Source organism: Castanea sativa, chromosome 11 (genome assembly GCF_040712315.1).
Source record: "Castanea sativa cultivar Marrone di Chiusa Pesio chromosome 11, ASM4071231v1".
Lineage (NCBI taxonomy): Eukaryota > Viridiplantae > Streptophyta > Magnoliopsida > Fagales > Fagaceae > Castanea > Castanea sativa.
Genome location: NC_134023.1, coordinates 6,466,456 through 6,538,544, shown reverse-complemented (window position 1 = coordinate 6,538,544; position 72,089 = coordinate 6,466,456). Strand labels below are relative to the sequence as shown.

At 32.8% G+C, this 72,089-nt stretch overlaps 3 protein-coding genes and 2 long non-coding RNA genes across 5 annotated transcripts; 3 read left to right on the top strand and 2 right to left on the bottom strand.

The window, feature by feature from the left end:
- Window positions 1-15,086: 15,086 nt before the first annotated feature.
- LOC142615246 (uncharacterized) lies at window positions 15,087-18,111 on the bottom strand. The gene is made up of 2 exons (XR_012840701.1): window positions 17,464-18,111; window positions 15,087-15,465 (listed from the first exon to the last, which is right to left on the bottom strand). It is a non-coding gene; the product is annotated as an uncharacterized LOC142615246 (long non-coding RNA).
- Window positions 18,112-33,557: 15,446 nt separating this feature from the next.
- Window positions 33,558-38,500, top strand: LOC142615962 (uncharacterized). Its single transcript, XM_075788860.1, has 8 exons — window positions 33,558-33,669; window positions 33,767-33,916; window positions 34,013-35,395; window positions 35,495-35,936; window positions 36,070-36,319; window positions 37,286-37,444; window positions 37,643-37,916; window positions 38,415-38,500. Exons 1-8 carry the CDS (start codon window positions 33,558-33,560, stop codon window positions 38,498-38,500), a joined length of 2,856 nt encoding a protein of 951 aa, XP_075644975.1.
- Window positions 38,501-38,738: 238 nt separating this feature from the next.
- On the top strand, window positions 38,739-39,369 carry LOC142615206 (uncharacterized). The gene is made up of 3 exons (XR_012840691.1): window positions 38,739-38,868; window positions 38,972-39,129; window positions 39,217-39,369. It is a non-coding gene; the product is annotated as an uncharacterized LOC142615206 (long non-coding RNA).
- Window positions 39,370-53,057: 13,688 nt separating this feature from the next.
- Window positions 53,058-59,721, bottom strand: LOC142618095 (uncharacterized). The gene is made up of 15 exons (XM_075791097.1): window positions 59,295-59,721; window positions 58,402-58,578; window positions 58,171-58,295; window positions 57,948-58,086; window positions 57,601-57,750; window positions 57,447-57,500; window positions 56,522-56,617; window positions 56,389-56,448; window positions 56,156-56,230; window positions 56,018-56,071; window positions 55,695-55,796; window positions 54,925-55,587; window positions 54,656-54,760; window positions 54,125-54,232; window positions 53,058-53,441 (listed from the first exon to the last, which is right to left on the bottom strand). The coding sequence occupies exons 1-15, from the start codon at window positions 59,691-59,693 to the stop codon at window positions 53,292-53,294; spliced, it is 2,457 nt and encodes an 818-aa protein (XP_075647212.1). The 5' UTR covers window positions 59,694-59,721; the 3' UTR covers window positions 53,058-53,291.
- A 10,781-nt stretch (window positions 59,722-70,502) lies between these two features.
- LOC142617872 (uncharacterized) lies at window positions 70,503-71,376 on the top strand. The gene has a single exon (XM_075790857.1). The coding sequence runs from the start codon at window positions 70,566-70,568 to the stop codon at window positions 71,097-71,099; it is 534 nt and encodes a 177-aa protein (XP_075646972.1). The 5' UTR covers window positions 70,503-70,565; the 3' UTR covers window positions 71,100-71,376.
- Window positions 71,377-72,089: the final 713 nt, after the last annotated feature.

The window sequence follows — 72,089 nt, the reverse complement described above, 5'->3', positions numbered from 1 at the left end:
AGCTTGCTGTTGAAAACAGAAGTGTTTCCGTTTCTCTTAAGCCTAAAACTGAGAAAGTTTATATCCCTCCTTTTAAGAGGAATAATAAAGAAAAGGCTTATTTTGTTAGGTTAGATAAAGGTAAAAATTCTGATGCAGACGTTGAAGTTTCTAAACCTATATCTAAACCTACTGCTTGTGTGCATATGAAATCTGTTTTTGTGCCTACCTGTCACCTTTGTGGTGTTATTGGTCATATTAGACCAAACTGTTCTTTGTTGAGGCAAAAACCAAAATCTGAGAATAGATTTGTTGTTAGGAATACTGATGTTCCTAAATTTGTTCCTATTTGTCACTTTTGTGGTGTCTCCGATCACATTCGTCCTAATTGTCATCAATTGAAATTTAATCATTCTATGTTTCAATCTAGGATATGTGATGATATTTCTCTAGCCATGAGTCCATATAAATTGTTTCATATGCTTTTGAAAAATTTAAGCTTGTTGGCTTGTGAAAGGAAATTGCAGGATTTTAGTCTTTCTCAGAAGATTGATATAATCCCTCAAATACACTTTGCTTTACATGGATTTTCACCTACAAAGCCGAAGACTCGTGCTATATGGGTAAGAAAAGATTCTTTAAGGTGAGTGTTGTTTACTTGTCCTTGATTTAATTCTTTCAATTAATTATGGACATGTTTTCTTTTAGTTTTTGGTTGTTTTATTTTCTTAGGTTGTTTTGATTTTTCAAAAATCCAAAGACATTGAAAATTTTCAAAAAGACAAAAATATTTTATTTTGTGTCTTGTTTTATTTGTTTTGAGGATTACATGAGTTATGATATCTCTTTCTTGATTTAGAACATGCTTGACATTGTGGAGAAACTTGAATAGTATGTGCTAAGCTATTTATGATTTTGTATGAGTATGTACTAGTTTGTACATGTACTCAAGGGTTAATTAAGAAATTGATATTTCTTGTTTGTGTACCCTCTATAGCTTAGTTAAGCATTGTCGTGCATTTGCATTTTTAATCTTTTAGCATAATGTGTGCATTTAGTTTTGGTCATAAAAATTTTTTTTAAACCAAAAAGATTTTTATTTCTTTTGTATTTCTTTTGTATTACACATCATGGATATGTAATTGAGGTTGGCCATAGTATTTTTACATAACTTGTTTATGTACTTTGTTTAGCTTGGATGAGCTTATTTTTATTGCAGTTTACTAGTTTGAGCTTTGTAGTGCATGTTGTGTGGGAAGATGTTTATAGTTTTTTATCACTTTTTCTTGATCTTGAAATCACATGCCTTTGATTGCCGGACTTGAACTTATTGAGAAAGGCATAAATAACCATCTCACCACTGTTTACTAGCCAATCATGAACATCTTAGTGCATATCGTAAGATTTTGTGCTCGAGAAAGTGTAGCTTGTGCACAAAAAGAACATAAGGTGTAGCCTCGGTTTAAATGATAAAATTGGTATATACAATATTGGACTATAATAATTTCAATCAATTAAAATTAGTGTGTACATTATCCCGGCTAATTCTTAATAAGTTTCTGATCAAATAAAATTTGTGTGTACATTATGAGGCAAAATCAAGAAACTTATATGATTGCAAGCTTTTATTCTAGGAGATGTGAGAGTTATATGATGTAACTCTTTCAGAGATAGTCTCTTTTAAATGTATGTGATGAATTTTGTAGAAATTGTGCTTAATTACTATTCACATATCACCTCACATGTCTCTCAAGCTTTTGCTAGTTGCACACACTACACAAGTTACTCTTTGTTAAACTTGGTACATGATATTGTGTGTGAATTTGGTTTGGCCATCTAAGATTATGTTTTCTATGGTGTTTGATACAAAATATAGTTAAGAGTTTGAAAAATTTTTAATCTCATACTCATGCATTTCATTCATAAAATACAATGCTTTGAGGAGGTTCTGCATAAAATTGCTCTGCTTTTCAAAAATTTAAATTTTCCAGATTTTCGATCGATCAAAGCTGTTTCTCGACCGATCGAAATTGCGATTAAAATTTTGGTTTGAATCTACCTGGCTCGATTGATATTCGATCGATTCTTGACCGATCGAAACTGAAACATTTTCAGTTTTTAAGTATTTGACCAATTTTTTTTTTTCATGCATCATTTGTGTTTAGGATTCACATGCATTGCACTGATTTTTGTATCCATCTTGCAGTTTTGCAGTCATATCTCTCATTGTTTTTCACACATAACATGCATATACTTTGCTAAATTAGGTACTCAACTTGATTTAAAAATTGATTGATTATTTTCTAAGTCCTTTGTACATTCTAATATATGCTATTTTTTATATGTGAACTGCAAAAAATAATTTTCTTAAGAGATATGATGGATAATCAATGGGCAAATATTTTCTTTACTCATGCAACTGTTTATGGGTCACATAGTGTCAAGTTTGCATTTATTGAAAGAGAGAATATTTTTCTTCAAGTGAATCCTCTTTTTTTTTTTTTAGTTTGGTTTGTGTATTTTTATTTTTCCCCATCTCCTATATTTTTCCCAAACATTGTTTTGTTTTTCCTATTTTTATAGGGGGAGAAAAGTTTTTTTAACCTTTGTTGTTCATAGGGGGAGTTGTCTTTATTTTCTATAGAGTTATCTTGTTTTGTGTTCCCTTAATTCTCTATTTCCTCTTGTTCTTTGTTGAGTTGTTACTCTTTATTTGAGTTATCTTTGTCAATACATGACAAAAAGGGGGAGATTTAAATGAAATGTGGGAATATGTGTGGAAAATACAAATATGTTCTGTTTAGGGGGGGTTGAAATTGTTTTTGATGTATCTAACTTAGGGGGAGAGTTAGTTTGCATATTTGTTGTTTTATTGTTTTTCAGTCACACATGCATTTATGCGTTTGTTGAGTGTTTCAGGAATATACAAGTTAATTTAGTCATGGCTGCTGTCTACACTTACAACTGATAGATAGTGGTTAGGTTGAATTGAGTTTAGTGCTTTTTAAATCTGATTAGGCTTTTTGTAACTTTAAGCATTTCATGTTTGTGATGTGTTTTGTCACGGATTGCCAAAGGAGGAGATTGTTAGATTCTAAGACCTTAAGGACTAATGTATTAGAACTTCAATGTGTATTGTGTTGGCAAATCATGATCAAAACATTTAGTCTAGATTTAGATTTGCTCAAAGTTTGGTTTAATGTAAGTTTGGAATCAAGTAGTTGCAGGAAATTACTGTTCTATTTCTGTATGGCTCGATCGATCGAAGAATAGACTTGATCGATCGAGAATTGTGCATCAAGAATTTTCTACAGAATTTTAAGTCGGCCTAAACACAGTTCAAGCCCATTAAGGATTAGGGTTTCAGATCTACTTCTCCCACTATATAAAGGAAACCCTAAGCACGTTTTTAAAGACTTCTAAGAGAGAGAAAAGTGTGTCTCTTTTTGTTTTTAGGGTTTGTACCCAAAAACTCTCTAGAGTCTTTGTTGCTCATATTGCTGTTTGTGTGAAGCTCTTGTGAGATTAGAGATATGCTTGCCTTCACACAAGCTTGGGATTATCAAGAAGGAGATTTCTTCGAGAGCTTGATGATCGTTCAGTTGCTGCCATAAGAGCTTAAAGATACACAAGCGGGGGTGCTTGTACTTGTTGGAGAATCCAAGAAAGAAGGAGTCCGTGGTCTTGGAGCTTGCATGTGGTCGTGTTAGTAAGTTCTACTGGTGGGTAGCAATAGGATGTCAGTGGTCTAAATCGCTATTGTACACTTCGATTCTTTCATAGTGGATTCAAGTTTACCTTGAGGATAGCTAGGTTAAATCCTCCCCAGGTTTTTTACCGGTTTGGTTTTCCTAGGTCATCATATCATTGTATTATTTATTTTTCTGCTGCTTTGCATGATATGATTATATGATTGTTTCAACCTAGAACTGAATAATAAACCTAAGTTAATCACTTGGTTAATTAATTAGGTTAAACAATCTAGTTTTACAGGGGTCTAAATTCTAACACTTTTATTATTATTTTTTGTCACTACAAAAAAAATGCCTATTAGCTACCAAGAATTTTTGACGGACTCAAAAAGCCCTCTCAAAAAATCTTATTTGCAATGGCAAAATAAAGTCCTCGCAAATACTTGGTAAAATGGAAAATATTTGTGACCAACAAGAAAAGCTGTCGCAATTATATGTTATAGCCGTCACAAATACTAATATTTTGGAGGGAAATTTTCCCTCCATATTATTTGTTAGGGACAATTAAAAATCTCTCGCAAAAAGTGTATTATTTGTGACGGTAAAAAAAAAACTGTCACTAATACTAAATTAATTGCGAGGGCTAGAATTGACCTTCACAAATAATCATTAAAATGTCAAAAATTTTGGAGGGAAATGTTCCCACCAAATTATTTCCGAGGGATAATAAAAATCCCTTGAAAAAAGTTTATTTTTTGTGTGGGTTAAAAATATGCCCTTACTAACACTAAATTATTTGCGAGGGCCATGATTGACCTTCGCAAAAAATCATTAAAATATGAATTTTTTTTTAGATAAAAGTTATTCTAAAATTCAAAGAAAAATAAAAAGAAATGTATAAACATATAACACTTGTATTCTTTAGATGAACCTTTTGTTTATAGTCTAAAAAAAACCTTTTATACACATCCTATATAAGAAAGGTTTGTTCTTATTTTCTAAACAATTGTACCCACAAAAAAATGATAGCACTTTCAACTTCAAAATGATAGCCTAAAATTCAAGAATTTCAATCTTTTGTGCTCTCTCTTTCTCTCTCTCTCTCTCTCAAAAGTGAATAAAAAATTATTCTAATTAAAATAATGCATAAAAGATGAGTTTATAGATCAAATGGTAAATTACATCTGATTGGCATGGAAATTGGCATGCATATTAAGAATATATATATAACATGTAATTCAATTGTTGGATTTTCAAAATATGAATTTAATAATAAGTTATTGGGTAATGTAACATTTTTTAGAGTTACATCATGTCTAACTTGAACCCAACTCTATATTTCTTAATTCGATGTGAATTTTGACAAATCTACCATTAGATTACATTATCTTCATATATTTTTCATACTTATAAAATTTCAAGGTGATCAAATATTAATTGTCATGTCATCAATCAATTGTTTAAATTCAAGTTTTTGTAGTTTAAAATAATGCATAAAAGATGAGTTTATAGATCAAATGGTAAATTGCATCCGATTAGCATGAAAATTAGCATGCATGTTAAGATCATATAGAAAATGTAATCCAACGGTTGAATTTTCAAAATATGAATTCAATAATAAATTATTGGGTGGTGTAACATTTTTTAGAGTTATGTCAGGTGTAACTCGAACCCCAACCCTATATTTCTTAATTCGATGTGAATTTTGACAAATTTACCGTTAGATTACTTGATATTCATATATTTTTCATTTTTACAAAATTTCAAATTGATCAAAGATTAATAGCCATGTCATCAATCAATTGTCCAGATTCAAGTTTTAGTAGTTTAAAATAATGCATAAAATATGAGTTTATAGATCAAATGGTAAATTGCATCCGATTGGCATGAAAATTGGCATGCATGTTAAGACCATATAGAAAATGTAATCCAACGGTTCAATTTCAAAATATGAATTGAATAATAAGTTATTGGGTGGTGTAACATTTTTTAGAATTACGTCAAGTGTAACTTGAACCCAACTCTATATTTCTTAATTCGATGTGAATTTTGACAGATCTACCGTGAGATTACATTATCTTCATATATTTTTCATGCTTAAAAAATTTCAAGTTAATCAAGGATTAATAGTCATGTCATCAATCAATTGTTTAAATTCAAGTTTTTATAGTTTAAAGCATAAAATATGAGTTTATAGATCAAATGGTAAATTACATCTGATTGGCATGCAAGTTAAGACGATATAGAATATGTAATCCAACGATTGGATCCTCAAAATATGAATTCAATAATAAGTTATTGGGTGATATAATATTTATTTAAAGTTACATCAGTTGTAACTCGAACCCAATCCTTATTCCTTAATTTGATGTGAATTTTGACAAATCTACCATTAGATTACATTATCTTCATATATTTTTCATGCTTATAAAATTTCAAGGTAATCAAAAATTAATAGCCATGTCATCAATCAATTGTTTAAATTCAAGTTTTTGTAATTTAAAGCATAAAATATGAGTTTATAGATCAAATGGTAAATTACATCTGATTGGCATGAAGATTGGCACGCAAGTTAGGACCATATAGAACATGTAATCCAACGGTTGAATTCTCAAAATATGAATTCAATAATAAGTTATTGGGTGGTATAATATTTATTTAAAGTTACGTCAGTTGTAACTCGAACCCAACCCTTATTTCTTAATTCAATGTGAATTTCGACAAATCTACCATTAGATTACATTATCTTCATATATTTTTCATGCTTACAAAATTTCAAAGTGATAAAAAATTAATAGCCATGTCATTAATCAATTGTCTAGATTCAAGTTTTAGTAGTTTAAAATAATGCACATAAAATATGAGTTTATAGATCAAATGGTAAATTACATCCGATTGGCATGAAAATTGACATGTATGTTAAGACCATATAGAACATGTAATCCGACGGTTGAATTTTCAAAATATGAATTCAATAATAAGTTATTGAGTAGTGTAACATTTTTTAGAGTTACGTCAGGTGTAACTTGAACCCAACCATATATTTCTTAATTCGATGTGAATTTTGAAAAATCTACCGTTAGATTACATTATCTTCATACATTTTTCATAGTTACAAAATTTGAAGGTAATCAAAGATTAATAAGCATGTCATCAATAAATTGTGTAAATTCATATTTTTGTAGTTTAAAATAATGCATAAAAGATGAGTATATAAAAACAAATGGTAAATTACATATGATTGGCATGAAAATTGGCATGCATGTTAAGAACATATAAAAAATATAATCTAACAATTGTATTTCCAAAATATGAGTTCAATAATAAGTTACCGGGTGGTTAGATTTCAAATCTAATAGTTAGATTTCAAATTTAATGGTTAAATTTCAAATTTAAGTATGGCACGTGATAGACATGTGTTGTGTACCTATATGACTATATATATTCTTTCAATCTTACCATCCAATTGGTCTCAAATTTCACCAACATCAATATGTCACCATACTCTTCAATCCTAATGATCAAGATTTGAATATGAATTTCACCAAGTCCAGTGGTATCGGGACCATCTATTAAGTTTGATCGGGTTTGACCAATTTTGACTAAACTTTGACCGCGCATTTCTCTAAATCCAATCATTTGATTGTGATAATAATTTACTAGAATTAACCTTTTATTATACTCTTCAAATCTAACGATTAGATTTCAAATCTAAGTATAGCGCATGATGGACATGTGCCGTGTATTTGTATGGTTATGTTTACTCAATTTGACTATCCAATTGTTCTCAAATTTCACCAACACCAGTATGTCACAATACTCTTCATTCCTATTTATCAAGATTTGAATATAAATTTCACCAAGTCCAATGGTATCGGGACCATCTATTAAGTTTGACCGGGTTTGCCAACTTTGACTAAACTTTGACCGCGCTTTTCTCTAAATCCAATCGTTTGATTGTGACCATAATTTACCAAAATTAACCTTTCATTACACTCTTCAAAGCCAACGGTTAGATTTCAAATCTAAGTATGGTGCATGATGGACATGTGTTGTGTACTTGTATGGTTATGTTCTCTCATTCTAACCATTCAATTAGTCATATTTTTTTAAAAAAAGTAAACGTAGTTACTCACATATTAAAATTCTTACATAAATTTAATAATAGCTATAATCATTTTTAAAATTTTTTTTTAATAAGATAGAACGTGTGATAATTTTTGTTATGTGGTATTTTTTGCTTACAAGTTACAACAAATTAGGAACAAGAGATTTATACTCAAGTCCTCCACATCCAAAGAATTAGATAATACTACATGTATATTTACAATACTACTTTTGATAAGATGTATATGAAATCTTATAGCATTTTTGTTTATTATATATTGTCCATGTATCATTTAATCTCTACTCCATGGATAACACTTTTGCAATGTATAAAAAATGAAACTTATATATATATATATATATATATATATATATATATATATATATATATATATATAATTCTTTTATTAAAAAAAAAGCATTACCATGTTTAATCACCCATCCATAGCATACAATTCCAATATCATTGGATTTTCCAAATCTTATCATTTTTTTTAAAAATTATTAATATCCAAATAGTCACACCCCATGTTAATTTATAAGATAAATTAAAATAACCATTTGTGAAAGCAAGCAATTAAACTAATATACTAAGAGATTCCCTGATTAATGTGGGACCTAATTGCATTAGTAGATGTGGCCCTCTTTCATTGAAATTTGGAGGAAACAAAGGTCATGTATACGTGTTATTTGCATACAAAAGAGAAAAGGAGCCTTCACTGAAGCACTTTTAACAGTCCTTGCCCGGCAAAACACATCTTTCATTTCCCGCACAAAAGTTTCATTTCTCACACAAACTTTTTACTCACATTTCAGCTAAAATTTTTTACTTTTTACTTGCCTAAAAATTTTCATTTCCCACCACACAAATTTCATTTCCCACTCCACAACACTCTCATTTTCTCTCCATCTCTCACACGGCCTCTCACACACACACACACACACACACACAACCCTGCTGGTGTATACTAGCAGAGCCCAGCCTAGCGCCGACGTGCCAAGCCGAGCCGAGCACAACGACGACGCTGATGAGGCCGATCCCAACCATCGACTCCTCTCCTGCCATACCCATCGGCTCTCTCTACCGTCGACCCATACCCATCAGCTCTCTCTCCCTCACCACAAGATCCTTTCTCACTCTCTCCCCTTACCACCCCCATACCCATTCATTTTTCCTCACCATACCCATACCCATACCCATTCTGATTTTGCTTGGTAAGTTATTTATTTGATTTTTTGTTTTGATTATTGTGAAATTTTGGGTTTGGATTTGGATACTTAACATTGAGGTTATTTATTTAATTTTCAGTTTTGATTTTTGTGAAATTTGGGTTTGGATTTTGTGGTGTAATATGTAGATAATTTATTTATTTTTTTAATGATTTTTTATTATTATTATATACAATTGAGAACCTCAGAGTGATGTAGAAATTGTTGATGTTAAGCCTCTTGTGCTTTCAAGAGGAACATTGCAGACTGCTAATTCAAATGAACCATTTGCAAGGTTACATCTCTTGTGATTTTGTCATCTATAAAACGTAGATACTTCTGGTGATAACATGTACTCTAAGTAGTTTTCATTCTTAACTTATGTGATCTAGATTTCATACAGTAGTTAATCCATTTAGAAACTTATTATGTTGCTATAATTTTGAAGAATCTATTAAATTCTAGTATTACTTTTGTTTTAAGAAATTATGGGAAAGAGCTTATCAGATAATTAAAAATTATGCAATCCGTATGTTTATGGCATGAGGTCTTACTAATGTGTAGCCAAGTGGTGGTGGAATATTGTATTTGAATAATACTTCCAGTTAGTGGGAATGAATAATCGGAGAGTACATCTGTTCCATGAAAGAATAATCACAATAGCCTGCAAAATCTCTTAGTTGGGATTTTGTTGTTGTTCTAGTATGGTATTAAAATATGAATAAACTTTAATGATTAAGGAAAACTCTAACTTTTCCTCTACTCCTACATTTTAGTTTACACAAAAATTTTGGTCATTCATTATATTATTGAATTGCAATGTAAATTTAATTTTAAAGCTGAAAGAAGTCACTGGAATGCCATTGTTAATTCCTTTCTAAATTCTAAAGTATCATCTTTTATAAATATTTATTTAGGTTTCTAATGGTTGTACCACAGGGAAAAAGCAGCTCATTTTTTCTAATAGACTTTTTCTTTTTCTTTTTTCATTTCACTTCATTCAGTGAGAGTCTTTTATAAACTATGTGCTAAAATTGCTTGACTCACCCCATCTAATTTTTACATATTGTACCATGCTTGGAAAACTTACTCAAAGTGAAGACATGCCTCTTGGTTGATAAATCTCTTTAGGCTATTTTTGTGGCTTCAATATTTGGCAAATGGCACATCAGTCATGATCAAATTTACAATATATAACATCTAAAATATGGTGGTTTTATAACTTACAAACCTAATGTCCACATTTTGGGGGGGGGGGGGGGGGAGATCCTCCAAAGATGAGGTGGGGTCTCTAGGTGTCATAGGCCATAAAAAACTTGTAATGGGAGCCAAGTTATCCTATTTTTCTTAACACTATTATTTATTTCGTCTATTGGAACCTGCTTTGCATGGTTGCAGGTTGGATAAGCTTATATTAGAGGCTATTACCAATCTGAATGAGCCAATGGGTTCTGACAGGGCTGCAATTGCTTTGTAGATAGAGGTAATCGCACTTGTGTAACTTTAAGCTATGACTTCATAAGCCTATCATGCTTGCAGAAACTAATACTAAGTAGTCAAACTTCAAAACATCTAGTGCTTGTAATGCTTTTAATTTGTAAAGACCTTCTATTCCAATTCTTTCTTGAGCAAATTTCCTTTTCTACCTTTTCTTAGTTTCTAATAAATTGGTGTTCATACTGATGGCCATTCTGATTTTGCTTGGTAAGTTATTTATTTGATTTTTTGTTTTGATTATTGTGAAATTTTGGGTTTGGATTTGGATACTTAACATTCAGGTTATTTATTTAATTTTCAGTTTTTACTTTTTTGTGAAATTTGGGTTTGGATTTTGTGGTGTAATATCTCAGGTAAAATTTTCTAAAGTTTTATCTTTTCATACGAAGAATCACTGTCTGGTTGCTTAGAAAGCTAAGGAATGAGAGAGGAAAAGAAAAAAAAAAAACTCATCTTTGATTCCCAATAAATAAATAAATAAATAAATAAATATATATATATATATATTTATATTGAATTCTAAGTTATGGGTTACTCTTAGAGACGCTAAATGATTATTGGGTTTTGTGCTGTTATTCTTATGAGTTTGGAGATTGGTTTATATTGGGTTTTCTCTATAAAAGTGTATAAACTTATATTTAGATGAGAACATGCAAATGCAAATACTTGGATTTTGTGTAGGCATAGGTGGATTGCAGCTCTATGCACATCAGCTTTGGTCCACAAAATGCAATTCATTTAGGAAATCGCCCAAACTAATAATTCAAAGGAAATCAAACCGAGTTGGAACTAATTGCAAGCTGTGTGTTCGTGCTGAATACAAGTATGTCATTCTGGACTCCAATCTATGTCAATTTTGATTTAGATATGTATATTCCTTATAAACATGTACTAGGTATTGTATTTTATTTTTATTTTATCATTTATATTTATGCTGTGGTGGTTATAAAGAGAAATGTTGATTGACCTAGATATCTTTTAATTTTTGTGATGCATATTTAATTTTTGTGTTTGGGCGGCATTTTGTTATGGTCAATTCGTACTTTTTCTTTTTGTTCATGTCTATATCATTGCACTATGGCACTTGGCTAGCGTGGTTTCTATGTTGGAACCCATTTATGGGTTTTCTGCTATGAAAAAGAGCTATAAGTTGTTGAAGGGAAAGACCCTTTATGCCTTTGGGCTTGTTTTTGTGTACTTGACGATCTGTGGGGTTATATGTTGCTCTTGAGTACCCTCCACTTCTTGGTTGGCTTCTTGTTGGAGGAGACCCTTGTGGGGATAAGTGGCAAGGTGTTGAATGTGTTCTTTACCTTTACGTTATGTTCTAATGCAATCTATCTCTTCCTTTGTATTTTCTTAGTTTGAGTCTTTCGTTGTGTTATTATAAAATTATGAGTTCTATGTGTTCAAGTTGTTCATTTACAATATTCTATATTTCGTGACTAGGCTAGACTAGCAAAGGTCTTCACAATGTGCTTTTTGGAACTCCTTATGGCTTCCAAGTATGTCAACATTTTGCCTGCTAGTGGAAGGAAACTTTTAAATGGGGTAATACTGATGGACCTCAAAATTTTGAAACTAAAGCTTCTTGTTGCTGTTGTTGTTGTTGTTGTTGAATATGTCATGCTGATACTCACTTATTACTAACTTACTCTGCAACTTAGATTTACCTATCAACAAATTTGAGCACCATAACTCATTGTTCCCACTATTTGTGTAATGAAGTTGGTCTTTCCACTTTTACTTCCATGTTTGATATTCTCTCAACTTGGTTTTACTTCTATGTTTGATACGCTCAACTTGGTCAAGCTATCACCATTGAGAAAATGCTTGAATGGTAACAATTATACTTTTCAATCTATGATTTCAAAGCACTACAATGATTTTTTTTTCTTTCTTTCTTTTTAATTGCAATTTCATTCGTTTACAGGTGGTTTATTTGGACTATGTGGTTTTGCCAAAGGGTATAATTTTGACTTGCTTTATGGTTGAAGGTTTCAGATGCTCGTTGATGATATTGGAGACGTGACAATTACTAATGATAGTGCTACAATACTGAAGATGCTATAATTTTTTGATAGCTTCTTGTGTACAAAAAACCACATTTAAACTACTGCATTTTTTGGAAGTGTTGAAGGATTTGTTTAAATACTTTGGAACTTTGATAATGGTTATAGACAATGTTATATATTTGATATTCTATTTTTATGTTAATATAATGTTAGTTTGGAGACATTTGTGGTGTTATCTAGTTACATTTGTGGTATTGTCTTAGTGGAGCTAAAATTATTACAGGTTATTTGTAATAGATATGTGGGTTTAGAACCCAGGAGGGAAAAAAAAAAAAAACACCTATAGCAGTGGGCAAAAACTGCCGCTAAAGGTCTAACATTTTAATATAATTGAAAACCTATAGTGGCATTTTTGGTCCGCCGCAATTGTATAGTTTTTTTGTTGTCCAAATAACTAATTGCGAGGGTATAAAAGTCCTCATAAATAGTTGTTAACGATGACTGCTTCCTCTCGCTAAAAATAAGTCGTCGACTTTTCTCATCGTTTGATAATATATTTGTGAGGGTGGATTTCTTTAGTAACGATGATGGATTGCCCTCGTAAATTATCTATCTGCGAAGGTATGGTCGCAAAATCTCTTTTAGCAACAAGAGCAAATACGACGGCCTTCGAGGGTCATATACCCTCGCTAATAACCTTTTGCGACGATATTTGAATTTTTGCAAGGGCATTTTATCCTCGCTAGTAGACTCTTTTTTTGTAGTGTGTGTTACCTAATTTTTGTTTTTTTTTTTTATAAATGTTACCTAATTATATATATATATATATATATATATATATATTTTTTTTTTTTTTCATTTATCATTATTTTTGTGTTACCGAATTATATATATATCATTTATATATACTATAAAACTGAAGTTATTGAATTCCTTAAAGCTTGTCACATGGGATTTGCTGCTCCCACAATTTTTCTTCTCAACAATATTTAAAAAATAAATAATAATTATTAAAAAATATCTCTTTCCCAAGTACAAACTCAATAAAATTACTCTCTTTCTCCCCCAAATCTGAAATTGTCGAACTAAACAAAATAAAACTCGAGTCCTATCTCCTTCTTTTTCTTCTTCAACGCCTCTCCATGGTTGTCCCCCCAAGGAAAACGCATACACAGGATCCAACAACTATGACCAATATGTGGCAGACTGACGCAAGAGACAACTCTCCACTTCCACCCATTTGCATAAATGGCTTTGCTTGAAGAGTTTCAAACTCCAACTAGCACTATGAGATTCAATATCTTTCTAGCCTAATTGAACTACCCAAACTCCTTTACACCGGCAACTGTAGCAGCTCCTCCATTCCCGAACACGACTTTGGAATTGTAGATGGGATATGACAAAAAAAAGGTCCAAACTTGGTCTAGCCCAGCCATTGGCTCAAAAGAGAAAACAAGGTGTTGAGGTACAATTTTTTCACTCATGCCAAGTGCCTCTATCCCATTTAATCACATTTATTTATTTACCAAAACATACCAAAATATAACCCATAAATTATTTTGGGCCTCCATTAATATTTCTCATTCCATTGGCCCACAAATATTTCATATCTCATTATCTAAATTGGGTTGTGATATAAACTATCACAAAGAGCCCAAAAATCTCATATCTTATCCAATTTTATTATTATTATTTAGCTAAGCCCAAGTCAGCCCTACGAGTCCAATGCACACATCCTATTCTTTTTAAAGCCCAAGAGTACATATCCTTCGCAACATTTCAAAAGTCCATGATTCAAGTCCATGGCAATACTATTTTATCAATGGAATTCAAACCCATAATCAAAGCCAATGGTTTAAATACATGGAAATTTATTTATCAAAAACCCAATTCTCATTTGCAATATCAAAGCGCAATTCTTGTTGGCAATAATAAAAGCCCAATTCTCATTGGCAATATCAAAAGCTCAATTTATGTTGGCATTATTAAAAGTCCAAGCTAATTACATGGCACTATTTAGTAAAAAGCCCAAGGTTATCAATACTTGGCAAAATACTATGTCATAAGTATTTCACTTAAAGTCTAATGATGAACAATGCTTTAAGTTCTTAAATCTATTACTATAATATTACAAACTCATGGAATCTATGACACTTATCAATTTTCAAAACCCACGGCAATTATCTTATAAAAGCCCATGGAAAGTTACGATTTATCTTAAACCCATAATATTTATTTATTTCATACCATATTATAAACCTATGGTAACTATTTATGTTATGTAACACTATTCATTTTTGCGAAACCCATGGCGAACATATATCAAACCCATGGAGAATTATGAATTTGTGTTACTAATATAAAAGCCCATAGAAAGTTATGATTATTTATCTTAGACCTATGATATTTATTTATTTCATACCATATTACAAACCCATGAAATTTATATAATAAGAACTCATGATTAAAGAAGGAAGATATTCTTTTGTTGGGTCTACTGTTTTTGAAGACTTATTCAATGAGAGAGTCACTTTTTGAATATAGCTAAGGATATGGCCAAGCACAACAAACTACCCTGTTAAAAGCATTTTTCAGGCAACACATGCCATTGACAAGCTTTTTCCTATTTGTTTGATTTATTATCAAAACAAGCATAATTTACAATGAAATCCAAGCACCAAAACAAAATTAATCCCTGAAATGCGAATCATTTGCAAATACTAACATCCAAACTTCCACAAAAACCACTAACCTTATTTATAGGCCAAAATATTACAATTCCAAATTAATACAACTATTCCAACCACACAAGTACATCACATCAAAACCAATGTTTAAAGCTCACAGCAAACCCACGCCGAATATAACATTTGCATTATTCAAGTTAAAACTTTGACATCAGTCTTTGCTATTAGATGATGGCTGATTCCACAATATTTGCACATGCACATCAATTACCGAGGCCACTGTTAATGTAAAAAAATAAAAAAAAGTCAATGGTTAAATAGTTATTTGGGGAAAAAAAAACAATACACAAAAGAATAAAATCTTGATGAAAAAGAAAAAAATTTCTCTACAACTTTGTTGAGAATTCGTTATGCCTTCATTTTCATCATTCTTTTAAAATACGTCTATGGACCGCATAAGCACCTGTACTCATCAGCCATATTCTTTGCCATAAAATTCTGAGACAGATTAGTGATGGTTGTGGAGTGGAAGAAGGAAACTAATCTAGAGTTTTGAGAGAAAAAGACCTCTATGGAGAGACTTAAGGTCACTTAAACTAAATACAAACTGATAAGATTGAGCTTTTGGATTTCAAATTTATTTCAAGTTTTTAAATCTTTCTTGTATATAAATTAAATTTATTTGTGTTTTTCCAATTAATTCTTTTTTTTTTAACTAGAGTTAAATTTATGTGGTTTTGTTTCATTTTTTCATTTAGGAAGTTGAATCAAAGTTGTTTTAAATGTGTGGCCCTTTATTATTGTTTGGGACTACTCGAGACCTAGGTCCTAATAATTTCTATTTAGAAGGACCTAACAGCATATACAAATTGAATAGAAATTCTCAAGAAAGAACTTACTTAACTACACAAAAGATCATCCAACTTCTACACACCTTCTTAAACCCATATAATAGTTTTGAAATCCAGACCGTTCAAAGAACTAGAGAACAAAGGGGTTTAAATTTTTTGAGGTTGGATCGAGGTTGAACCGTGATGATGTCATAATTAATTTAAAAATTATTTGAAATATAAATAAATATAATAAATTATAAAAAATAGAAAAAATGACAAAATAGTTCAAAAAATAAATAAATAAACCATTTTTCAAATGTATTTTTTATATCAATGGAATATTATTAATTGTTAAAAAAAATTTTAATTTACATTATACTATCAAGGTAAGATAGAATTATACTATAGACAAAACAAATGTTTACAGCATCTTATATTTTTATGCAAATGTGTATAATATTTGCACTTGTTTAATCTATAATATAGATTTTAGTTTACAATAACACATGAATTTAACATATGAATATGTGGGTTTGTAGTACCAATAAATAATGCAATTAGATATTTAAATGTCTTATAAAAAATGCAATTAAATGAAAATGGTTTAAAAATCTAAAAGCAAATGAATGGTGGAAACATGGCTACATGTCCAACCTTTTCATTGGGAAGAGGTAGTGTTTGCCATATTGGTAGACAACTTTATTCGAAAAAGACAAAAAAAAAAAAAATCTTAGACTTTTGATTTCATTTGGTTTTGCCTTTTTGGGTACCAGTGATTGAGGAAGCAAGGAAACCCCAGAGAAGCAAGAAAAATAATCGAAGGAAGAAAACACAAAAGATTGGAGAAAGAAGGAAAACTGGAAAACAGAGAAGAAGCAGGGTAAAGATAAGGTTTGTGCTTTTCATTTTTATTTTATTTTGTGGACTTGGTGTGTTTTGGGATTGCATTTTCGGATTTCTGGCAAGGATGAGAGATAAAAAGCCAGAGTTCAATGGAGAAAATGGCATAACATCAACGCTCCCATCTTTTCTTTTCTTTTTCCCTAGCTTTAGCCTAACCTATGAGACTAGCTACAGCTCTTAAATCTAGGCAGTTCAATTGCGGTTCGCACGGTTCACTATATCTTTTGTACAAAGCGGGTTTTGGGTTTAAAAAAATCGTTTCAAGAGGCGGTTCTTTGTTAACCGGGTCGAACCATATGGTCTGGTTTGGATTTTGATACCATTAATAGAACTAAGATAAAAAAAATAAAAAAAATAAAAATTTCTAACACCCAAATACAAGCACTTTAAAACTAAATTCCCAAAAAGAAAAAGAAAAAGAAAAGCCCATTACAGAAACTCTAACACCCAAATACTCAGACCAAACCAAATGGTAAAAATTGTGGGGAAAAAAATATAAAAATCCAAACAAATAGGGAAAAAAAATTACTGTTATTTTTACCTAGCAGCTAAAATGGCACTGGCAGCCCTAGCAACACTGGCAAGCTGGCGGCCCTGGATCCCCTTTGTCCCCTTTTGGCCCTTTCTCCCCTTTGTCCCCTTTCAGCCCTGGCTTCTTGGGATCCTCATCCTTTCGTTCCTCATATAGTTGGAAAATGTAAATCGCCATTGCGATTAAGCTAAGTAATATTATTAGAGCCAAGATAAACCCCAGCACGAACTGCACGGATACGGAATGTGGTTGACTTGGTGCAGGCCATATGTTGTCATCTGGTAGTGATGGAGTGAAAGGGGAAAAATGTTGGATTGGAGTAAACTCAAATGCTGGTGCTGTCGGTGGTGAAGGCGGATTTAGGGAGGGTTGTGGTGGTGGTGGTAGTGAAGAGAGGGTTGGAATTAGTGGTGCGATGGCGGTGGTAAACAACATGAACAACAAGGCAAACATGGTTGAAATATTTGGATTTTGGAGTTGAAGGTGCAGGTCTGTCTGCTTTGAAATAACCATAAAGCCATGCTTTTTATAGTTGCTTGGATCACCATCTCTTAGGCAGTCTCAAGCTTCACCATCGTTTGGTAGATAGTTTCAGTCTCAGTCTTAGTCTTAGGCAGTTTTAGACTTCACCATTATTTGGTTGATAGTCTCAGTGTCAGTCTCAGACTTCACCATCGTTTCCTATTAAAATACTCTGGAAAAAAAACAGAGAGAGAGAGAGAGAGAGCTTGCTTTAAGTCCACATGGGCCATGGCCCATGCGACATGGACCATTCTATTTTTATTAGAGAAATGATATGTCCACAACATTTTTACAACATTTTTACAACAAATCCTAAGTGGCAAGTTGTTACTGGTTGTTATTGTTGGGACAAAAAAGTAATCTTAGTGTTAGATTCAAATTTGAACCTATAACAACTAACCACCTATGATTTGTTGTAAAATTGTTGTAAAAATGTTGTGGACGTAACACCTCTCTTTTTATTAATAGGAAAGTGGGTGCATGTACAATAATACATGCACCCACTTTCCTGTTGAAATTTCTAGACCGTACGTAATGGTTGTTAACTTCTCAGTTGTGGCTTGTGTGGCAGTCCTGATAGTGTGGTGTTTCAGGTAGTTGATTTCCAGTTGGGTTGTATTTCTTGTGCATGTGTTATGTAAACTCTTTCTTTTAATAAATTCCGCTCGTTCATACAAGTTTACTTGGTGTTACTCGAAAAAAAATTACACATTTTTAAGACCATAGTCATAGTAGTAGCTACATGATATTTTTCTAGGGAGTCAGCGAAAAGATAAATCTTGGGTAAGAGATAAACACTGTAATCTACAAGCTTATTTCAAATTTTGTCCACAGGATGGACTAGCATGAAAATAAAAGATGAACTATAAGTTTATTAGACATATTGTTTCTTTATATAATGAACATACTAATTATTGTTGCTAAAATTAAATCTTGAAAATCTTTTATCGTTTCTAAATACAATGAATATATAAATTATTGTTGTTAAGTGAACTTTAATTAATACTACCTAGAATACTTTATTTATTAGTTTAGGAGAATTAAATGTTTATATTGTATTATCAATACAAGATTTATATTGTAGATTAAATACTATCAATGTAAGATTTGCAAAAGTGTATAATATCACTTTGCATAAAAATGTATAATGTTCTACATATTTGTTTAGAGACAATGTAATTTTTATACTAAAATTTGTTAAGATCTAAATGAGCATTTTTTGAGGTTGAAGATGAACAAATTTTGCTATTATTGTTGGACTTACATGCTTTTTATAGTTGCTTGGATCACCATCATTTGGTAGATAGTCTTAGGCAGTCTCAAGCTTCACCATCGTTTGGTAGATAGTTTCAGTCTCAGTCTAAGGCAGTCTCAGACTTCACCATCATTTGGTTGATAGTCTCAATGTCAGTCTTAGACTTCACCATTGTTTGCTGTTAAAATACTCTGAAAAGAGAGAGAGAGAGAGAGAGAGAGCTTGCTTTAAGCCCACATGGGGCTTGGGCCCATGCCACATGGACCTTTCAATTTTTATTAATTGGAAAGTGGGTGTATGTACAATAATACAGGCACCCACTTTCCTGTTGAAGTTTCTAGACCGTTTGTAATAGTTGTTAACTTCTTAGTTGTGGCTTGTGTGGCAGTCTTGATAGTGTGGTGTTTCAATTAGTTGATTTTCAGTTGGGTTGTATTTTGTGTGCATGTGTTACATAAGCTCTTTCTTTTAATAAAATCCGTTCGTTCATACAAGTTCACTTAGTGTAACTTGAAAAAAATTACACCTTCTTAAGACCATAGTCATAGTAGGAGCTCCATGATATTTTTCTAGGGAGTCAGGGAAATGACAAATCTTAGATAAGAGATAAATATTGTAATCTACGAGCTTATTTCAAATTTTGTCCATAGGATGGACTAGCATGAAAATAAAATATGAACTATAAGTTTATTAGACATATTGTTTCTTTATATAATGAACATAATAATTATTGTTGTTAAAATTAAATCTTGAAAATCATTCATCGTTTCTAAATACAATGAATATATAAATTATTGTTGTTAAGTGAACTTTAATTAATACTACCTAGAATACTTTTATTTATTAGTTTAGGAAAATTATATGTTTATATTGTACTATCAATATAAGATTTATATTGTAGATTAGATACTATTAATGTAAGATTTGCAACAGTGTACAATATCACTTTTGCATAAAAATGTATAATGTTCTACATATTTGTTTAGGGACAATGTAATTTTTATACTAAAATTTGTTAAGATCTAAATGAGCATTTTTTGAGGTTGAAGATGAACAAATTTTGCTATTATTGTTGGACTTACTATTTTTTTCTCCCCCATATTTTAGATCAAATTGATTTGTTGTTAGGATTTTTTTTCGTATTTTAAAAAGACCAAAATATTGTTAAGAGAATCATATTTAAACTTATTTCAACTAGGCTTAAAAATAGATTTAAGGTCAAGGTGTTCAAATTTTTATTAAAGGAGTTAAATAAAAAAACATTATATATATATATATATATATAATAAATTGTCAACTCAGAGGGTTCATTTAAACTCCAATCCAGAACTATACATCACTGTTTTCAAAACCGGATTGGACCAGGAGGTCAGACTGTGAAAATCGAGAACCGGGATGAAAACCGGTTTTTTAAGCATAAAGAACCATATTTTTAGTTAATTTCTTAAACCCCTAAAACCGGGGTTGGACCGCACGAACCGGTCAAGAACCATGCGGTCCAACCCCTTAGCAATTTTTTTTTTTTTTTTTATAAAAATAACTTAACACAATTTTATTCTACTTAATTGAATTATCCATCTCTTACAAGGAATAAAAAAAAATTATAATTAAAATTCTTCAAAGATATTCAACTTTACTTCAAAAATTAATCATAAATTTTAATGTTTTTATGGTTATTATTTTATTTTATTAAATTTCTTATTTAATTATTAAATATATGCTTTAAAATCATTAAATTTCCCTCACATATATAGATATATTAGTCAATTTTTCTAGTTTTATAAATGTAATATCTATATTTAGGTTTTAATTAATTATGACATCATCACGGTTCGACCTCGGTTCAACCTCAAAAACCTTGAACCTCTCCCTTTTATGGTTCAATGAACGGTCTGAGTTTCAAAACCTTGTTATACATAGTGCTGCCGATGACCATAAATTCTTATTAAAATATAAGGGTGAGCATACTACAACTTATCATATCATTAATATAGTGTTATTATTTGCCATGTCAACTAATTTTACTTAAATTAATTCACCATTATGTTTGTTGCATATTTTATGTTGTGAGTGTTTGATATGCCTTTCTCATTTGTTGCCACCAGTGAATTGTGGCATCACCAATGTCAAGCAGCAAGCACTGAAAGCATCAACATCACATGACCATAAATAACAACCTCTAATTATACAATTGTTAAATTGTATACCCAACTAATACATCTAAGGGCAAATCACTTTAGAACACGAATCACAAATTTGTTGAGCTAACCCCAAATTTCTTTACATAAACTGGTTGGAGATGATGAGCTAGAGAGTCGAGAGTTAATGTTGTTTTTTATTTTTTATTTTTAATAAGAAGAGTTTTAATGCCTTAATTTTTAATTTCTAGAGAGAAATTATGACTCCCTTGAATGTTTATTTTTACCTTTTAGATCTATAAATCAATGATCCAAAAAATCTAAAACTATATATATATATATATATATATATATATATATATATATATATATATAAAAAGATATTCTTATACATATTATTCCTACAAAGATAAGCCTAAAAAAACATATTAGCTATTTAAGAGATTTTAGATTTTGGTGTATTTTAATTAGCTTAATTGATAAAAGATTTGGAGCTCAAATCTCATCGACACCATAATTCGATCCGTATCTTAGTTTGATAATAAGAGTAATCATTATAAAGTGAATATTATAAGTTCACTTTTTATCATATATATATATATATATATATATATATATATATATATATATATATATATATATATACACGCGCGCGCGCGCGTACACTTGGGCGGGCCATAGGGACAATTGTCCTTCCGAACCTCCCCAAGCAGCGCCCTTAGCATCTAATAATGTTGAATTATTTGCAACAAAATACTCCAGCAGTATTGGATTTTGGGATTAGGAAAAAAACCTACGTTTGTATTTTGCATAGAGACAAAAATGCCTTTAATCTTGTATATTCTACTTTTAACTTTTATCCCCCTTTCCACCCATTCATGATTCCACTCTGTTAGAGTCATATTAGACATATTATCCCAATGTAATAGGCCCAAGCCCAGTCCTGCTTGTACTAGTAATCTAGGGTTTAGTTGCCTATATATACTCATGTTAGGGTTCATTGTAATACAGGTTATTATACTACACTCTTATACAATAAAGATGTAGCACTTAAGGGATTCCTCAGTAGATGTAGGCCGACAAGGCTGAACCACGTAACATTCGTGTTCTCGATGTTCCAATTCTATATTTCCCCTTCCACATCCACTCTAGCATATACATGGTATAACACATTTCATATATTTAACATGGTATCAGAGCCAGGTTTCGTTCTTGGCATCAAACAAACATCTCTAGCAAGCAAAGAAGATACTCACGTGCGCACCACCATCAGAAGTCACACAAGTTTGTTTGCTGGATCTAGACTCCATGGCATCTCGCAGCCACCATGGCTCTGTGTTGTGTCAAAATCCACAACTGACTTAACTTTTCAGATCTGTGCACATAAAGCCTTCGCTTGTCGAAACCGACCCCATAGACGTGCTCCTTGGCCTCCCGTGAGGAAAACCCAGAAATCTGATCACCCTAAACATAGCCACATGCCTTCACGCGTCGAAATTATCTCCGGAGAACCTCCCACGCGCCACATCGGAATTCTCACTAGCAGATCTTCCATAGTGACACGCGCTGCCTTGTAGGCCTCCTCGTCTACCGATCTAGAGAACCTGAGATTCCGGCCCTCGTCTGACCTTACACGCACCTCCACGCGCTTCCCTAGCTTCTGGCTCCTCCTCCACGCACCAGTGAACATAGCACGCTCTTGCCACACGCCGAAAACTGCTGCTGATATCATCTGATGTCACCAGATGACGTCATCTCTCCACGTCATCAGCCATGCAAGCACGCCACGTCAACTTGATCCCTAGCTACGTCATCAGCCATGCAGTTGCCATGTCAGCAGTGTCGCCTCGTCAGCACCACATCACCTAACTGATCGCTGACCCGAACCGACCCGACCCGAACCACCCGGATCTGCCTCATGAGCACTAATCCGTTGACTTTGACTTTTGCGTTGACCTTTGACCAAAAGTCAAATTTTTCAAAAGGGCCTATCTTGCTCAGTTTTTCATGTAGATTCCGATTTTGGACTCCAAAATTGGTCAATTGGCATAATCTTCATTGTGGTTTCTTCAAAGGCATTCTTCAAGGCATCTCCAAGGAATCTTCTCATGCTTATCCAACCTCAAGCCTTCATCGAGCTTCCGCCTTGAGTTTGAGGGAGGGTGCTAGAGTTATATTAGACATTATCCCAATGTAATAGGCTCAAGTCTAGTCCTGCTCATACTAGTAGTCTAGGGTTTAGTCGCCTATATATACTCATGTTAGGGTTCATTGTAACACAGGTTATTATACTACACTCTTATACAATAAAAATGTAGCCCTTAAAGGATTCATCCGTGGATGTAGGCTGACAAGGCTAAACCACGTAACCTTCATGTTCTCAATGTTCCAATTATATGTTTTCCCTTCCACATCCACTCTAGCATATACATGGTATAACACATTGCATATATTTAACACACTCCAACCGATTTGCTTCGACACATTTTGTTTTGTTATTGTTGCGTGAACTGCTTGGCGTCATGACGACTAGTCATAGGTATTTTGAGTATATTCTACTGATTACTGGATATGAATAACCCGCTAAATTTGCGCAAGCATAAAAAGTACTTTTCCTAATTTCTTGGACCACCATTTTTTGGTAAGTGGTTATCAGGACTAGCCATAAGGCATGCTTTTATATTTGCTTGGACCAACATTGTTTGGTATAAGTGGTCTCAGTCACTCACAGCTACCGTTAGAAAATCTATTCCAAAACTTCACCAACCTTGCTCATCCAATGTAGGTGTCTCTGTCTTGTTTTTCATTCTTTTTGCACGAAGCTCTTTTGTTTTGTTTTGTTATTATTTCATGGTCCGCTGCTAAAACAATAAAAGGCCTAGAATACTCCCTCAGTCTTACTCAAAAGACAAAGACTAACCACGAAAAAAAAAACACTCACTGCTTTAAGCGCACATGGCCATGGGTCCATACTCCATACCACATAGACCTTTCTATTTTTTATTATATTTTCATAAAGCATTGTTGACCTTTTGTGGAAAATAAAAGACTGTGATGATCATAGTTATTTTATCCTAGCTAGCTGATTAAGAACATGCAAAAGTCCTTTAAAACATGTAAATAGAGTACACCATTCACCAAAATACACAAAAATCTCTCCATCTGGTGAATCATTTTTCAAAATATTTTACAACATACTATTGTTACATCTAAATATAGATGTTACTGTAGCAACATCTATATCTTTTTCTTTTTTTTTTCTTTTTTTCATTTGTTTATTCACTCTTCTCTCTCTTACCTCTTCGCTATGTTGTCACTTGTCATTGTTGGATTAGGGCATTCTTGGACCACCATTTTTTGGTAAGTGGTTATCAGGACTAGCCATAAGGCATGCTTTTATATTTTCTTGGACCACCATTGTTTGGTATAAGTGGTCTCAGTCACTCACAGCTACAGTTAGAAAATACTTTTCCTATTCCAAAACTTCACCAACCTTGCTCATCCAATGTAGGTGTCTCTGTCTTGTTTTTCATTATTTTTGCACGAAGCTCTTTTGTTTTGTTTTGTTATTATTTCATGGTCCGCTGCTAAAACAATAAAAGGCCTAGAATACTCCCTCAGTCTTACTCAAAAGACGAAGACTAACCACGAAAAAAAAAACACTCACTGCTTTCAGCGCACATGGCCATGGGTCCATACTCCATACCACAGAGACCTTTCTATTTTTTATTATATTTTCATAAAGCATTGTTGACCTTTTGTGGAAAATAAAAGACTGTGATGATCATAGTTATTTTATCCTAGCTAGCTAATTAAGAACATGCAAAAGTCCTTTAAAACATGTAAATAGAGTACACCATTCACCAAAATACACAAAAATCTCCCCATCTAGTGAATCATTTTTCAAAATATTTTACAACATACTATTGTTACATCTAAATATAGATGTTACTGTAGCAACATCTATATCTTTTTCTTTTTTTTCTTTTTTTCATTTGTTTATTCACTCTTCTCTCTCTTACCTCTTCGCTATGTTATCACTTGTCATTGTTGGATTAGGGCATTTTTTTTACATTTGGGTGGTGGCAGTGGGGGCAACGGTTATTGTAGCTACGGTGGGTTGTTGGCGCTGGTGTTGCTAGGCTTATTTTTGGTGGTTGTCACCGTGGCTAGGGTTGATAGTCAATGTTTATCGTGGCAGCAGTTTTGGGGTTGTCATGGCAGCGGTCTTAGGGTTGTCCATGAGGTGGTTTGTTATGAGGTTGTTTTGGTTTTGTGGTGGTTGTGTCAGCTGTTTCAATTTTGTTGGAGGTGGAATTGGTTTTGGGTTTCGGCCAACAATCACTACAAGAAAGTTGTGTTTATAGACTCTTGCATATTTTAATGGTCGGTATGACAGTCATTTTGATGCTGAAACATTCTTTGCTTGCTGCATTGTCCAAAGAAACTGCTGGATCCATTATATGGAATTAGAAGTAGAATGTGACCTTTTATTTTCTTTTCATTTTTTGTTTTTTTTTTTTTTTGTTTTTTTTTTGTTTTTTTTAATTGCATTAGAATGAGATAACTCTGAGATGACAGGGAACTAACATATGTAACTTCAAGCAGTCACATCAATCTCAATATTCTTATTCAATATGCTCATTAGTTTAAATCGAAAAAAAAAAAAAAAAAACACTCAAGCCTTTTTCCATTTTTAGCTACTTCATATTCACAAGTACATACATTAGGCTCTTTTACTCTTTCTCCAATTTATTTAAATATTATTAAAATTTAACCATTTTTTTTTTCTGGGCATGTTTGGATGGTGAGAGGGAAAAGAAAATCTTAGAATGCTTTCCTCAACAAGGTCTCAAATCATCAACCAGGGACAAAATGAGCCAAGCCAAAGCCCAGAGCAAAGAACCAGGACTAAAGCTAGTTAAGAAGATACCCATTGAGTCTTCCCTTGAGAAACCCACACCAAGGCCTTAGGGCCGGTCCTTCCCTTAGGCAAGTTATGCAATTGCCTAAGGCCCCCAAGTGGAAAGGAGACCTCCAAATTTTAAAAAATAAGGGGTAGTAGTAGTAGTAGTGAAGTCAATACTGTACCGGTATGTACCGTATCGGTACGTATACCGGTATTGAAACGATAACGTTTCGTACTGGTTTAAATACCGGCCGTACTGGCCATACTAGCTAATTTCGGGCAATACCGGCCAGTACAAAAAAAAAATAGCTTCTTTTTTTTTAGTTTTGTAATTTTTAAATTTTTATAAGGGCATAATGGTAACTTATTAGTATTATTTGTTTTCTTAGTATGCAATGAACAATTAAGCTTTTATTTTTTATATTGTGTTTTTTTTTTCTTTTAATTGATGCTAAAGTCTAAAATTATGAATAATTTGTTTTGAATTGAGGTAATGTTTTATGATAAACTTTTATATTTATTATAATATTAGTGAAATATTATATGCTTATAAACATGGTTCTAGAGATTGTGTACGCGTGTGTGTGTGTGTGTGTGTGTGTATAAAATAGCGGTAAACCAGAAATGGTACACCGGTATTGTCCGATACCCAAAATATATCGTACCGCTAGCCAAACCGATACAACCTCCGGTACGGTATTGACTTCCTTGGATAGTAGGGAAAAAAAATTTGTGTCAGATTAAAAAAAAATAGTATCAGACAATCCAAAAATCCGATTAAACAATGGTATCCTCTAAACAAACCAAAAATCATCCAAATAAACTACAAATCTAGTCTAAGAGATTAACCAAAAAACAATCACAAATCAAAACAAATAAAACAATTCAAACCCTAAAATTTTTACCTCTCTCTACTCTCCGCCTCTCTTTGTCTCTCATGCTCTCCGCCTCTCTCTATCTCTCATTCTCTTTGAACTCTGATTCTCTCCAATTCAGCAGGTCATCAGTCCGCCTTGCCGCCTCGGCCGCTCAACGCCTCCCTCATCAATCCGCCTCGCTAATCGTCGCCTCGCCACCCTCTCTCATTCTTTCTCCGCCTCCCTCATCAGTCACCTACTGTCTACTCACCACTCATGGACTCACCAGCCGTGAACTTCATCTTCAAGTATAATTTATAAAAATTTAGGGTCCGGTTTGACTGATTGAGAATCTAAGATTGGGAGCACACTAAATATTTTGGGTCCGGTTTGAGAATCTAAATAATTTATAAGATTTATTAATTGAGATAATGAGATTGGGCCTGATTCTGTAACAATTTTGGGCCTTCCAGTTTTTTTTTTTTTTTTTAATGATTCAGCCTTTTTTTTTTCAATGATTCAGCCGTATTCCTTTGTAATGATTCAGCCCTTTTTTTTTGTTATAAATAGGATTTGTTTTGTGTTTTTTTTTTTTTGTGAGTATTATAAATTAATAAGCCTAGTGTTATATTTATGCAGGTTGAGATTGCTAAAAACTTGTTATTGTTCGGTGAAACTACAACAATAATTTCTATATAAATCAGGTTCTATTTCTCATTTTCTCTACACGTGAAAGTTATTTTTTATTGTAGTCCTTATAAATATATTGTTTGATTAGAAATGTCTACTATAATATATATATATATATATATATATATATATATATATATATATATATATATATATATATGCATCTGGATATGATAAACTTAAAAAAAGAAAAAAAGAAGAAAAATTAATTAAGTCTCAAAAATGATCAATGGATAAATTTGTTATTAGTAATAAACAAAATATAACACAAAATTTAGGATTTTACTAACAATACCTGTTACAGTAGCTTCTGCAAAAAGAAATTTTTCAAAATTAAAATTAATAAAATCATATCTAAGATCGACAATGTCCCAAGAAAGATTAAATGGATTAACTATATTATCGATTGAAAATGAGATGTTAGAAGAACTTGAATACAAAAATTTAATTAGTCAATTTACATCTCAAAAGGCAAGAAAAATAGATTTTAAATGAAATATATTATAATATTAAAATATTAAATAAACATTAATTTAATTAATATATAGGCATAAAAAATGCCCCATTTTTAGTTCTCACCTAAGGCCCAAAATGTCTAGGGCCAGCCCTGCAGGGCCTCAAAGTGAAGATGAGGATACTGACCCTCTTATGCAGAGCAGCAAAGCAAGCTTGTGTAGCTCTCCTGAACTGGTTGGAGAGCTCTGGTGGAGAGATTGAAATCAACGTTGGGCACTAGCATCAGCCTTAACAAAACCTCATTTTAGGAAAAATTTGGCTAAACTCGACCAAAAACACCCCTGCATTAACCTCAACAAGTTGTCCAATTTTCTTTTTTAATCTATGAAGTATGAACACCACCTCAATAAATATATTTACCGTTCATCAACGAAGCTTCTTCTTTTTTTTTTTTTTGTAAAATAAAAGAAATATGAGAGTAAGTCTATACCTGAATTACTTATTTTCTAATGGTCATCCACGACATCATATGATTTCCAATACTGAATACATATATCTCCCTGTGTTCTTTGTCTCTCAGTGCTTCTCCATTTTTATCTGTCTCTTACAATGAGATTTGAGAATATAGTGGAAATGGGAGAGACTATAGGGGACAAGGCATTAACTTGGGTGGCTACATTTCTACCCTTAATAAATAGGGTGGATTGCTAACAAGCTGCTTATAAGGATAATGAACAAGGGCAAGATATATTTCCTACCCTATGTAATTAGGGTGGGTGGCTGAAAAGTCAGTCATTTGAAAATAAACAAAGGAGAGATATATTTAACATTATTGTTTTCATTTGTTCTGTGAGACTCTCTTACAAAGTGTGGACTAAGGGGACAACAGTTGATTGACGTGATAAACAACATTAGAGATGTTAGGTCTCCAATATCTCTCCAGTGACTAGGATTGAGAATTGAAAAAAACAACTTTCAAATTGAATAAAAAAGAAATGAGCAAGTAAAAAAGTGAAAGTGGTAAAAAGTTTTTGAGAGTAGGGAGGGGGTAATTGCACTAGGTGTGGTACCACACCTGATCCTGATCCCAACTAATAGTAAGACATCTAACTACTCTTGGTATAGTGTGGCATTATGGAGTAGCTCACTGTCATGGAGGAGTGAGTCTTGTATTAGTCTTGATAGGAGTTTCAACAATCTTATTACGTACAAGAGATTTTTGCGAGAAAGGAAATTTTTAAGGTGTACTTAGCCTATGTTAGAGCATCTCTAACAAACTCTCTAAACCCAAAATCCTCTTTAACTTGAAGAGTAAACCCACAAAATGTTACTCTAACAAACTCTTTAAGTTACTGTTCCTTAGCAAAAAATTGTTTACTAATGAACAATAACTCTCTTGGTCTGATGACCTATTGTTCATTAGCAAAAGGATTAATTGGAATAAAACCAACCAATTAAAATATTCAATTTTTTTTCAACATTCACAATGGTAACAACTTAACCCAATTCCTCTCTCTCTCTCTCTCTCTCGAATGTCTCTAAACTCAAGAGAAGACACAATCCAAACACAAACAAAAGCACAAAACATAAACTTAAAACCAATCAAATCAATATATATATATATATATATATATATAATAGATAAAGCTGAGAGAAAGTTGGTTCCTACATTTAAGGACGTGTTGACAAATAGGATAACTACCTATTTAATATTCAGACACGTATACAATTTTTTTTTAAAAAGCCGTACAGTATAATGGTTGGATTTTTAACCCTGCTCCGTCTGACAATTAAAAACCAAGAAGGGTTACATTAAAAATAAAGTCCGTTTAAAAAAAAAAAGGAAAAAACCATTTCAGTTAAAAAAATCCTAGCCGTCTGTTTTCATCAGATTACGTTTAATATCTTCTCTCTCTAAAATAAATCACCTACCGATACTGCGACACAGAGAAAGGGAAGAAGGGGAAAAAGAAATTGGGATCCAGTGGACGTTCGTGCTGCCGGCCATCACGATTTGATCTTCTGCTCTGTTTCATCTCTTCTCTGCAACAAAACTTTTCTGAAGGTCAGCATCTTTCTTTTCTGTATATCTGTTTTTCAAAAAAAATTCCTGCCGAATTTTCTAGGGTTCTTCTTTGACTCTTTTTGAAAAATAAATGGGTTTGTTCCTTTTTCTATGCAAAAATTATAATTTCAGGTTTATACTACATAATTAAGCATCTTCGTTTTTTATATATCTGTTTTTCAAAAAAAATTCCTACCGAATTTTCTAGGGTTGTTCTTTTGACTCCTTTTGAAAAATAGATGGGTTTGTTCCTTTTTCTATGCATAAAATATAATTTCGGTTTTATGTCCTGGTAACATAAGGGATTTTGCCCTTGATTTTGCCATCGTCAAACCCATTTCCAGTTTCTGTTTTATGGTTTTTAACTTTTATTTTATTTTTTTTTTAATTTGAGGTCATATCTGATTTAGATTGGGTTATTCTTTTTTAATATTTGTGCTTCTGAACGTTTGTTAATTTAATTAATAACTTTTCAAGCTCTTTGAATTGCCGCCTCTCCTCTCTCCTTACTGTTTGTGCTAAAAAATCATGTTCCCTGTTTTATTGTGAATGTATATTTGTTTTAAAGAATTAGTGAAGTTTTTTTTGGCAGTATGTTATGTTTTTATTTTTCCCTTATTGTATTTGATTAAATAGTTAATATATTGCTTAAAATTATGTCGTTAAATATTTAGAGATTAATTCTTAAACACTGTTGTGTGGTGTACACATTAATATTTCGATTAGTTTGTTTATATTTAGAATAAAACTTTTTATTCTTCTGTTTTGAATAGAATTTCAGTAATTGATACATAGTAGAGCAAATTGCCAATCTAGACTCAATTCTTATCCTTGAGCATAATCTCTTGCTAACAGAACTTTGTGATTTTTTTAAGGTTCCACCTTATTATGGCTCACCATATATTCATCGAGAATGAACAATCACAAAACAAGTGATACCTACTTTCAATTATCTTTTTACAAAGAACACACTGAGTATCAAGATTAGTACCCTATCACTGTAGACTTAATCTACTGTGGATATTTTTTCTTCCTAATACAGTTTGATGCACCTACACAAAAATGTCATTGTTTTCTCAGTAATCCAAATTAGCATATTTTCCCTTCGATATTAGTTTGTAGTTTATATACTGTAGCTGTAGAAATATGTGTGAGTTAGAATTTAGTTGACTCAACCTCTATCATCCTTTATGGACTTATAAATAATTCTCTCTCTTTCTCCACAAATTTTTTGGTTTTTTTCTTTTCTCCCATTAATTTGAGATCGATATACTACTAAATCAATGCAGTTGTTCCAATAGAATTCATCTTTTGAAAATAACTTTCAAATATTTACGACTGAAGAGTTTCTTTCTTTCACCCCAGTATTGTTAATTAATTCCATAAGAATTCTCACATTGTGTCAAAAAGTGTTACTGTTTGATGTTAATTTTGCCAAATTTTTTGCCATCATCATGTAGGAAATATCCAATAGATTGTTAAGAACTAAAACAATCTTTCATATTTTTTGCAACTTAAACCATATTACAATGTTTACTTCCGCTTCTTTTGTATTCTCGCTGTCATCTTTCTTTGCTGCAGGTTTAAAAAACTTCTTACCCTTTCATTTTGTTGAATGCTGAGTTTTTTGCCAGGTACAACACGGTTATTTTGCAAGAAGAGTTTCTGCATCAAACTAAGAGGTTTCGATAGCCTGATTTTCCCTCTATTTATCTCATAATTTGAATTAAATTTTCTCCGTTCATCTGTTTAGTTTTGATTAGGCTCTGACTTGCATATTTTACTCTACTTTTTCCTTCAATTTTTATTAATTCAATGTATTCTTATTTTGTATTTTACTGAATTGTTAGACTGTCATTACTTTTATTTATTTATTTATTTTGCTATCCTTTTAATGGCCTGCATTTGGTACCTCCACCATGTTCACGTGTTGAATTAACTTGATTTGCCACATTCTTAAACAAACGGCACCTTTGTCAATAAAAAATTGACATCCAGTCTGTTTTGCTTCTTTTTTGTCAGCACCTGTACCCAAGGTCAGCATTTTGTTACTTGATGTGTTATATTCTTTACTTTGATGCTTTCTTTTTGAGTTATTATAACACAGCTTTTTTGTGAGTGGCGTAATGGGGTTTACCCATTGAATATATGTAAGGAAAAACATGTTTGGCATTTAATAATGGTTGAATATTGATTTGTTATGAATATTAATGTTTATGGGACATGTTTGACATTTAATAATGGTTGAATATTGATTTGTTATGAATATTAATGTTTATGGGATGAACAAGAATAGTAGAACCATCTATAAATCAGATTGACCTCTATATATGCTGAATTTTGAAAAAACAGGCTGAACTTTTCATTTAAAAGGAACATTGGCAAGTTAATTGAAAATTAAAACCATTTTACATTTTAGTACAGTTTGTTTAAATGCTGATATCCTTTTTACTTATCTCATATTTAGAATTACATTTTATTCATTTACTGTAATCCTGTTTTAATTGGCTTTGATTTACATGTTTTACCTAACTTCTGTCTTTACAAATTCATTTCTTCAGCCAATTCTCCCTTTTACTTATTTCACATCCTCACCACTATTTTTTATTATTTGAATTTGAATTAAAATCCGGATGTTTATTATCTCTCTTTCAATGCTTTGGCCTGAGATTTACTGTGTTTTTTCATATTGAACTGCATTTTCTCTGATTGCCTTTGTTGTTTTTCTTCTTGATAATTAATTTTATTATTATTTCATTATTGATGTATGCCTCTAATTTACTAGAATGCTTATTAAACTTTGTTTTTTTTAAGCTTTGTACTGTTGCTTATTAAACTTTGTTTCCTTTAATTTTTGTACTGCTCAGGCCATTGGGCACAGTTTATTCGCAGGCTTTTATAAATGTTGATGTTGTTAGTTTTGTTTATTTTGTTTATTCATTTTATTTTTATTGTGTTTACAATAGTGTTTTGGATTGAATGCTTATAGATGCTTTAATTTTATTTATTTATTTTATAAAACACTTTCACGTATGTATAAGATCTCAGTTTATAGCAGCTCATTTCTGAAGTTTTGAAAAAAAATGAAAATGCAAGACAAGCACGATTAAAAAGACGGATGCTAATGTTTGAAAGACGATCCAGCAAAAAATGGCACGAAAGGAAAAATAGTTTACAAAATAAGCTTATCCAGGCTAGGAAATCCAGGGGAATGGTCATTGCTGAAAAGAGGAAAAAAAACAAGAGAGATAGAACAGCATTAACGCATGACTGCTCTATGGTCCATTCACCTGGTACAAATATAGATTTTTATGGGTCAAGAGGTACGTTTCTGTGTCTGCCACTTTACTCTTATAAATTTTTTAAACATTTCTTCATAAAAAATTGAAAATAAAACTTTCAATTCACATTGGTTATTAGATATTGATGTTGGCATGGATCATTCCTATGCAGAAACTAGATTGAACATAAGTACGGATGATACTTTGGTAGAAGATGGATTCAATAATTGTGATATATCTCAACAAATCCAACAATCAGAAAGTCAGAGTGGTTGCGAAGAATTTCCAAGTAAATGACTTGACTTAAATTTACAAAGGAAAAAAAAATTATATTCTTTTTTGTTTATATCATTATTGTTGTTCTCATATTTTAAAATTCATATAGGAAAATATACTGAACCTTGGAATTTTGGCTCGCCTTCTTATATATGCATGCATTGCGGTTCAATTTTATGGTATGAAGAGAGAACAGTTAAATCTAAGAGGCCTAGGAACCCAAAATTCTCTCTCTGTTGTATGGAGGGTAAGGTTAAGTTACCTTTGCTTAAGAAACCACCTCCTCTTATTGATGAGCTTTTAGATCCTCTTGGTAGTCAACGATCTAAAACATTCAGAACTCAAATAAGAACTTATAATGCAATGTTCGCAATGACATCTATGGGTGGCAAAGTAGATAGTAGAATTAACGATGGAAGACACCCTTACATTTTCAAACTTAATGGCCAAAACCATCATAGAATTGGAACTCTTCTTCCTAATGATGGCCAAGATCCACAGTTTGCACAATTATATTTCTACGATACTGAAAATGAAGTTGAAAATAGAATGAATATCTTTAGTAATGGTGAAATTGATAGTGACCTTGATCCATCTATTGTTGATGCATTGGTCCAAATGTTTGATGAAACAAAAACTTTAGTGAAGATATTTCGGATGTCTAGAGACCGTTTCTTTGATACTGATGTTCACCATTTAAGATTGCGCCTTATTGGCTCACGAACTACAAATGGAAGAGAATATAACCTGCCTACATGTTCAGAAATTGCAGCAATTATCATTGGTGATATTGGTGCTGAGAATGCACATCGTGATATTATTGTTGAGTTAAAAGAAGGAGGGTTACAATGTATTAATGTGCTGCATCCTTCATACATGGCATTACAATATCCCCTTTTATTCCCATATGGTGAAGATGGTTTTAGGCTCGGCATTTTGTATAGTAATGTAGATGGAATCAGATCTGATACAACTGATTCTGTCACTATGAGAGAATATTATGCATATCGCTTGCAAGAACGTGAACATGAAGGACATACTTTGGTAAATGGTGGTAGATTGTTTCAACAATTTGTTGTAGATGCCTACACATGTATTGAAGAAATCCAGCTTATGTGGGTAAAAGAGAACCAAGACAAATTAAGGATAGAATTGTATAAAGGACTGAAAGATGCAGTTATGAGAGGAGATACCACCCCTGCATCTTCAGGCAAGAGATTTGTTCTACCTTCAAGTTTCACTGGAAGTCCAAGGTATATGATTGAAAACTATCAAGATGCAATGGCAATCTGTAGATGGGCAGGTTATCCGGACCTATTTATTACCTTCACTTGCAACACGAAATGGCCAAAAATTGATCTTTTCCTATCTAGGAAACCTGGACAGAAAGTAGAAGATCGACCGGATGTGATTGCAAGAGTGTTCAAGATAAAGCTTGATAAACTCTTATATGATTTAAAACATGGTCAACACTTTGGGAAAGTAATTGCAGGTATTCTAAACTTTATATTTTAAATATTTTTCCCTTCTTCTTTACTTGGTTTAATAGTAAATCTAAATAAATGTAACTAACTTACTGTTTTGGTGGCAGTTGTCTACACTGTTGAACATCAAAAGAGAGGGTTACCTCATGCACACATTTTACTTTTTCTACATCATGATGACAAGCATCCTACAGCAGCAGAAATTGATAGAATAATTTCAGCAGAAATTCCAGATTTGAATGAAGACTCTTTGGTTTATGAAGCTGTCAAACAATATATGGTTCACGGTCCTTGCGGCTCTATTAATTCAAAGGCAAGTTGTATGATTGAAAACAAATGTACAAAGCACTTCCCTAAAAAATTTTGTTCGCAAACCACTGTTGATGAAGATGGTTTCCCAATATATAGAAGAAGGAATAATGGAAGATTTGTTGAAAGAAATGAAGTCAAACTTGATAATCGATTCATAGTTCCATACAATATTGAGTTATTGGTAAAATTTCAAGCACACATAAATGTCGAGTGGTGTAATCGTTCAAGATCTATCAAGTACTTATTTAAATATATAACAAAAGGACCTGATCGTGCAACTTTGATTCTTGAAGAAAATTTACATATTGATTCTTCTACTGGAATGCAGCATATGACAGATACTGATGAAGTTAAGACATTTAAATTGTAGATATGTATCTGCCATAGAGGCATGTTGGAGGATATTCGAATTTCCTATTCACCATCGAGAGCCTGCTGTTCAAAGACTGAATTTTCACAATGAGGATGAGCAACCAGGTGTTTTTGAAGATACTGATTATTTAAATAGTGTTGTGAACAAGCCAGATATTGAAAAAACCAAATTTACAGAGTGGATGAAAGCGAATGCATTGTATGAAGAAGCAAGGGAATTGACTTATTCTGAATTTCCTACTAAATGGGTTTGGCATAATAGAGACAAAGAATGGAAATTAAGAAAATCTGGAAGATGTATTGGGCGTATATATTATGCTCATCCTGCAAGTGGAGAACGGTTTTATTTACGTGACAACATCATATACAATTAGAGCCAATCCCAAGCCCAGCCTCACTTTTAAGAAAAAAATGTCATTGATTGCATGATACACTTTTTTTTACTGAAGTAAATTAATGGCCCGGCCCGTTGGAATAAATTAATCAAGTCCAAAATTGATGAATCAACTCTTTCAAGTAGTGTACTTATTCAAGTGACGAATCACAACATAAAATCTTCGAACAGTACATTGATTCGGACAAACACACACACACACACACACACACAAATAGAGAATCTCTTCCTCAATTGTTTCAACCGCCATTCCTTCACTGCAACAGCAAACTATTCAGAACACTTCTCTGCAACAATAGACTATTAAGAAGGTGAGCATGATTTTTTTCTATTCAATTACCCTTCCCAATTATTTATAACTGTTCACAATTCATTTTCCCTCTTTTATTTCCATTTAGAAGATTTTTGTTAGGATTTCACTTTTCTTTCCCAATTTTCTTTAACAGTATAAATTTCTCTGCAACAATAGACTATTAAGAAGGTGAGCATGATTTTTTTCTATTCAATTACCCTTCCCAATTGTTTATAACTGTTCACAATTCATTTTCCCTCTTTTATTTCCATTTAGAAGATTTTTGTTAGGATTTCACTTTTCTTTCCCAATTGTCTTTAAGAGTATAAATTTGTTAATGATTTTTCTTAAACAAAAATTATGGTTTCCCTAGAATTATTTACTGTATATTAAATTCTGTTTTGCTGCATTACTTAATAAGTATTAGGTTTGAATACCTTTTTCTCTATTTTTCCAGTTAGTTTTTCAAATTCTTAAAATCTTTTTGTTTGATTTTTGTATTGATTAAATATTGTTTTTGTTTTACAGATTTTTAAGATGAGTATGGAGTATACAACTTTGAAACAGATATCAAGGGACAAAGATAATTCAATACTGAAAGTTAGAGTTTTACGAATGTGGGATGCAATTAATATAGCAAACAACCATGATCTGATCAGCCTTGATATGATATTGGTTGACAAAGAGGTAAATTCATAATTGATTCCCTTTTAGAATAAATTGTACTAATATTATTTTATTAAAACTTGAAACCAGATAATGTAAATTGATTGTTATTTACTGCTCCTATTGATTATAGAATAATATAACTTTATTAAAACTTGCAACCAGTCAATGTAAACTGCTCCTATTGATTAAGGAATAATTCATTTGAAATATTCGTAGGGAACATTGATACATGCAAGCATCAGAAAGAATCTTGCTCAAAGTTTTCGTCCACAACTAAATGAAGGCGGCATATATACAATTACAAATTTCTTAGTTGAAGAAAATAAAGGGAACTATCGTCCAGTACATAACCAACTCAAAATACTTTTCAATTCTACAACTTCGGTCTCAAAATTCAACGGATTTGATCATTCAATTCCTCAATCCCAATTTGAATTTGCTAATTATGGAACAATAGCTTCCCGTTGCTATGACAATACTTACTTGACTGGTAATTTTAATTGTTTTACAAACCAAGCATCTACTTTTACAGAACTAAAAAATAATGAAATTCATATGTTAATACTGATTCTTACTTTAAAAAAAAAAAAAAAAGTGTTCTTACCAGATGTGATTGGCATATTGGACTACATTGGAGCCATTGAGGAGATCAAAACAAGAGGGCATCCAACAAAGATGAGAAACATTCAACTGTTGTTAGAAGAGTAAGATATATAAACATCTTTTCAAACTCATATGTTATAATTTTTAAATAACTCAAATTTACATATATACAAATTCAGGAGCAAATCAATTCGAATAACTTTGTGGGGAAATACTACACAACAAATAGATGATGATTTCTACAAAACAAATAAAGGGCCATTCATTGTAATAGTCACTTCAACTATTGTGAAATCTTTCAGAGGTAACAATTGATTAACTCATTTATTAAATACATAATATTTATGTATCTATAATGCTTATAAATTTTATAACTTTTTTGTAGGTGAGTATCAGCTATCATCCACTTTTGCAACAAAGTTGTACGACAATTTAGACATTCCAGAAGTTGCAGAAATTAGAAACAAGTAACTATTATTACACTTTCTCTTTTCAACAGTGTACCTACTTAGCAATATTCCTTAAATGATATTACCACAAAATTGTATCAAATAGATGCTATACAAGTTTAAAAAAAAAATAAAAAATAAAAACAAGCAGATATCTTTAAGAAAGAAATGTTTATTTCAGTTTGCTTTCATATATATACATATAGAAACTGTTCTGTTTATTTTTAAATAAATTATACCTAATTTTTTGTTAGATACACCACAATGGACATAACCGTAAAAGATATACTGCCAAAGGAACTACCTAAACCACAAGATGAAGAACTTGCCTTACATAATAAAAAAACAGTGGCTGAAATAAAGGACTTGGAATGGAACTCAAACACAAAGGTATCAACTATACTCTCACATTATGAATTTATCATAATTAGTAACTGTTTATATGTTTTATAATAAGATATAATTTTATAAACTGACTAAATTTGTATTATAGGACTTACTGGTAACATGCAATGCCAAAATCATTAATATCAACAACAAATATGGATGGTATTATGTTGCATGTCTTCTATGCAAGACGAAAGTAAAACAAGTCAAAGGAGTTCTATGGTGTGAACGTTGTAAAAATCAGCCAAAATTTGCAGTCCCAAGGTAATTATTCTACTAACAACTTTATAAATTCTCAAACACACATAAAATATATATAATATTCTACTAACAATTTTCTATTTCAAACAGCTATAGAATTCAAGTCCAAGTACAAGATGAGACCGGTTCAACCACATTCATATTGTTTGACAAAGGAGCTGAAAGAATTATATCTAAAACTGCAAAAGAACTTGCAGAGATGCAAGAAGAGGTAATTTCATATATAAATGTCAGCCCCATATCTTTATTATCTGAAAACTGAAGTTTTAATACATTTTTACCAATGTTGTACACACACACATATATCCACGCACCATTTAATATAATCTACACACACACACACACACATACACACATACGCATACACTGAAAGAAAATTTCTGGTTTTACATCTCATGCAAAACCCACAACGGAAGCAACGAACAAGGATCTATTTCATTCATGGTTGATAACGTGCACTATGTAAATTTCAGAATTTAAGAACAAGAGAGCGTACCTTGGTGTGGAGAAATTCAAAACAAAGATTAGAAGCACTTGGGAACACTTTTAATCTTCACTCCAATTCCACTTTACGCCCAAAATGTGTGGTCTCTCAATCAGTTTTTCAAAGGGAGAATGAAAGTGTGTCACACACTTTCTCACACACTGTTTCTTTTTCTTTTCTAATCTCTCTTAATAAAAATTCTGTATGTTTCTCCCTTTATAACTAACTAATTATCTAATTGGGCTGGCCTATTGGGCCTTTCCAATTGGGCTTTAGTGTGTGGGTTGGAGTGGGACCAAAAGGGACCAACAAGACACTAGCTCCAATGGGCCTTGGGCTTTTCCGTCAACTCTTGACAAGTCCAAAGTTACCATTAATTATATTTAATACCACTATATAAATGTAATTGCACTCTAGGCCTTATTAATAAATTATATCCCAAGACTTTATAATACACGTAACCCTTTCATAAAATATTCGTAGTAACACAAAGTCATAAATGTAGACTGCCACTTTGTAAATTACTACATCTTATCCTTGAGTACCCGGTTTAATTCTTTAAAGTTATTCATTATATATTTATGAAATCCAATTTCATAAATATATACTTTAGCAATTTCTTACTAAAGTGGTTAGGCCTAACTCTTTGAATAATTGAACCCATTAAACTTATCTCAAGGGAATATTTTATATCTCCATCAAGAGACTATGAATTCCATCTTGAGAATATATGTTCCATCAACACTAAATGTGGCTGCCCAACATACTGAGATTTTGACCGTAACTTTAGTCTCACTCCTGATATATCAAAGCAACATATACTTCATGATCAGGTCCATTATTCTCTCAGGATTAAGAGTTCATGCAAATAGAAGTCGTGAGATTTATTATTCATTTGACAGTCGTTAGGAAAATAATAAATCTCACAGCGGTCCTGTTCAATATATTTTAACTCTTAAAACATATCAACATATCAACTAGAAGTTTTCACTTCCATGATCAAGACAAATCATCTTAGTTGACACGTTATAGTCTTCGCAAATGAAATGCCCAATTTCATCACCGACTACAAACTATAAATTCTGAGTTTACAAAGAACTTGTGATTTACATCTTCTGTGACTTTTCACATAAATCACATACAATGCATCTCATGGACTATATGATAATGTCCCATATTCATGTTACCATTATTTTAGATAATAATAAAATAACTTTATCAATCACAATATTAAGTCATACATCATGTCATACATAATATCATACATAGCATCATACAATAGGATTTAAGGGCACTAATCCTAACAATCTCCCACTTGCCCTAAAGACTATTGTGCACTAATCTAACTCTCATTGCTTCCAAATGTGACTCGAAAGTCCTTTGAGGCAAGGTTTTGGTAAAAGGATCTGCTAGATTATTTGCACTTTCAATCTTTGCTACCACAACATCTCCATGAGCAACAATGTCTCGAATGATGTGGTACTTCCTCTCAATGTGCTTTCCTTTCTTGTGATTCCTTGGATCTTTGGATTGTGCAACCGCTCCACTATTGTCACAAAAAAATGTGATGGGAACTTGCTCCATTCTCACAACACCAAGATCAGAAAGGAATTTCTTGAGCCAAACAGCCTCATTTGCTGCTTCACAAGCAGCAACGTACTCGGCTTCCATGGTGGAGTCCGCAATACAAGATTGCTTAACACTCCTCCAACTTATGGCTCCACCTCCCAAGGTAAAAACACATCCTGAAGTGGATTTTCTGAAATCTAGATCTGACTGAAAGTCTGAATCTGTATAGCCAATGGGAATCAAATCCTCACTATGGTAAACAAGCATATAATCTCTCGTTCTCCTAAGATACTTGAGAATATGCTTTACAGCTTGCCAATGTTTTGGTCTTAGATTTGATTGATATCGGCTGACCATGCCAACTGAATAACAAAAATCTAGTCTAGTACAAAGCATGGCATACATGAGACTTCCCACTGCAGAAGCATAAGGAACTTGTCTCATCATATTTTCTTCCTCTTGAGTCTTAGGCCTTTGGTCATCAGACAGAGGAACTCCATGTCTAAAAGGAAGCAATCCTTTCTTGGAGTTTTGCATGCTAAACCGTTCTAGAACCTTACTTATATATCCAGCTTGTGATAAGCCTAACATCTTATTCTTGCGATCTCGCCAAAGCTTGATCCCTAGAATAAAGTTAGCCTCACCCAAGTCCTTCATATCAAATTGGCTTGACAACCAAACTTTAACCGATGACATTACCCCTACATCATTCCCAATGAGTAGAATATCATCAACATAAAGCACTAGGAACATTACTACTTTGTCTCGATGTCTTTTGTACACACATGGTTCATCAAGATTTTGTTCAAAACCAAATGACTTGATTGCTTGATCAAATCTGATGTTCCATGACCTAGATGCTTGTTTAAGTCCATAAATGGACCTATTCAACTTGCATACCATATGCTCTTGGTTCTTTGCTATGAAACCTTCTGGTTGCAACATGTATATTTCTTCTTCAAGATTGCCATTAAGAAATGCAGTCTTGACATCCATTTGCCAAATTTCATAATCATAATGAGTAGCAATGGATAAAAGAATTCTGATAGATTTAAGCATGGCTACTGGCGAAAAAGTTTCATCATAATCAATACCTTCTTTTTGTGTATACCCTTTCGCCACTAGTCTTGCTTTAAAGGTTTCAACCTTTCCATCTATCCCTCTCTTTCTCTTGTAAACCCATTTGCAACCAACAGGTTTAATGCCATTAGGCGCCTTTACAAGATCCCATACATGATTGGAATCCATAGAATCCAATTCAGATTTCATAGCTTGGACCCAATGATGTGCATCTATATCACTCGTTGCTTCACCATAAGTGTAAGGATCCGATTCAGCCTCTTCTGAGATAGCCTCATAAGTTTCTCCCAAACCTATGAATCTTATAGGAGGCTGAATAATTCTCCCACTACGACGAGGCACCTGTGTACTAGACATCTCATGAGTAGTATCTTGTGGTGTATCTAATATAGTCACATCATCCCTAGTTTCATCCATTGGTTATTCAACTACAGGTTCATTCATTTCAGCCAAGACAACTCTACTTCTAGGAGTAAAATTATTCATATAGTCATTTTCCAAGAATTTGGCATTTGTGCTAACAAACACTTTATTATCCTTATGACTATAGAATAAACCTCCAACTGTTCCTTTTGGATACCCTACAAAAAATACCACTTCTGTTTTAGACTGTAACTTGTCAGACTTTCCTTTCAACACATGTGCTGGACAACCCCAAATGTGGAGATGTCTCATACTAGGCTTACGCCCATTCCACAACTCTACAGGTGTTTTAGGAATAGACTTCGAAGGTACTAAATTCAGAAGATACATTGCAGTATTTAAGGCATATCCCCAAAAAGAAATTGGTAGAGTCGAATAACTCAACATGGACCTAACCATATCTAAAAGAGTCATATTCCTTCTTTCTGCTACACCATTTTGTTGTGGAGTTCCAGGTGCAGTCAACTGGGATATAATCCCATTTTCAGTCAAGTAATCCTTAAAATCACCAAGAAGGTATTCGCCACCTCGATCAGATCGAATGGCCTTTATGTGTTTACCCAATTGATTTTCAACTTCAGCCCTAAATTCTTTGAACTTTTCAAAGGCTTCGGACTTCCGTTTCATTAGGTACACATAACCAAATCTCGAGTAATCATCAGTGAAAGTAATGAAATACTCATAGCCACCTCTTGCTTGGATTGACATAGGACCACATACATCTGAATGTACTAGTTCTAGCAAATCTTGCGCTCTTCTACCTTTTGTATTAAAAGGTCGTTTGGTCATCTTACCTTCCAAACAAGATTCGCAAACTGGAAAACCATCAAAGTCCATGGGCTGTAAAAGTCCCTCTTTGATTAGTCTTTGAATCCTACTTGAATTGATATGACCTAAATGCAAGTGCCATAGATATGCATCACTAGTAGAAGGAAACTTTCTCTTTAATGATTTCACATGAGAGTTACTATCTAATTCAGAATTATATAATTCATGTTTATCAGGAGTTAAAATATAAAGACCATCCACAATATTGCCAGAACAGATAAACACTTTATCCTTCTTTATTACAACATTATCTTTCAGGATAACACAATATCCATGTTTACCTAAGTAAGTTGCAGAAATTAAATTCCTACGAACATTAGGTACATACAAACAGTCTTCCAATATTAAAACTCTAGACTTAAAACACAAATTAAACACTCCAACAGCTTCAACTGGAATCTTGCTCCCATCAGCCAAAGTAAGAAATAGTTCTCCCTCATTCAATTTCCTAGTCTCCTGGAATCCCTGCAAAGAATTGCAGATATGATTAGTACAACTTGAATCCACACACCAGGAATCTGTTGGATTCTGTACCAAACATATTTCAAGAAGAAATGAACTTTTCATACCCTTATTCTTGGCAGCCTTGAATGTTGGACAATTCCTCTTCCAATGTCCTTTCACACCACAATGGAAACACTTTCCTTTGGTTTTCTTTCCTTTGTTGGCAACCCCTAAGGCAATTTTTTTACCATCTTTCTTAGTGAAGTCCTTCTTCTTCTTCTTCTTACCCTTGCCTTTCGACTTAGGTTGAGAAGTAGAAGCTTCACCCACATTGGCTTCAACACTAGAAGTACCAAGGATGCCTTCCGCCACCACTAACTCATTCATTAATTCAAACAAAGAATAAATCTTTTTGTTCATATTATAATTGAGTTTGAATTCCTTGAATGATTCTGGTAGTGACTGGAGTATCATATCCACTTGGGATTCTCCATCAATGTCGGCACCTAAAACTTCTAATGTGTTCAGATTAGCAATCATCCTAAGGCAATGCTCCCTCACTGAACTTCCTGCAGCCATTTTGGTATTATAAATTTGCCTCATGGTTTCTTGTCTTGCAGAACGGCCTTGCTCACCAAACATCTCCTTCAGACTATGCATTATGTCCGAAGCAAGTTCTACATCCTGCATTTGATGCTGTAGAACATTTGAGATAGATGCTAGGATGTAGCACTTGGCCATCTCATTAGATTTCTGCCAACGATCATATCGTTGTTTTTCCTCAAGAGGAGCATCTAATGAAGGAAAGTTAGGACATGGTTGAGTAAGCACATATTTGTGCTCTTCAGCAGTAAGAACAATGTCCAAATTTCTTTTCCAATCAACATAGTTGGATCCAGTCAGTTTGTTTTGGTTAAGAATAGAAACAAGTGGGCTAAATGATGCCATGACAAAATCTGAAAATAATAAACATGAATATAATAAGTAAATTAGACATTATCAATTTAGCATAAAAGCATATAATATGGAACCTTAATAAAACCATAAAATAACATATGCAATGACAACCCAATCTCATATTCAATATCCCTCAGCATAGAGTGAGCATAAAATACTATAATTGATTGAGAACTACTCTCATTATTAGTACTATCATGATAACTCTTATCAAATACTAATAATATGCTGCTTTATATTTAGCCTCTAAGTAATAATAGTAAGAACTCAGCATAGAGGATACTATAATACTTAGTCTAGTGTATACCATTGTCTAGAATTATGTGTAACCACATTTCATCCCTTTAACAGGCTTATTTTGTAGTACCATGATAAAACACCCTCCGCATGGAATGCAAAGCTCGAAACTAAGACAAGGTGTTTATCAAACCACTATAAACCAAGAAATTCAATCTTGTAGGACCATGAAATAAATACTCTCCGCATGGAATGCTAAGCTCGAGGCAAAGACAAAGTATATATTTCACACTACTATGAACCAACAATGGAGGCCGTGAGATCCAACCCTTGAATCTCTCTCCCACTAGATATTTTAAATTAAAGGTTTTTAAGATCAAAAACCATAATAATGCTAGACACGTTGAAAAAATAATCCTAATCTAATTAGGAATAAATTTCATTAAACTAGCATTGACGTATATAAATATATATATATATATAACGTAATAAAAATCTTTATTATATATAAAAATCTATATTATATTATATATAATATAATATACAAATTAATATATATAATATATAATTATTACATTATATATATATATATATATATATATATATATATATATATATATTTATATATGCCATTGACTTGTCTTTTTCTTAAGTCACGGTGGGCCATCAAGAAAATATACTCCAAGACAATTCATGAAAGAAGAATTTGATTCATTGCAAGTGTGCCAATCCGTATCATGCAATCTAAATAAACCAAAGCACATTTCATGCAATAAAGGACAAAACATGCAACAAGACAAAGTCAAAAATGCACCAATTGAACTTCCCATGCAATCCATGAAATTCCACTTCCAAGTCAAACGGTGCAAGGATGAATGCATGCAAAAGGTAGTTATTTATATATATTAGTACAACTTCCATCCATGAATGAAATGGTAGTTATTTTTTAAAATAACTACCATCCATTTCAATAACCACCTATCCATCCGTATGGAACATGTATAGAATGTAAAAAGTGGTTATCATTTTGAATGTGCCCATACATATTTCAATGGCTATAAAGCATTAACATTCAATCATATTCTTCCATTAATGGTTATAGAATCAATGACCAATTCATCCACAAGCATAACAATATATCACATATATTTATCAATGCACACAAAATTTATGGAACAATATTTTTATGCAGAAATTTGAAAACACAAAGATATCGGTTTTCTTAAATTCTAAAATTCAATCACACGCTATACAATCATGATATGAAAACCTGGCTCTGATACCAATTGAAGGAAAAATTCTGGTTTTGCATCTCATGCAAAACCCACAGCGGAAGCAACGAACAAGGATCTATTTCATTCATGGTTGATAATGTGCACTATGTAAATTTCAGAATTTAAGAACAAGATAGCGTACCTTGGTGTGGAGAAATTCAAAACAAAGATTAGAAGTACTTGGGAACACTTTTAATCTTCACTCCAATTCCACTTTACGCCCAAAATGTGTGGTCTCTCAATCAGTTTTTCAAAGAGAGAATGAAAGTGTGTCACACACTCTCTCACACACTGTTTCTTTTTCTTTTCTAATCTCTCTTAATAAAAATTCTGTATGTTTCTCCCTTTATAACTAACTGATTATCTAATTGGGCTGGCCTATTGGGCCTTTCCAATTGGGCTTTAGTGTGTGGGTTGGAGTGGGACCAATAAAACACTAGCTCCAATGGGCCTTGGGCTTTTCCGTCAACTCTTGGCAAGTCCAAAGTTACCATTAATTATATTTAATACCACTATATAAATATAATTGCACTCTAGGCCTTATTAATAAATTATATCCCAAGACTTTATTATACACGTAACCCCTTCATAAAATATTCGTAGTAACACAAAGTCATAAATGTAGACTGCCACTTTGTAAATTACTACATCTTATCCTTGAGTACCCGGTTTAATTCTTTAAAGTTATTCATTATATATTTATGAAATCCAATTTCATAAATATATACTTTAGCAATTTCTTACTAAAGTGGTTAGGCCTAACTCTTTGAATAACTGAACCCATTAAACTTATCTCAAGGGAATATTTTATATCTCCATCAAGAGACTATGAATTCCATCTTGAGAATATATGTTCCATCAACACTAAATGTGGCTGCCCAACATACTGAGGTTTTGACCGTAACTTTAGATCTCACTCCTGATATATCAAAGCAACCTACACTTCATGATCAAGTCCATTATTCTCTCAGATTTAAGAGTTCATGCAAATAAAAGTCATGAGATTTATTATTCATTTGACAGTCGTTAGGAAAATAATAAATCTCACAGCGGTCCTGTTCAATATATTTTAACTCTTAAAACATATCAACATATCAATTAGAAGTTTCCACTTCCATGATCAAGACAAATCATCTTAGTTGACACGTTATAGTCTTCACAGATGAAATGCCCAATTTCATCACCGACTACGAACTATAAATTCTGAGTTTACAAAGAACTTGTGATTTACATCTTCTGTGACTTTTCACATAAATCACATACAATGCATCTCATGGACTATATGATAATGTCCCATATTCATGTTACCATTATTTTAGATAATAATAAAATAACTTTATCAATCACAATATTAAGTCATACATCATGTCATACATAATGTCATACATAATATCATACATAGCATCATACAATAGGATTTAAGGGCACTAATCCTAACATACACACACACAAACACACACACACACACACACACACACACACACACACACACACACACACACACACATATATATATATATATATATATATATATATATATATATCCACGCACCATATACATATTGCTAATTGTATGAAACTTTTTTCAAACATATTTTCAAATTAGATGGGAATACAATACCAAAAGAAATTCAAAAAATAATTGGCAACGAATATTTGTTCCAACTGCATCTTGATGAATATAATTTGAAGTATGGAAAAGAAAATTACACAGTTTTGAAGATTTTGGAGATAGAAATTTCACATAAGCAAAATGACTCATGTAAAGTTGAAGAGCATCAGGTAATTAAAGCATAATTACTTACTATATGATTCAAACATTAGTTTACTCATAATTTACTATATAAATCTAACTGATACATAAAAATGCAAATTATTGCAGGACACAATGGAGGAAATTGTAAAAAAATCAAGGAAGGACAAGTACATAGCCAGTCCAAAAACAGAAATAGGAGAAACATCTGTTGAAAGACCTGAAAGAATACCGCTCCAAATGCTTCAAAAACGTCAAAAAAGTGCTAAGCAAAATGCAGCAAAAAAGAAAAAAAACTGAGCTCTAATGTATATACTACCTTACTGTACAAGTGTTTGTGTATTTCATTGTATTGTTATTTTTATTTTCTTTAGAAGAGTAAACTGAATGTTCTACTAAATTACTGCAACTGTAATATTTCATTTATAAATTATCATATTAAAATTGTAACATTCACCAGGTATGATGTGAAATATTTATATGATAAGATTTTTTAACGTAGTGTTGTGTGTTGTAGTCTTATTGTCCTCTATTTTATTTTTCTCCACTTTATAGTGGACCTCTGAAGGCTTACATTGAAGGTTTGCATGCAATTTTGAGTAATAAAATTGATCAACATAATTTCATCATGTGGTTCTCTTCATTTTAAAACATATTCACCAAATTGCAAGTTACAGGAAATTAGAAATATTTCTAAGACCTATTTGGGAGAGTAAAGAGTATTTAATTTCAATCGATTTTGATTGTGGTTCTTAAATTTCTCTTCTACTTATGAGATTACAAATGACCCCGCGCATTGCACGGGTTAAACACTAGTATATATAAAAGTAGAGGCCTCATGCGAAAGTGCATGAAGTTCTACCATGTGGCACTGTAATCTTGCATTTAGCCTTTTTAACCTATTTTCGTTAAGTTGTTTTTACTGTTACCCTAAGAGTCACATTAACCTATTTTTACTGTTATATAAAATATGGCCAGTGTTAATACATGGGCCATTGTCAGCCTCAATTAAATGGAAAATGGGAAAGCTATAAAAACAAAGGCTTTCAACATTTACTAAAATCCCATCGTGTTTTGCAACTTAGTTGTCATTTCTCCTTCTACATAATTTAGTAGTTTCATATTGCCAACCTCTTGGTATTCTTCATAAAATGGTTGTTCTTACGTTCCAATTTTATTTGCCATTAATTTATCCAACTTCAGTTACTGCCTCTCTCTCTTGCCTCTTATCTTTATCAAAGTTAAACCCCCTCAAATGAGATTGCCAAAAAAAGGTAGATAATCACTACTCAAGAAGATAGAGAACAAGAACTTGATGGCTAAAAGAGACTGTCATAGATACAAAAGAAGCAATTTTCAATGGAAGATCAACTTTTTAGGTCGCATGTTTAATGAAATTTCTCTTAGACAGGTGATTTGTAGTCCTTTGATTTTTTTTTTTTTCATTCAAATTCAATCTCACTTTATCTCTTACAATCTCTCTCCTTACCAGATTTTATTTTTATTTATTCCTTTTCTCTATTTCTCTCTTTTTACCCTTCTTTCTCTCTCTATTTTTTTTAAGATTAATGAAAACCCTGATCCTTTGCCAAATCCGTTGGTTTAAACCCCCACTTGGGTCACAAACCCACATAACTGAGCTCAACTAAATAGTAATACATATTACTTGATAACAATCATTGTGGTAGAGCACAATTGGGTGGCTTAGATTTTATTTTCTAACTCATAATAAGTTAAAACTTTGCAGTGTTTTATATATATATATATATATATATATATATATATATATATATATATATATATATTCTTTTGGAATTTTGATTATATGTTATTGGCTTATTGTTGCATGCCATATGTTTATTGGAAATTTCTTTTTGATGTGATGTGAAATTTCATATTTTATATGAGCTACGTTCTTCCCATATTGTGATCACTGTTTAAGGTTGATTTCTTTGAAAATTATTTTTTGGTTGGAACAAAGATTATGGTGGTTCAATTCAACTTATATCAAAGTCTTTTAACTAAATGGGTAAAAGGGATTTGGCTAATTGGTGAAAGGCATTTTTCCACATTAAATCTGCCAAACAACTCAAATCTTTGATATGCATTTATTACTTTAAATGTTTAAGATAGATTCAATGCAAAATTAATGTAGAATTGTAAGAGTTAAATTCAATGCTTTGGTTAATTTGATATTTTGTCTCAACACATTTTTCCAAACAATACATTCTCTTCTTCAAACTTTTTTGTCATTAAACTTACAGGAAAATTTTAGAAGGGAAGGAAGAAGAGGTGGTGGAGGAACTTTTTGAGATAGCGTGGATGTTGTGGAGTTAAAGAAATTAATGACTTTTTGAATAGCAGTACAAACTGCGTGGTGTGATGGCCGAAGAGGCCATATGTTTTGCTACAAGACTACAAGACCCATAATAATCTGATTGCACATAAGAATCCACCAATTAAGCATAAAAAACAACCTCCTCAAGAGATGTCCCTGATGATAAATTTTGATGGAACAATATTTAAAGAACAAAGCACATTGGGAGCAAGAGTTTTTATTCGAGATGATAATCGGTACCTCATTGCAACATTGAGTTGCAAAGGGAGAGCAAATATGGATTAGGAGGAGGCAGAACTAGCAGTGGTTGGCTAGGCCGCTAGGCTATTAATTTTGCAATTGGGATAGGTGCAAGAGATATCATCTTAGAGGGAGATTTAGCAAATGTTATTAACAAGCTATGATCCGAGGAGGAAAATAATTCATGCTGGGAGCTGTGGTGGAGGAAGCAATACTAAGAATGAATCTGTTCAAGCCATGGAAGGTAAGCTATTCTAGGTGAGAGGCGAATCAACATGCATATGTATTGGTATGGCTTGCTTATTGATTCGCTAAACACTGATGAAATGAAAATAAATAGTATTTAATTCAAGTTATATTTGATTAGTTTAAGGGGGGAAAAAAGAGACCAAAACCCCAACATACTATGTCTCTCTAAAATGCTTCCAAAGAAGAAAAGTTTCAATTGCTCCATATACTCTATGCTGGTTTTGATATATGATTCTATTTGTTTCACTCTATATGTCATTTGTTTTGACTCTTTCTTTTTTCAATATTATTATTGCTACAATTTCATTGATTTCTTTTTTTTATCCTCCATGGGCAAATACACTTCCATTGTGGACCCTTATGATCACTATTACATTTGTAGAAGTTTTTATGTCGACATCTATTTTCTGTTGTTAGATTTGATCCATATATTGCACCCTAAGCATGTTATAATTCTAATAAATTTAATGCAAAAATTGGTAGGAGGACAATTACTAATCTACTGTCAACACCTTGGTTCATTTACACTTCTAATACCTATTGCATTGAGTGTTTTTATTATGTCATGAAGTATAATATAATAGTTGAATAAATTTATTTTGAAAAATTACTGATTTTTTCAAAATTTGTTGTAACTTCAGTTACATTTTTTTTCCCTAGAGGATATTAAAAATAAGTAGATATGGGTTTCACCGTTTCTAATTAGTTTTTACTTATCTAAAATTCTCAACCGTGTTTAAGGCAATAATCAATGAAGCAGGAGCCTATGTTGCAAAAAATATTTGTGCCATGTATCTTTCTATTTTGAAAGAACAACATTCTTTTTATTTAGCCTTCACGGCCACCATTTTAGTTTGAGTAAACTTAACAATTTAAAATATGGTCATTAGTTTCACATTCTTTTGTATATTAATCCTAACAAATTATACTTACTCTATTTTTAAAAACATGTAATGTAATTGAAACTAATTCCTCAAACATTAAATACATAATGAGTATTATGTATGGTCTAGAAGATAATTTCTTATAAAATATTTTAAAATAAATTAATACCGCACCCGTGCATCGCACGGGAACATTGGCTAGTAAATAAATAAAAGAAGACACAAGCTGATTTAATATTTGGGCAACATGTCCTTTCAGCTATGGGGAGGAGATGGAAGCAGGGTGGAGTAAATGACTTGGCTTTGCACGATGAACGCCGATTTCCACTGGCCTGGGTCCCCCAAGCAACTCTCTCTCTCTCTCTAGAAATAAATTTGTGGTCTTTGTTTTTTGAGTGAAAATGTGTGATCTTTTAAATATTATTTCATCATTATTTCTTTCTCAAAAAAAAAAATTGGAATAGAAAAATGGTAGAGAATTTATTAGAAAGTGTTTTTGAAAATGTAAGTAAACAAAAGGTAAAAACTATTGTTTACTCGTTAAATAATAAAAAAATATAGAGAGCGCTAGAAATGCTCTTAGATAACCATTACTATCAATAGTGAAATCAAATTTAACATCAAACCCATCCAAATCTGATCGAGACATACCCAAAACAAGTCCAATCCACCGGCAGCTAGACTCAGCCATGCCCAACTAAGAAAGGAAAAGTGAAGTTAGAACAAAAGTGATTCTAACATGATGTTGAGTTGGAATTTTTATTGACATGATAAATTTGGATTAGGCCAACTCCTACACATGGCAGGTATCGTAGGTTGAGAGATTACTAGTAATATTGTCCCGATGGTATTTCTTCAACTCTAGTTTTAAATGCATGTTATATGATTTGACAAGTCCAGAAACACCAGCAGCGAGTAATTGCTAAGCTATAGTTCATAAGAGTGTTACTTAAAGTAACTGGTAGTAATTATTGCAGCAGAGTGCAGTTGAAATCAAACACTTGGTAATGCGAATGCCTCATTGCATTTGAAATCCAATACTGGGTTGTGAATGGATATTTTGTAGTTGCTAAAATGCTAAATTTAAGCCCTACACAAAACTCAATTACATTTCGAACTTCAAATATGCCTGAGTAAACAGATATTTTTGAGACATATGAGAAGCCACGTATTGATCTAAATTAAAAAAACTGGGATCATTTTCAATAAATTTCTGATAAAATTTGTTATTTGTGCTGCTAGCTGTCCCAGCAAGATTTTTGTAGTATTGTACTAACTTGCTGTAATATTTTCTTTGAAATATAAGTTGCTAATTCCTCGGGGGGAAAAACTGGCAAAATAATATAATTTCCATTCAAAAAATATAACAGGTAACATTGTATAGGAAAGCGATAAATGTTTCCAGTCATTTCCACGCTTTCCTCCCACGAAACTGTTTGCCTGCACGCTGTTGTTTTTTCTTCTTCTCTAGTTGAGACCTTGCTACCTTGGCTTTCTTTGCCGCCATAGGCAGATTCTTCTTGCGCTCCTTCTGCCTATTGCTCAGACCACCAGTCTGCCCAATGACAAAATGGTATAAGCAAAATTCAAATAAAGTAACTATATGATGGCATCACAGCCTAATACTTATCATAGATTGAACACAATAAGTCATAAAAAGAAAAAGGATAAGATGTTCAACGCTGTGCTATTCTTAATTATCTTATAGGTTAAAGTTGTAACATTATTGAACAGAAAGAAAGAAACAAAAGATAGCATTGGGGGGAGAGAGAGAGAGAGAGAGAGAGAGAGAGGGGAGAATCTGAAGCTAAGGCGCTGGTCAAATAACACCTTAAGGAAGAAGAGAGGAAAGCATAGGTTTTCAAGAGATTGAGGAAAGGAAAATAAAACCAAATATTTTGCCATTATACCCTCCTTTTCTGCTATTAGTTTGTGGATAGATTGTAAAAGTGGACCTGTGAGGGAGGGGATCTTTCCCTCTCTGATTCTCACTTTTTTCTTGCCATCTAGAGCATCCAAAAAAGGGACAGGAGCTATCCTTCCCTCCCTCATTTTCCAGATCTTTCCCACAAACCCCTTGATACAGGCTGTTTGGATTCTGAGGTAAGGATGTTATACACATAATTCTCAAATTCAAAGCCAAACTTATAAGAGAACTAATGAATTGCATACCAATCTAACATCAGGATTCTAAAAGGCAAGTAAATGAAGAACATGAAGTGTCAGAAAAGGAATTACCTTTTTCTGCTTTACAGACGTTCGAGCCTGGTACTTCCCTCTGTCCTCCCTCCCTGCCCTAACTAATGCTAATCTTTCCTCCTTGCTCATCTTCTTTTTTACATGAGCCTACAAAATACATGAAAAAGTGGATCAGTATAAGTTTTAAGGGAAGAATCCTATGTGTTAGGAGAAAACAAATTAAACATCATGAGAAAGAATGAATATGTTGCAAGAGATTTACAATATGAAAAACTTCTGCTGCTTTGTAATATAGAATGCATTTCCAACTTAAAAACCATTCCAGCACTCAATTGCTCAATGTACTTTTTTCAATCAGTAAGTTTACACATGCACCTAGTTGGTTTAGAACCCATACTCAATGTTCCTATTTCGGAAGGATTCTTGCTCCCCACCCCTCTTCTTTCACCCCCCCCCCCCCACAACCCTCTTTTTTCCTCTGACTCCTTTGATGACAGGATTCATCATAAAAAAATTTAAAAAAAAAAATGAACCAAGACACATGAGCCAGTAAAGAAATAAAAAACTTACTTCAAGCTTGGAAGGATCGACTCGCTTGGTACTCAGTTGATCAGAACTTGGGATACCCTTTCTTAACCCATGTTTAACCAAAGCATCATTTGCATCCTTCTTAGCCTAATAAAATAACCACAAAAGCACCCAATAATCAACATGCAATGTTATGAAATCTAGTATCACAAATTCACAAATATTAAAGAAACTTTGCATCATTGTTTTCCATGGCACGAAGTTAAAAATTAACCCCATTTTTTCCTTCAAGTCTGATACCAATACAATACCTTCAATTCCCTGATTCTTTGGAAGTCCTCATTAGAAAGAATTCCATCAGTTGAGTCCGGTGAGGTTTGCCCCATCGTCACTCCTGCCAATCTCTTTAGAGCCCGAAGGCTTGAATCAGCAGCAAGCAATTGTCCATCAAAATCAGACAACTTCCTCTTTTTTGCTTTAGATCCTCTTCCTCCAGTTTCACTATCCCTAACATTGGCGTCACTAGTTTTGCTGGAACAGTTTGTTGCTTCATTCACATCCTCATTTTCTGCCTCCATCTCCTCCTCTTCCTCCTCTTCTTTCCCATAATCATCATCATCATCATCATTGTCACTAACATCACTGTCATCACTGTCAATAATGTTATCTCCATCTTCATTTTGAGCTACTTTGTGATCTTCTAATTCATCATCTTCACTTCCAGTAATATCACCATATAGCTGATTTTCTTCATCATCGCTGGCAACATCAACCTCATTATCATGATCATCATCAGAATCATTGGATGAGGACCTTTCAGCGTCACTAATATCCTCCTCATTATTGTCATCTTCTTGTAATAACTCAACACCAGGAACATTGCTGCTCACATTGACTTCTCCATATGCTTTTGGCCTTGCCTTTGGGTCTGTAGGGCGCCCACGATCCTTCTTGATTAGCAGTGCAGGGCAAACCTGCACATAAACGAATTGATGATTATTTCTAAATTGATCGTGGGCATGAAGCACAGAGAGAGAGAAGAGAGAGAGAGATATCACAGCTAGACAGTAGTTTCTAATACCTCTCTAAATAAAGTAATTAGTGAACGAGCTGCTATTGAAACTGCTTTCTCATGTGATTTCTTGTACAGTGCAAGATCTTGCAGCAAATCTTCTGTCATCAACTAGTTGCCAGGAACAAAAATATTAACCCTAACACATTAACAGCACTAAGAAAACAGAGTTACAAAAGGCTACATATGAAAGGCAAAAAAAAAAAAAAAAGGAGAAAGAACACGATGAATAGGTCCAATTACCATTTACAAAAAGTTTTTAGACAACTTTGAAACCACCATGATAATCTCAGATATAGGGATAAAAGAAAATGAAATGTATAGGTAGTTACCAATGGCATGCGTAAACAAATCTCCCTTATTACATTCAGTCCAACAGCAATGGCCTGGAAAAAACAATTTGACTTAAGAGACAAATCCATAAGTAACTGAAAAGGAAAACTTAATATAATGCAGCTGTGAAGTGGCACCTCTGGGCGTGAACGATCATGTACAAACTGATTTACTATCTTTCTGAATAGTGGTTCAACTGCATCAGGTGGCACCTGTTTACAACACAGTCAATTGAATTATTTATAGGTGAATTCTTGAAAGTTCATATTTCAAAAGTAGAAACTTGGGGGAGGGACAGATGAAACTAATCAAATTTAGCTATAAATTACAGTATAGTATCCAATCAAGCAAAAGAGAAAAAGCTTAATACCATATCATGACAGGCCTGAACTGCTGCTGCAAGTAAACTTGTGACATCACGTTGATGGGGCTGCATTTATCAATATAGTTACCACCTCAGGCATCAAGGTAATTACAACTTAAATGCATGAGTCAGAAAATACCTGAATATATTTCTCAATGAAATGATAAAAATTCAACAGAATCAAGCGGTGAAGCCCAACTGTTCGAGCTATTACTTTCAGCATCATCATCCTAACCTGAAGTTTACACAGGGTAATAATCAAAAGAGAGAATCATTCAGATTCAGCAACATTTTGTAAACAGTAAGAACTAACAAAAAAAAATTAGCTCTCATTTCTTTTTTCTTTAAAAAAAAAAAAAAAGTTTTCCCTTGTAAGATAAGAGTAGGTCAGTCTTTGCCTCCTTTTCTTTACTGCAGAGCATTCAGCATTTAGTTACTCTTAATTGGTGAATCACTTTGCTCAGTGTTATTCATGAATTAATTAAAATTAACAAAGAAACTTATGTATTAGAACAATAGGTTGCAAAAGTTGTGCAATACAAACTTTACTCTAGAACATGGTTCAAAACTTTTATACAAATTAAGGAAAAAAAAACAAAAAAACAAAAAACAGAAAAGAGAAAATAACATATCCTAAATTCTGGGGAAAAAAAGGGAATTAAATCTATCCTTCTAATTCATAGAAATCATTTTGAAATGAAGATAACAATAGGTAACACTTGCATTGTTCCTGATATCAACCAAATAGATTGTTTCAGTATCTCATCTATTAACTCTTCCTTTCCAACACCCAACAATTTCCCTGGTTCAGTCCTCAAGACTATTTCTAAACAGATAATCTTCTTTTATTATGTACAACTTTGTCTTAATTTCCCCATAATTCTACAAATCTAAACGTGATCCAATCTTTCTTTCATCTTAGCTTCTTATGCCATGAACAATTAACAAACCTAAGCTGGCAAGAAAAAAAAATACAGCTCATTGACATAAGTAATCCCATTTCAATGACTTTAAAGCAGAAAATCTGTTATTATCTAACAGAAAAATGAAACATAATTTCTCACCTCAAAACGTTCATTGCAAGTTTGAAGCCGAGAGAATAACTTCTCAACAAATCCCTACAGGCAGAACGGAAATCTAAAATCGCCTTCTATGTAAAGAAAGAATATTAGAGTAGAATTCACTTGACCGAAGATAGCAACAAGAAAACTAAAGTACCTGTGCATCTTTAAGATGGTTAAGTGGGGAATAATTATTCAATGAGACATTTTCTGATGACAGACGTTGTTGCCTTTTCATGCTACGCATTGCACGCTGCAATTTTGCTTGCTTTTTCTTCTTGCTTGAAACTGTTCCTTTATGGTGTGCCTGAAATTATTAGAAAATTACATTACAATACAATCAACCAGCTGCAATTTAAAGTTTTACAAATAACTTCTAAAAATACTTGCCATCAGCACTCTAAATGCATCACCAAAACAACAGTACCCTACTTTTCTTCATATAATACATTGCAGTAATCTGTATAATTGAAGTGAATTTTCTATATAAAAAGTGCAACTAACATTATAAATAGCCTGTTTATTGATGACAACATGAGGAGCTTGAGGATTCGGGTCATCTTCACCACTTGAAGCATCACTATCGTCATCATCTTCAATCTTCTCGTAATCAAGAAGAAATGACAGAGCAGCAATCATGATCCTGATTAATTTAAGAAACACAAAATTGTGACATCCGAAATCCAAGAATGGAAAATTTTACTTATGCTACATGACTAGTAACTACCTTGGTGACGAATGAAAACACGCAGTAGCAATGGCATTTGCGGTTCTATCATCAAACCACAACTTCCTCCGATGAAGCTCACATAGCGTGGTGAGAGCTCTCTTGGCTTTTGCTTCATCATCTTGCTATCAAATTATACACAAAAACTCAAATTATTAACCCAATGGACCTCAGATTCACGGTTTTAACTTTTCAGCAAACAAAAAAGGAAAAATGATTAGTACTACAGACCTGTAGCATTGCAAACACAATATTTTGGAGCTTACGATTCTTAGCATCATTCTTGTGCTTCTGATTCATTCGCTTAATGCTATGAATAACATGAGAGAAAGCCAATTTTCTTAAAGGCTTATCGCCTAGAGTCTGTAAGTCCATGAACAATGCTAGGGTTTCTTCAATATCAATCATCTAAAACAACCAAAACAAAACAAAGAAAACGTGTCAATGTTCCAAAAATGACACCGTTCATATAAACATATATGGGTTGGTTTCATATTAAATTTTACATCGCTCAATATTGTTTTAATGGATGCAAATTCTAACAAAGCCACCTGTTAGAATTACAATATCACCCGCAAAATGTTTAAATTAGAAGTTTTTGTGTTCGAGTCGAAACCAATTTTTAAAATTAACACGAGTTTCTGAATCGAATAGTAAATTTGGCATGCGTGTTACCAACATAGAGAACACATAATTCATCATCAAAATTCACAAAATTTCAATCCAATAAAAAAAGAGTTATTAGCTCGTTAGAATTACAATATCATCCACAAAATGTTTAAATTGGAAGTTCTTGTGTTTGAGTCGAAACCAATTTTTAAATTAACACGAGTTTCTAAATCAAATAGTAAATAACATCCAATCCGCACGAAATTTTGCATGCTCGTGTTACCAACATATAGAACACATAATTCATCATCGAAAACATGTCAATGCTCCAAAAATGACTCCGCTCATATAAACATATATGGGTTGGGTTCATATTAAATTTTACATCCCTCAATATTCAAGTTTCTTAATCGAATAGTAAATAATATCCAAAAAATTTACAAAATTTCAATCCAATAAATAAAATAGTGTGAAAAATATTACTTAAAGTTACACGAGATGAAGGAAATACCTACCTGTCGATTAGAGAGTAGAATGAGAGATTGGGCGACGTGGCACCGGAGGCCGGAAGGGAGCGATCTAGAGGCGGAGGAGAGCAAACCGGCGAGTTGTTTGGGGAAGTCGGCGAGGTGGTTGGGGTAAAAAGGGGTGACATGGGCCAAAATCAAGGCTCTGTCGCCGAGGTCTTTGGCGACGGAGGGGTCGCTGCCGATGCCGCTGATGGAGGTGAAATTGAGCGCCGCTTGTTGCTGAAAGAGTTCGAGGGAGGACTTGAATTGGCTGTAGAGGAGGATTAGCTCCGACTCGTAACCGTCCGGGTCGGACTTCATCTTCGACTGGAGTGTTGGCAGGCTCAGCTTCTCGGAGCTCCGGCCCGAGGCTGAGAGAGCCTCTGCGCCCTGGTGAGAAGGCATTTTTTTCTTTTTCTTTTTTTTGGTTCAGAGAAAGAGAAACCCTACAAAAACCCCTATTTTCTATTCTTGCTTTGTTCTCATGTGATTTTGAAAGCGACCTAATAGAAAATAGAAACCCCTCTAGCCTATTTTGGTTTTTTTTTTTTTTTTTCTAACTATCATTTTTATTCATTAAAATAAAGTCATTGAATTTTTTTTTTTTTTAAATTTAAGGATAACAATTGTGTCAATTTAATTTCTGAGATTAAAAGGTGCCGAATAATTAATCTTGAGGTTTTGAAAGCAGTTGAGTGTTAATTTTTTGATCCAAAGTTAGGTATAGGCTAAATAATTTACATTGAAAAATTAAAGAAAAAATAATGGTAATTTTTTAAATTGTTTCAATACTCGTGATCCAATGGCTAAGGTCTGGATATAAATGAGGGGTTTTTAAGTTAGATCGTTTGGTAAATTATATGATGTTGGTTTGAAAATACTTGATCCAGTTAAAGAACCTTGTATGGGTCATGGGTCAAACGGGTGGTGGCCTAGTGGGCTTAATGGTCTTAGAGTGTAAATGGAGAGATCCTAGGTTCCATCTAAAGGTCGTCAATACTCTACCGGTATTGGTTGGTATGTACCGTACCAGTACATATACTGGTATTGAAACATCAAAGTTTTGTACCGGTTTAAATACTGGCTGTACCGGCTATGTACCAACCAATTTTGGGCAATACTAGTTGGTACTGGGTGTACTGGCCAGTAGAAAGTTTTTTTTTTTTTTTTGTAAATTTTGAATTTTTGTTAAGGCATAATGGTAACTTATTTGTATTAACTTATTAGTATTATTTGTTTTCTTAGTATGCAATAAACAATTAAACTTTCTATTTTTTATATTATGTTTTTTTTCCTTTTAATTGATGCTAAAGTCTAAAACCATGAATAATTTGTTCTGAATTGAGAAAATGTTTTATCGTAAACTTTTATATTTATTATAATATACACACACGCATATATATAAATATAAAAAAAAATAGCAGTATACCCAAAACAATACACCGGTATTGACTAGTACCAAAATATATCATTTCACTGGTCAAACTGATATAATCTCCAATACGAGATTGACTCCCTTGTTCCATCCACCTCATTAATCACACTTGGAGTTTCCAATACTACTTCTAACTTTTTAGATATATATGTGTGTGTGTGTGTGTGTGTGTGTGTGTGTGTGTGTGTGTGAGACCGCACTTCTCTTGGAAGATGAGTGTTCTCAAGAAAAGATTTGGGTGCTTAAGGCACCTCTCTTTTGGGTAATTGTGTGGAGTCGCCACTTATTTTTTTATACAAAAATAAATAAAATAAAATAAAATTACATGTCCAAAAATACCTCAAATGTTATTAATTGATTATACAATTATATCTTGGTAGAACAACTTTACAAGGCTTTAGTCCTAATACAATCTATGTAAAAATTACAAAGTTTTGATCCGAGTTACAATCTACCAAAACAAAAGATAAAACACTAGTCTACCATCCATAAACCTAAGTTTGGGGGCTAGGTTACGGCATGGGAAAGTGTTGGCACCCATTCTGCCTAGACAGAGTCTTATCTTCTAGACTCTAATGAACATTATATACCCATATTCAAAGTATGAAACGTTATGCAATAGATGTTATGCCAAATCCTAGATCTAAGGTTAAACTTTTATTCAAGAACCTTAGATCTGCCATTTTATTTTGTGTGAAAAAAAATTGATGAGAATAGTTAATGAAAATTTTAATCTTGAGTTTCCATAAAAGAAAAAGAGAATGGGTTTTAAATAAAAATTCAGATATTATTGAGATTTTTTAATATGGGAAAAAACATATTTTTATTTTGAAAACACAAATTTTTTATTGAAAGATGCAGATTTGATTTTGAAAAAAAAAAACAAAACAGTCAGATTTTTATCTAAAAAATGCAAATCAGATTATTTATTTAAAAAAGACCAGATTTTTATTTGAAAAAATGTAGATCAAATTTTTTATTTTAAACATGGCAGATTTTTATTTGAAAATATGCAGATCAGATTTTTTTTATTAAAAAATAGAGCAGATTTTTATTTGGAAAAATGCAAATTAGATTTTTTATTAAAAACATACCAAATTTTTATTTGGAAAAATACATATCAGATTTTATATTTAAAACAAACCAGATTTTTATTTGGAAAAATACATATGAGATTTTCAGTTTCCATCAACCATAACTCTGTTTCCATCACTCATAACTCAAAATATGTGAGTCCCATAACTGAGTAGTGTGTTAATGTTTGGCATTGTTTCCAGTTTTTGTTTCCATCACTCAATTCTCTAATTTTTGAGTTATGAGTTATGGAAACTGAAAACACATTTGAGGTGTTTTCAAGTTATGAAAACAAAGTTATTATGGTATTTTCATAATTAAACCCACATTGAGGGACCCACAGTTAGAGGTCCAACCGCAATGTTTGACAACCCAAATTGATTTTTTTTTCTTTTTTGGTGAAACCTAGCCACAACTTTCGACTTAAGTTTTAAAAATGTGTCCCACATTTTTAAGTTTTTGAAGTTGAAAAATAGAACTGAGTTAGGTGCCAAACAGGTGGATTTGGGAAATTGGGGTATTTTAAGTGATAAGTGATAAGTGACGAAAATTAAGTGAAAAGTGATGAGTGATATGAAAAAAAAAAAAAAAAAAAAAAAAAACCAAACAGCCCCTAACTGAGCTAACCTCAGGTGGGTAAAGTGTCAAATTTCTAACCCCATATAGACAACTTAAATTTTGACCAAACCATAAGTGAATAAGTTGTAATTTTCCCTAAATATAAAATATTTATTTATTTATAAGTCAAAATAAATATAAGATATAAAATATTAGACTAATAGCAACCATAACTACAAATAAAAGTATTGCGAAATTGTTGTACATTTTGTTGTGTTCCTAGACTTTTTTTTTTTTTAGTCAATTTTGGTAAGCCCATATTTACTATTTCATACATAATTTTCTTTGGTGGCTTTTTGTTTATTTGTCTGTTCTTTTTTTTATGCAGCACTTAATATCATATATATATATATATATATATATATATATATATATATATATATATATATATATATATATATATATATATATAGTTTTACGCCCAAAAAACTTGGGAAAAATGTTGTTTCACTCCTTTATACTTGGTGGTTTATAATTCCCTCCTAAACCTTATAATCAATCTATTTTCCCTTTTATGTTTTAGAAATGAACAAATACCCTCCACTATTACTTTCTAAATCAAACTCTAATGAAATCTTTTAATTCCTAAAATGTTTTATTGCGCTGTATCTAAACTAAATTTTAATATTTTATTAATTTATTCTCCTTTGATTTTATTATTGGCGTAAATGCACTTTTAGTCCCTACATTTTTCACATTTTTTTATTTTGGTCCCTATATTTTATTTTTGCCACTTTTAGTCCCAAAAATAATTAACGCCCCACATTTAAGTCCTTACCGTCAACCAACTAACGGGGAAAGCTGATGTGGCTGATGGAGAGAACTGTAAAAATATTAAAAATATTAAAAATCCACCGTGGCCTTGCCAAGTGGCCTTCCCGCCAACTTACTCGCACGCGTCCTTCACGTGAGTCAACCACCCACTGTTCATGGCTACTTTATCACTGAAAATCCCCGAATCAGCTCTGTCACTTGAAATCAGCTACTTTATCTTTGATCTTTAATCCCTAGATTACCTCAGAGTTCCTCATCACGAGTCACGACCTCTACCAGCTACTTTTATCTTTGATCTTCTTAGTCTTTTGCTTGGCTGCCTCATAGTTAGAGGCAATGGTGTCCTTAGCCGACTCTACACTCTCTTCTGCTTTGTTTTTAGCCTCTCTCTGAAACCACCATTATCAACCATCATCCAGCTCAAAACTACCATCATCAACTAGATCTGTCACTTGAAGCCACAATCACCATCAAAACCCATCTCTGCCACTTGAAGGCAGTATTTTTTTCTCTCTCTCTGTATGTGAAAAGGTATTTGCTCTCTGTGTCTATGTCCTTATTTATAACTTGACAATATGCTTGTTAGTTGGTTCTGGTAGTAGGGGCCACAATGTTTTTGTTTGCTGTTTGTATGCTTTTGTATTTTACTTTTGATTGTGGTCCATATGTTCCCTATGTTCTCTTTGTTCCCTATGTGCCCCTGTTGAAGAGAGTTAAGTAAGGCTAACAGTATTGCATGAGGGTTTTTTGTGTAATTTGATAACTATGCATGTCTAATTTAGTACGAAAAAACTATTGAAGTCAGTTCTATGTTGTGAAAAATTATGTGATTAGTGTTGTGTTGGTAAATACTTTTATTGAGTGTTGTGTTGAGTGCATGCAGAATGAAATTTGATTTGTGTTGTGTTGTGTTGTGTGCATGCAAAATGAAATATTTTATTAGGTGCTATGTTGGTAAATGAGTGTTGTATTGTTCTTGCATTGTTTAATTGAGGTTGTTTTGGCATGCAGAATGGATGACCTATTCAGTATATTCGTGCATCATGGTGGCTATTTTATTGAGAACCCTTAAACATATGTGAGAGGTGAAGTAGATGTAGTTGATAATTGTGACCCTGAAAAGTGGTCCAAGGTTGAGATAGAGGGTATATGTAGAGAGATTGGGTACACATCTGTTAGCAAACTGTGGTATACAATGCCTGGTATGGACCAAGAAAGGGCAAATTTTCATTTGGTTGTTGATGATCATGATGCCATGTACATGACAGAATTAGTGAAAGGTCATGAAGAGATTCATGTTTATGTTGAGCATCCAATAAATGATCCTATATTAGTTGATGAAGGAGAGGATGTTAGTGAGGGTGTGTAGCCATTGGCAGTAGAGCAAGGCCCTATAGGTTATTATAGTGATGGCAGTGATGATAATGACCATGATGGGGGTGAATTTTACAGTTTTTATGATAGTGATGACATGTATGCTAATGATCAAACTTTTAATGCTAATGTTGCTGCTTCCTAGGTGGGTTCAAGGAGAGTAGGTAAAGAACCTATTATTGAGCACCCACTCCAAGTCTTTATTATAAATGATGGCAATGATAGTGGAGGTGGGGGAAGTGGGCTAGATGATGAGGTAGAGTTGAATCATGGTGTTAGGGACTTTGTTAAAGACAGTAGTGACAGTTGGGATGGTAAGGATGATGATGATGATGTTGTTGAACCAGGCCAAATGGGTGCTGGTGTAATGAACTCTGATTATGAGAGTGAGGAATTGCACAATCTGGTGGAATCATCATCTGATGATGAGCTTGGGTATGATAGCGATGATGATGCTAAGGATGATAGAAGTACACATGTGGGAAATGGTAAGGGACAGAAAAATGAGGAAGTGAAGAAGTTCATTGTATTTAAGCCAGTGGCTAAGGCAGAGCATATTTCTTTTGAAAAAAAATATGTTGTTTACAACACCCAAGCAATTCAAGGAAGTTATAACAGAATACGCAGTTCATGGTGGATGGGGGATCAAATTTGTAAAAGAAGACTTGCAGAGGGCAAAAGCTGTCTGCTAGGAAAACTGCAAGTTTTTTGCCTATCTAGCAAAGGTGCCAAGGGAGAGGAGCCACCAACTAAGGACATTAAATTTGGAACATACATGCTCTAGAACTTTTAAGAACCATAGGTGTACTCCATCATACATTGGGAAGAAGTTAATGAAGAAGGTGAAAAGACAGCCTAACATCAAGCTAAGAGACATCCAAGAAGCTCTCCTTGAGAAGTTTACCATAAACATAAGTGCAAGAAAAGCAAGTAGGGCTAGGGATAAGGCTAGAGAATATGTGGATGGGGCTTATACACAATAGTACAACCAGTTGTAGGAGTACTGTGAGGAATTAAGGAGGTCTAGTCCTGCCAATACAATACTTATAAAGGTACATACCTTCAATGATGGTGATTTAGCAACTGAGTCTGCCTTGGTGTGTGGAGTGCCTTATTTTGGCTTAACTATGTAATTATAGTGATTGTGTGCCAACTAGTGTTAGTGTTGTAGTTGAACAATGCCAGTGTGTTTTGTGCAATTCTGGTGACGATAGCAAGTGTTGTGCAATCCTGCTTTAATGTGGTTGTGGTTGTTAGTGTTGTAGTTGAACTATGTAATTATGGTGACTGGTTGTTAGCAGTCAATGATAAGTTGAAGATGTATTTCTATTCAATTTGTGTTGTTTAGTTTAATATTGAATCTTATGTCATTTACTTTTGGTACTCACATCAATGAGAGGCAGTTAATGTATTTGTATTGAGAATAGTACAACCAGCTGGTTAATACATTTACAGGTAGATACATTTTCTGCAAAATAGAATTTTTTGCAAAACAAGTACATTTACAGATACAAAACAACAATAGTATGGTTAATACTTTTTCTGCAATAGGTGTATTCATTTCATTCACATTGTGGAATCCATAGGTAGATGCATTCAAATCAGAATTTACATTTATATCTTGAACAAAAAGTGTATTCATTTCATAGGGAAGTGGGTTACATTGCTAACAACTGGCAGGAGCACAAAATTTCCAGGAGGTGATACATGGCTAAACACATCTCATACAAAAATTGTACACACTGCCAGCCCAACATAAACTAACACTGCCCTAATAATTCCCATAACAATCACTACCCTACATACATCTAAACTACCAGCCCTGTTAACAATATTGATAACATCAGCAGCACACAGTAGCAGCACACAACATCAACATTAGCAGCACACAGTAGCAGCAACACTTGTTGCTAACCAAACACTACATACATTACCTACATTACCTAACCAAATACAAACTTACACACATCACCACTAACAATGCCACAACCACAACTAAAAACTTCTCCCTCTTCTTGTAGTTGTAACCTCAGCCTCAAGTGTGACGATCCTCTGCCTTTGTTGTGGGATAAACACCTTACCACGAGCACATATCTCATCATCATGCCATTGGAATAACCTACACTTATGCCCCACCTGAAATGCAAATAATGCTCAGAAAATGAAAACCCATAAACTATTATAGTAACAAATTGAAACAAAATACTGAAATTAATTAATGTAGTAATCAATAATTCTCTACTAATTTTACTAAATCAAGTGGCTGCAATGTAGATAAATGGGGTGCAAGGAGAATCTTCACATAGTAATAATATTGCTAAGGACCTTGTCAAATTCCTAATTTGTCTCTATAATCATGATGAATCTACTAAACAAAACTATAATCCTTTTACAAAAATATGCTAATTTGAAATGTATATATATATATATATATATATATATATATATATATATAAATTACTAGAGATTTAAAAACTTAAATCATAACAGAAGTAACTAAGAAATAGGTAACTAGCTAAGGATGTAAATTTGTAATCATTAGCCTAATTGTATAGAGATTCTGTTTAAGAATTTACGAGTTGACTTTAAAAAAATTTTCTTTTTAATTTGCATTACATTATGAACAATTCTTTCATAGTCAAGTTTGTTGAATGTAACTGCAGTTTTTCTTATTTAGTGAATTACTAACTAATAGTACTATTCTTTGACAATTTTACTACTTATTGCAGGCTTCGTGAGCTAAACTAGCTTGGTGAGTTAACCTTTACCATAATTATTTTTGAACAATTAATAGCATGAGATAACCCTTTCATAGAAGTAGAAGGGAAACCCCCCAAGAATAAAAACAACTGGAAAGAAATTAGAAAATAGAAGATTTCTTAATCAATGAAAATAAATTAAAACAAAGAAGAAAATCATCTCTCTTGGCCATCCAATTAGAGGAATGCTCCATCTATGACCATCAATATTTCAAGTAAAGATAACTAACAATTTACCCAATAATTTGGATAGCCGTAGAATCTCCTGCCAAGATAGTCTGATGTCTATGACACAACTATGACAGGTTTTTAATTACAGTAGCACCTCATTGGTGCTCTCCTCCTCACGCTGGAACTTGTTGAACAGCTTGCTTCCATTTTGGTCTGGGCTTCAAGGAATAGCTGTATGGGTGGAGGTGAGGAATGTTTTTTGTTGTTAGGGTTTCTGGTACTGATTTGGGGGATTTTGGGTTTTCTAGTACTGATTTGGGAGATTAACGTGGTAGTGGTGGTCACATAAAGGACGCGTGCAAGTAAGTTGGGCGGGAAGGCCACGTGGCAAGGCCACGGTGGATTTTTGATATTTTTAAATGATTTACAATTCTCTCCGTCAGCCACATCAGCTTTCATCGTTAGTTGGCTAACGGTAAGGACTTAAATGTAGGGCGTTAATTGTTTTTGGGACTAAAAGTGGTAAAAATAAAATATAGGGACCAAAATAGAAAAAAGGTGAAAAATGTAGGGACTAAAAGTGTATTTACGCCTTTATTATTTCTCTCACACTAATTATTTGGTCACATAAGCCTATACGCCTCATTTTGCAAATCCACTATTAAGTATTAACTAGCCACTGCCAGGCCCAAGAATCTATTTAGAGGTTCGGATAAAAGCAAGCATCAGCAAACTTTAGATCCAAATGGAAGAAGAGACAAAAAAAAAAAAAAAAAAACAAAAAACAAAAAACAAAAGAAGAAGAAGAAGAAAAGTAAAAACAAAGCCTAATAGATCGGATTCATAAATCATAACCCATCCAAATAATACATGTAAAGTCGAAGTCAAGACCCGCAGACCCTCGTTCAGATTCATAAATCACAATTTGTATGATCAAATGTGAATGAGATTATTTATTTTGTTTGTTGGTATTCATCTTGTCTTAGGAAATCTGTGTTTTTACTATAAAAAAAAAAATACTAAACAATGTTTGTTCTCTTTTTGTATAGGCTTGATGAACATGCCAATTTCACATTTTGGCCTCTCTTCTTTTTGACTTTTTGTTTGCAAGATAACCATTCTTATTAAAGCTTGCTTCGTCTTCTCAAAAATGTTGGGGATATTACACAAAGTAATAATGGAAGAACAAGGTTAACACAAAAGACAAACAGAAAATAAATAACTTGGAAGCACTATATCATTTTCCTTATATAATATTTGCCCCCACACTTTTGTTGCTAAAGGGTTATCACAAATTTGTCTTCAAGATACAACCAAGATGTTGAGTTCTATAGATAGCAATTTTGGAGAATGACCACAGGATTTCTTGTGTTTCTCCCAAACTTACTCGTTTGTGGTGTTAGTTATTTTTCAAGTGAACATAAGCCTCTATTTATACCCATAGGGTTAAGTTTCATGAAAAGGCACGTATAGAGAGTTAGTTATTTTTCAAGTGAATATAAGCCTCTATTCATAAAAAGGCACGTATGTTTTATGAAAATGCACGTATGGAGAGTTAGTTATTTTTTCATAAAAAGGTTAATAAAGATTGAAACCTCTTCAACCTTTCTAAACAGTCACTAGAAAATTCCAGAAAATTCAGATTTTTCGAATTTTCACTTAGAAAATTCTAGAACTTGAATTTTCACTTTATGAAACGATATTCTCCAAACTCAAACATCATTATTACAACCTATTCTTGTAAATATTTATATATACAACAAAAACTAGTTGCAAACAAACTCATATAAATCTGTTATTTAATGTGCTAAGTGACTAGCAAAGGAAACAAAAAATGAGGTCAAGAGAGCATATAATAATTTCTCACCAACATCTTCCCATTTAAAGGAGGGACATTTATCCACTATTATAGTATTTATCCTTTCAACCAATTGTTCTTCATAACCAACGTTGAAAATTTAAAAAAAAAAAATTAAAAACTTCTAGCAGATAAAGGATTGTTGAAGAAAATGAGTAAAAAGATAAAGAGATAAATATGCTAAATAGGTTGAAAATGTTGTAGCTTAACCTTTGTATTTCTCCTAAATTAGTGAGTGATAGCTTATATGGATTAATGGATGTAATTAATTGATAATAGTTTTATATATGCCCTCATATTTTGAAAATGCCAGTCTATTACATGGTTCTTTGTAAAACATTAGTTCAATTTTAATTATGACCAGAAAATGAAATATATTGTCGGTATATATATTAAATTAAGGAGAGTTTCAAGGTGATTTCCTTCTAAGCTGACGGTAGAAGTTCTTTTTATTTATTTATTTATGAAGTGTTCTTTTATTATAGAATTTAACTCAATGCCAAATATTTGCCATTTTGTTGGATAAAGTATCACAATTGCATATATTTGCTATTTTATTGGATAAAGTATCACAATTACATTATTTTTATTATGCACCAGTCATACAAAGTTATTTCAATAATCGTATTTTTTGTTGGGTAGAAAAGGTGATCTTTGCAAGAATTCAACAAACATAATTAGTTTAAAATTTTTCAAATTTATTTATTTATTTATTTTTATGAATCATTTCTTTCTTGAATTTTGAATTCAAGAACTATAAATAGTTAATTTTTATTTTAAAAAATATTAAATTGAAGTGATTAGAACGGATAACCATATTATTTATGCCGGACAAAAGTTTAGCGACAAACTAGTTTAGACAAGAGGTAACTGGGAAGTTGTGGCTACTGCCCTCTCTTTTTCCCTGTGACCCTATTCTCCCCCAGCATTCAAATGGCAACAATATAATTTTTAAATGAATAAAAAATACGTCAAATCCAACTTAAAAAAAAAAAAAATTACTAAACTAAATAATAAATCTTGTGTACAGTGCATGACATCCCATGACAAAGACGCAGTCGCACTGAAATGGAATTTCAGCGCAATACAAACGAAGGCGTAGTTTGCAAGCAACTGTTAATTTCCCCATAAATCGTACTCCACCACTAGCTCACAAACCATTATTCTATTTCAATAGCTTTACTCATCGTTCTCTCTTTCTCTGTGCAGCAAATATGGCGACCTATGGCGGAAGCTCATCTTCTAACCCCTCGAGGATGGTAACGTTTATAACCTCAGACCGCAAGGAAGTCAAGGTGCCAGTAGCGATTGCTATGGAGTTCGACACAGTGAGACAATTCTTCGATGGCGACCTTGATCGCCCTGAAGTGGAGAACGCCGCCCCTTTCCCTCTCTCAAAAGTGGACTGCTTGACTCTCGCCGAGATCGTCTTCTTCAATCAGGAATCGCTCTACTTTCGCCCGAAATTCGAAGCGGTGAATAAAGAGCCGTTGTTGCATATATTGTTGGAGAAATACCTACCGTTGGAGAAACAGTGGGAGGACTTCGAGGCGTGGTTTTTCCGCCGGCAGAGCGACGAGACGATCGTTAAGCTGGTTAAGGCGGCGGACTTCTTGGAGAACAAGAAACTGCTGAATTCCGTGATGCCGAGCTTTAGGAAGAGGTTTGGACTTGGAAAAGACAAGGGCGTTGTCTTTGTTTATACGGCTGAAGCAGAGGCAATCTTTCTCAGGAGGGCCGGATCTTGAAGGCGTCGATGAGGATCAACAGTTCTAGACAACATGGTGAGAAAAAAAAAATCATGTTGTTTAGTTTTGTTTGATCATGCAGTGTTTAGATTAGTTAGGTTATCCAAAAAAAAATAAAAAGTTGTGTTTAAATTACTAACATGACGACCACCCCACAATTATAACGACCAAGTCAAAGTGCTTGACATTACACAACTATTTCTTCTTTTTTTTTGGTATAGTTTGATAAGGTTGTTTTTTGTTCTCTACTGAATTGGAATGGAAATAATTTTTGATAGTTGTTTTTTTTTTTTTTTTTTTGGTCAGGTTCAAATTTAGAATTAATATCGCACCATTCTTTTATATTAAACAACTATTTTTTTTTTTGGGTATAGTTTGATAATGTTGTTTTTTGTTCTCTGCTGAATTGGAATGGAAATAATTTTTTATGGCTGTATTAAGTTCTGTATTAAGTTTGATAATGCTAGATTCATGCTATTTTCGCTTTTCTCCTGATTAAATTTAAATGTTGGTTTTGTTGAATTTAATTGTTTTGATGAAGAATCTTAATGATAACATAATGGTATTACATTACAAGTTGGCTAGTTTATATTTATTTTCTTTAGATTGAATAACAATGGAGTTTTGAGATTGTGTAGTTGGAAGTTTAGGGGAAACTGAGAAATGGGTCTGATTTTTTTATATATGATTTATTTCATGGTGGGTTAGTGCATTGAGATTAAGAGTTTGAGATTTTCTATGCAAATTTGAAATTTATCATTGAGAATGAATTGTGGGTTCAAGGAATTTGGGTCTAATTTAGAAGTGGCTTGATGTTTTTAAATGCGTATTTGTTTGTGAATGCGGGATCGTACATTGGAGATTTTTACTGATTTGGCAGCCTATTGGCGGTGGGATTGGTATTAAAAAATAACTGGGTCTTAACGTTTGGGTATTTTACATTGGAAGATACTTTCAGGTTTTGTGAATGAAAGGGGTTTACATGGCAGA

Coding starts and splice junctions, on each gene's coding strand:
- LOC142618095 (XM_075791097.1), bottom strand. CDS start 59,693: ATGCCTTCTCACCAGGGCGCAGAGGCTCTCTCAGCCTCGGGCCGGAGC. Junction 58,087..58,170: donor TGTTTTCATTCGTCACCAAG/GTAGTTACTAGT, acceptor TAAATTAATCAG/GATCATGATTGCTGCTCTGT. Junction 56,618..57,446: donor CTTGCAATGAACGTTTTGAG/GTGAGAAATTAT, acceptor TGTAAACTTCAG/GTTAGGATGATGATGCTGAA.
- LOC142617872 (XM_075790857.1), top strand. CDS start 70,566: ATGGCGACCTATGGCGGAAGCTCATCTTCTAACCCCTCGAGGATGGTA.
- LOC142615962 (XM_075788860.1), top strand. CDS start 33,558: ATGGTCATTGCTGAAAAGAGGAAAAAAAACAAGAGAGATAGAACAGCA. Junction 33,670..33,766: donor AGATTTTTATGGGTCAAGAG/GTACGTTTCTGT, acceptor ATTGGTTATTAG/ATATTGATGTTGGCATGGAT. Junction 35,937..36,069: donor AATCGTTCAAGATCTATCAA/GTACTTATTTAA, acceptor TTTAAATTGTAG/ATATGTATCTGCCATAGAGG.